Source organism: Anthonomus grandis, chromosome 2 (genome assembly GCF_022605725.1).
Source record: "Anthonomus grandis grandis chromosome 2, icAntGran1.3, whole genome shotgun sequence".
NCBI classification, from domain to species: domain Eukaryota; kingdom Metazoa; phylum Arthropoda; class Insecta; order Coleoptera; family Curculionidae; genus Anthonomus; species Anthonomus grandis.
The window spans coordinates 29,525,095-29,597,183 of record NC_065547.1 but is presented as its reverse complement, the minus strand read 5'-3'; the positions used below and the strand labels follow the sequence as shown (position 1 = coordinate 29,597,183).

General features: G+C 33.5%; 2 protein-coding genes and 3 long non-coding RNA genes across 5 annotated transcripts in view; 2 read left to right on the top strand and 3 right to left on the bottom strand.

The window, feature by feature from the left end:
• The first annotated feature begins 27,729 nt into the window (after positions 1-27,729).
• On the top strand, positions 27,730-29,308 carry LOC126733431 (uncharacterized). Its single transcript, XR_007659704.1, has 3 exons — positions 27,730-27,908; positions 28,261-28,365; positions 29,104-29,308. It is a non-coding gene; the product is annotated as an uncharacterized LOC126733431 (long non-coding RNA).
• A 7,666-nt stretch (positions 29,309-36,974) lies between these two features.
• LOC126733432 (uncharacterized) lies at positions 36,975-37,865 on the bottom strand. Its single transcript, XR_007659705.1, has 8 exons — positions 37,815-37,865; positions 37,733-37,757; positions 37,632-37,675; positions 37,557-37,575; positions 37,449-37,498; positions 37,366-37,390; positions 37,149-37,195; positions 36,975-37,088 (listed from the first exon to the last, which is right to left on the bottom strand). It is a non-coding gene; the product is annotated as an uncharacterized LOC126733432 (long non-coding RNA).
• Positions 37,866-37,936: 71 nt separating this feature from the next.
• Positions 37,937-43,192, bottom strand: LOC126750142 (keratin, type I cytoskeletal 9-like). Its single transcript, XM_050459652.1, has 21 exons — positions 43,102-43,192; positions 39,708-39,732; positions 39,598-39,650; positions 39,516-39,543; positions 39,411-39,454; positions 39,307-39,351; positions 39,228-39,249; positions 39,125-39,168; positions 39,052-39,064; positions 38,943-38,992; positions 38,863-38,887; positions 38,756-38,805; positions 38,683-38,701; positions 38,559-38,602; positions 38,487-38,502; positions 38,384-38,433; positions 38,302-38,329; positions 38,191-38,240; positions 38,109-38,133; positions 38,013-38,062; positions 37,937-37,953 (listed from the first exon to the last, which is right to left on the bottom strand). The coding sequence occupies exons 1-21, from the start codon at positions 43,154-43,156 to the stop codon at positions 37,937-37,939; spliced, it is 753 nt and encodes a 250-aa protein (XP_050315609.1). The 5' UTR covers positions 43,157-43,192.
• Positions 43,193-56,551: 13,359 nt separating this feature from the next.
• On the bottom strand, positions 56,552-59,931 carry LOC126733428 (spidroin-1-like). The gene is made up of 15 exons (XM_050436740.1): positions 59,505-59,931; positions 58,003-58,027; positions 57,858-57,901; positions 57,763-57,804; positions 57,684-57,705; positions 57,583-57,626; positions 57,511-57,529; positions 57,385-57,434; positions 57,303-57,327; positions 57,203-57,246; positions 57,128-57,146; positions 57,018-57,067; positions 56,938-56,962; positions 56,733-56,779; positions 56,552-56,667 (listed from the first exon to the last, which is right to left on the bottom strand). The coding sequence occupies exons 1-15, from the start codon at positions 59,557-59,559 to the stop codon at positions 56,621-56,623; spliced, it is 558 nt and encodes a 185-aa protein (XP_050292697.1). The 5' UTR covers positions 59,560-59,931; the 3' UTR covers positions 56,552-56,620.
• A 10,732-nt stretch (positions 59,932-70,663) lies between these two features.
• LOC126733433 (uncharacterized) overlaps positions 70,664-72,089 on the top strand; it is a 16,824-nt gene continuing 15,398 nt past the window's right edge. The window contains exon 1 of the long non-coding RNA XR_007659706.1: positions 70,664-70,935. This is a non-coding gene — a long non-coding RNA (uncharacterized LOC126733433). The remainder of the gene's footprint in view (positions 70,936-72,089) is intronic.

The window sequence follows — 72,089 nt, the reverse complement described above, 5'->3', positions numbered from 1 at the left end:
TATTAGTCAGAATGTCGATGATACAGTGGGTGGATCCAGATTTCTTCCATTCCCTTCACGTTTTGATTCGTGGATGTTTTAAATTTGGACGGAGCTTAACAGAAAAAATGACAGTTTAGTATTTCAAAATGGCAGATGGGCGCCATCTTTTAAAAAAGTTTGTAATTTATATTGGCTATCAACATAGCTACGGACACTTTATTTGAAGCTGCACCGAATAGTATATCAGACCTAATTGAGACTGACATGAGGGGACTGACCTTTCCTCACGGTCCAGTTGTTCACGCTGTCCAGAGCAGTTTGCATTCTTTCTTTCACAGTTCTATTAAATTTTCCTTGGACTAGAATGACCAAGTCATCTGCAAGTCTCAAAGTTCTACAGCTTTTTTCCCTTAGTTTTAGTAGCAGCCCGTTTACCACCATGCACCACAGGATAGGTTACAGCACATCTCCCAATGGACATCCCTGAGTTACAGAGGCTTCCAGAGTTCAGCAATTTGCATCTTACTGTTCTGCTTCTGAGCATGCAGTCTATTCACCTGCATGATCTCGCGTCTATTCTAAGTTCACCTGCGGTCTTTGTAATAAACCCGAATGGTCTATTGTCTAAAGCTCTTTTGACGTCTAGGTAGGCAGCTAGTAACACCTCTTTGGTTTCCATAGTTTTCTCTACCATAGTTATGAGCCTATGCACCGCTGTCTCTGCCTGAAAGAGTTGGCTTGAGAATAATCAGTTTTTCGAGACTTTGGTATGAAAGTAACCCGTACTGGCCTGCATCTCATAGAGATATATCCATAAGCTAGACTGGCGCCTAATATCTCAGTCAGTTTATTTATTAATTTATCTGGACTTCCTTTATCATTATTGGAATAATTCCATCCGGGCCAGCAGATTTGTAGGGCTCAAATGAGTTTGATAACCCATTCCTCTCGACGTGCTTTTTATTGACGTCGTTCTGTACTGTCCTGACTGCCAGTTATATTGTCTGGAACCCAGCAACTTGCACCCAAAGAAGTTTGGTAAGTGTTTCTTTTCCTGTGGTTGTATACTCACCATCCCCAGTACGGAGCTAATCGTGAATGCACGTGAATGATCGTGGAACGCTTTCCAGTTCTTTACAGTACTTCCTCCAGTTCCCTGGAGTCTCTTTTTGTCTGCCTATTGAAATCAGTTAGATGTGTTCTATAGATTTAAATAACGCGTTTTGTATGTAAGTGTAATTTTTAAATTATTAAAGCCGCTAATTCGCCATCTTCAGAGCTGCTCTGTGACAACACGCGAAGAAAATTACGAAATTACCTTATATAAACAAAACAAAGGTAAGAACACAAAGTCACGGTCTCATCAAATCCATATAATTTTTTTAAAGCTACACGTGTTTCGCTCCTATCGGAGCATCATCAGGCCTAAAAAAATACATTAAGATATTTTTCACAAAAAGAACGCTTATAAATTATGATAAAACTCATTACCTAGACCTACACAGATTATATTACAACTAACAACAAAAGAAAAGCAAGGTTAAGTTAACAATTCCCACTATAGATAAAAATGTATGCTTAAAAAATAAAAAATAAAAAAGTAAAAATATCCGCTCCCTGAGTTAAAGAAAAACCATGTGAGGAGGCCAATAAATTATTTGCAAACGCCGATTTAGTTTCAATCATGTCAGTATCCCTGTATAGTTTAAATGAAGTCAATTGGAACACCACCAATATATTTGGCAGGTGTCTGGTTTGCTATCAAAAATAAAAGCATGTTGACAACTGGTGTATTTACAAAACGGTCACCAGCCAAGTTAACTGGTGTTGTTCCAATTGACTTAATTTCAACTTTACCCGTCCACCAAACTTGTATATTGTTCTTTTATTCTGGTGGAAATTTTTCACCCCGATTTTCCTATGTAAATGGCATTACAGTCATTACATCTTAATAAATATACCCCTGATTTTGAAAAGAAATCTGCCTTATCTATTGTACTAACTGCTGCCTTTTTAAACTGTTTGTAGTTTTAGAAGCAATTGTGAGATTTGTAGACTTGAAAAACTTTGCAACTACTATGTCATATAACTATGACTATTTTCATTATTAAGATGGATTAAGTTGTAAGTAAGTTTATATTTATTTTAAAATTTAGAATAAAGGCGATTAATTATATCAAGTGAAAAACTATTATTAAAAGCAATATGTTTAATTATATTTAGTTCATCAAGGAAAGCTTCTCTAGAAAGGGGGATGTTGAAAAGGCAAAAGAAAAGGGAATTAAAAGAGGCAAATTTGTAGGAATAAGGGGAGTTTGAGGAGTATTGGATGACATTGTCCGTAGTGGTGGGTTTGCGGTAAATCTCAAATTTAAGTTTGTTGGTATTTTTTGAAACAAGCACATCAAGAAAAGGCAACCTTCCATCTCTTTCTTCTTCAATGGCAAACGAGATATTTGCATGAAAAGAGTTTATAGAAATGAGGGAATCCGCCAATTCTAGATCATTTCCATTCCATACCACAAAAATATCATCCACGTATCTCCTATATACAGTGAGAAAAGCACCAAACTTTTAGGCACTTTTGATGCATTTTTATGCATCATTTGACGAAAAGGATTGGTGTCAAGTATGATAAATTCTAAACATTTTTTATTTCAAACTTTTTTTTTTAATCTGTCAAATAATAGGTGGGGGAAGGGTTGAATATTTATATCTAAAATGTTTGATAACTTTTGATTGGCCTAACCAATTTTAATGAGCTTACTTTTGTTTTCAAGAATAATTATCAGGCTTTTATAATTACTTAGACGACTTAGTTGTTTTGTTGAGCGCTAGAGGGCGGTTTGTGTTATTTTGGACTTTTTCAGCGATTTTCTGGCAAATATTAAATACAACGATATAATTTTTTTTACTTAGGCTAAAAGAGCTTATAAAAACATAAAAACTGGCGCAAACCACAACTCGATATCTTATTTTAGTCCGAAAATATTAATTAAAATGTTTTTAAATAATAAAAATAAAACTCCAGAACTCAAATTTTTGTAGTAAATAAATTGTTTTATATCTTTAATAGTGTCTTAGATGCTCAATCTGTTTTCCTTCATTTTCAATCCACAGTCGAGGTCGTTGCGTCGTTGACAGAACCGCTGTCTGAATTTCTGCTCTGGGTAAGAAATTTATTGCATTACGTATTTGGTCCTGCATGTCGTTTTGTGTTTTGGGTGGGGTGACAAAAACTAAATCTTTAATCCTCCCCCACAGATAAAAATCTAGAACAGTCAGATCTGGGGATTGAGCAGGTCAAGGAAAAATACTTCCTCTTCCTATCCACAAACGATACTGCCTGGTTAAGTATTGACGAACTTGAACTGCAAAATGTGCAGGGCAACCATCATGTTGGAAAATTATTTGCCCTCTTGTTTCCAAATCAACATCTTCCAGTAACCCCGGGAGATCATTTTGCAAATAAATTAAATACACATTACCAGAAAGTATTTGATTGAAAAAGAAAGGACCAATAATTTTTCCGCCACTAATTCCGCACCACACATTTATAGTCCATCTGCCTTGGTGTTGAGTCTCGCAAATCCAACAGGAATTTTGTTCTGCCCAATAATGCAGATTATGCAGGTTTACACCACCATCACTGCTAAATGATGCCTCGTCCGTACAGAATACCTTCGAGATAAATCGGGTATCTTCTCTTACCATGTTCAACAGCCAATAACAGAAATTGAGTCTATTATCAAAGTCTTTTTCGAGAAGCGCCTGGTGCAGAACCACGTGATATGTAGGAAGTCTAAGTAAAAAACAATAAATATAAGATAATAGGATGCTTATTAGTGTTGTAACAAATAAAAATAGGTACCTGTGCTCTTTCAGAATATTTTCTACTGTATCAAGGGACACTCCCAATTCCCTAGAAATATTTCGGATGCTTATGTGAGGGTTTATTTCAATATAGGCCAAAATATTTGTAACGTTTGCCTCTATGCGCCCTCGCCTTCGTCTTCGATGAATATTGCCGCGAATAATTTCAATATTTCTTAGCCTGGTAGTTAAACCGGTAAAGACTCTATGATTATAGTGTGTCAGGATATCTTTGGGCATATATACGGGCTGCAATGCGTGCATTTTGCATTAACTCAAAATACACTGCTAGCATATCAAAAGCTTTGTCTTTGAAGGTGGTAGACAATGGTACAGTGAAAACATCTTGTCGAACTTGCATTATCTTATTTATTTAATGTAACACGACGTTTACACTTGATAACGGTTGGAGATACTTACCAACCGAAACGTCGTGTTCAATGCAAGTTCGACAAGATGTTTTCAAAAGCTTTGTCGTTTGGAATTACGTTTGGCATTTTTAAAACCTTAAATGAGTTCAAAATCTGTCTTCGACGTTACATTTGACATCGATCATAAACGTTTTATCATGGCTCCGAAAATATTTATCAAATTCATTTGTTTCCAAAGCTTACTTACTATTGACTATGTGACGCAATAATGCCAGCGCGGCGACAGATTTCATTGTTCAAAAACATTTTAATTTATAATTTCGAAATAAAATAAGATATCGAGTTGCGGTTTGTACCAGTTTCTATATTTTTTTATGCTCTTTTAGCCTAAGTGAAAAAAATTACATCGCTGTATTTAATATTTGCCAGAAAATCGCTGAAAAAGTACAAATTAAAATAAACCGCCCTCTAGCGCTCAACAAAATAACTAACACGGCTAAGTAATTATACCACATAAAAGCCTAATAATTATCCTTTAAAATAAAAGTAAGCTCGTTAAAATTCGTTAGGCCAATCCAAAGTTATCAAGAATTTTAGATATAAATATTCAACCCTTCTCCCACCTATTATTTGACAGATTAAAGAAAAATGTTTGATTTAAAAAAAGGTTTAGAATTTATAATAATTTTAAATGGCAGCATTCTTTTCTAGGATTTACTTTGAATATTTTCAATAAAATCAATTTTTTCTATTTCAATCTTGTATTACGCCCCCTAGCGGTTATCGTACGAACTTGTAAATAATTTCCAGCAATTTCTCTTTGCCGCTTTTATCAGAAATATTTTTTCCCCTACGCTGTGTGATGAGTAGTTACTCAGATATGGCCGGCGACCTCTCTTAGTTGTACACCGGACGTACACGAAAAACTGTTATCCGTATTTAAAAAACAATTAAAAACTGGAAATGAGAATTTAACAACTAAATGCCGAAATATCTCATCTCGTCATGAATAGAAAAAAAAAACTATCAACACTGTTACTGCACACCAGAAATTATCCTTCATTGTATGATTCTGCGGACAAACCCACCCTCCCCATATTGGGTTCTGTGAAAGTAAAAACTCAAAGGTTCTTATCCTTTAGTCACGTGGTGGTACATGATGTTACATTTTTGAAGAAGTTTGGCACAGTCAACATTAGGTTCAATGCGGGATTCTGTGTGATATAACAATATATGATAATACTAATATACGATCTTTACTGGCAAATTTCTCAAATTTTAAAGAGTATGTTCTTGATTTTAATATAGATATTTTAGCAGTAACTGAAACCTGGTTTCACTCAGGAATTAATAGTACTGATATTAATATTACTAATTATAATATTGCGAGGCAAACGAGGCGAGGGGGTGGTGTCGCTTTTTACGTAAAATCAAATATTAAATTTCAAGTTTTATGTACAGTAATGCTTGATTTTATTGAATACATTTGGATAAACGTTACTTCAGGCAATAATCACGTCATAATAGGAAATATCTACAGGCCACCAAATAGTAATTTAGATCATTTTTTTCACACGTAGAATATGTTTTAGCCAACCTATACATGCTATCTAAAAATATAATATGCACTGGCGACTTTAATATAAATTTTCTAAACTCCACCGATTCCACTAAACATTTATAACGAATCACTTATGGATACTTTTAATCTTGCTCAAATAATTAACGAATCTACTCATATAACCTCTACTTCGATAACTCTTATTGACCTTATTTTCACAAATTTTGAGCATATTGGATTATTGAAGACGCTAGGGTCCAAAACGTCTCCCTATCTGACTATCTTCCGGTATTTAAAAATTAAATTTCAAGAGGAAAACAACAACGACCAGTAGGTTTCTCTTTTCGTTCTTTTAATAACATAACTCTTACCAATTTTCAAAATGACCTATATGCTCATTACCTTGGCATAATATTTACACTATGAATGATATAGACGACAAAGTAAAATTTGTTTACACTACACTAAAACAATATAGTTTTTTGATAGGCACGCTCCCTTAAAGGTTTTTAAACGAAATAGAAAATATAAATATGCTCCCTGGATTACGGAAAATAGCAGAAATCTTCAAAAATTAAGAGACAAAGAACTAAATTTAACGGTAATTTATCTTTCAAGGAAACATGAGCGGAGCTAAAAAAGACCTAATATTAAAAAAAAATAAGCAAAGATGCATTCCAACGCATCTATCTAATGTTAACAAAATAAATAACTTTTTTTCATTGACATGCACTAATCCTTAACAACCAGACCAAAATCTACTTTACTTTCATATAAATAATCTTAAAAATAATGCTCAAAATATATTTAGTTTGAAGGTAGTGACAGAGGAAGAGTTAATGAGAATTATTTTATTCATAAAAAGCAAAGCATACGGATGCCACAACCTTAATATTACAATGATTCAATTTTGTTGTCGATTTATGATTCCTTTTTTACTTCACATAATAAATGAATATTTAACTAAATCATATTTTCCAGACATGTGGAAGTATGCTTACGTCACACCTTTGCCTAAAATATCGCAAACTAAGGAATTAACAGATCTGCGCTTAATAAGCATTTTCTAAAGTATTGGAAAAAAATTGTAGATATACAGCTTCATGTTTTTTTAAATGAAAAAAGATTTTGCCATTAAAACAGCCAGGCTTTTGAAAAAGGATATAGCTGTGCTACAGCTATGGCTAACGTAACTGATGATATCTTTCAAGCGTGGGATAAGAATAAATTTAGTGCTCTTATTTTAGTGCTCTAGGCTATACAAAAGCTTTTGACCTCATAAGTCATGAAATTCTTTTATCTATCTTGCATTATATTGGCTTCTCAAATTGTGCAGTTAAGCTTTTTACTTCTTTTTGAGTAATCGCGGACAGCAAACAGTTTTGAAAAGTTCCAAATCTAATACTATACCTCTATTTGTGGGTGTCCCTTAAGGAAGTATATTGGGACCACTTCTTTATACAATTTATACTTGCCGATTTAAAGACTTTTTAAAAATTTGTAATTACCATTTGTACGCCGACGATACTAAGCTTTATTTTCACTTTAAGGCCAATAATATAACATCTGCAAATCAAAATATTAATACCGATCTCCAACATCTAATTACAGTTTCCAAACAACATCATTTAAAAGTAAACCCTGCAAAATCGTCAGTTATCTTATTTGGAGGACATAAAAGCCACATATCTAGAATAAGCGAGGAACTCAAAATAAAAATAAATGATCTTCGATTTCGTGAGCATATAACTGATCAATGAAAGTAAGCTTATAGTACGCTTAAACTTATCTATAACCAAAGAAAAGTCTTAGGTCAAGACTTACAAAAGCATCTTTGTGATTCTTTAGTGTTATCCAGTTTCAACCATTGTGATATCGTGTATGGACCATGCTTAGATCAAGTCGACTCTCGTAGAATTCAAAAAGTGCAAAATGCATGCCTTCGTCTTATTTTAGGAATTCGTCGCCGAAATCATATGTCTCATAAGCTTAAGGATATAGGATGGTTAAATATGTTCAATCGTCGAAAATTACATTTTGCTTCCCTTAGTTACAAAGTTTTAAAATTAAAAACACCTTCATATTTATACAGTAAAGTCCAGTTTCGAATAAATACTCACCACCGACGCTTTAGACAATTACATCTACTAACTATTCCGCGACATAGAAAAGAAGTTTTTCATATAATCTCGCCAATACTGTTAACTCATTAAACATTTCAAAATTTGTCTTACCCTGTGCTACCTTTAAAAAAACAAATTAAACAATTATTATTCTCTCACCAGTAAAAAAGAAAAAAATAATAAAAATAAATATATACAGTGCTTTCATTTCAAAAGGATCCACCCTTAATAACTTTCTAAAAAAAAAAACACGTCAAATTAGATATACAGGGGGACGTTTAATTATGCATTTACTGAAGTTCTGTCAATCACCTCCTTACCTCCAGCTAACCTCACTTTAATATGTCAAATGGGAACCCCCATCGTGTGATACATCATAGTAAGCAGCGTAAAATTCTCTATTCAACGGTACCAAAAAAAAATGAAATCGGTGAATGTGTAAGCAAATAGTTAGCGAAAATGTCTAGAAATAATGAATATTTTATTTACGCCAAACTTTGGTATGTCAAATGGCTACCCCATGGTGTGATACATTATTTTAAAGGGCATTCATTATGCTATCAATGGTTGTAAAAAAAATAAAATTGATTGACCAAGAAGCAATTAAAGTGTAAATCGGTAGAGTAGAAAAACAAATTTAATTAGTTTAACAAATTTATTTTATTAAATGTTCAAAATGCGCGCCGTTATTAGCAAGACAATAAAAAAGCCTATTTTCAAAGTCCTTACGAACATTGGCAAGGGTCTGCCCGCTAATTTCTCTGCATTCTTGAAATATTCTATTTTTTAAATTCTCAATACTCTCGGGTGGGGTTTTATAAACTTTGCTTTTTAAGTAGCCCCAAAGAAAATAGTCTAGTGGGGTTAGGTCCGGAGACCGCGCAGGCCATTCGATTGCACCACGTCTGCCAATCCACTTTTCTCGAAAATTTTCATCAAGCCACTCTCGAACTACCAAAGTGTAGTGCGCGGGAGCTCCATCCTGCTGAAAATGTATATTATTTTCATTCAATAATATAGCACCATGTTGATCTACTTGATTTTCCATAGATTAGATGATGGAAGGGTAAATTGCATTTTCTAAAAGGTTTAAATAAATTTCGCCAGTCAAATTTTCTTCCAAAAAAAATGGCCCGATTATTTCATTCCCATAAATTTCTGCCCAAACAAGAATTTTTTGGGGATATTGGGTATGGCCTTCCCGAAAAACATGCGGATTTTAATTATCCCAGTATCTACAGTTATGTCTGTTCACCAGGCCATTTAAAAAAAAGGTCGATTCGTCACTGAAGCAAATGTTCTTCAATAAATGGGGATCGTCGTCAATTCGCTGGCACATTACTTCACAAAATTGAATTCTCCTATGAAAATCATCTTTTCCGAGTTCATGAAGAATATATGAATTTTACAAGGAAAGAACTTTTTTTTTTAAACTTAATGTACGGAACCAGTGGAAATATTTGTTAGTTTTGCGCCCTTTGGTATAGACAAAGTTGAATCCATAGCAAATTGTCCTAGTACTTCAACTTGGCATGCTTCATCGACAACTCTATTTTCATATTTTTTCTTATTGCAAATCGATCCCGTCTCTTCAAATTTTCGTATCAATTCTAATACGTATTTATGGCTCACGTTTTTATCTTAATACCTTTCATTAAATGCTCTCGCGGTTCTGCGAGCACACCGATCTTGAGCTCCATAAAGGAAAATTATTTCTATTCTTTCGGCTAGCGTATACACCATTTTATTAACTAAAATTGAAAAATTGCACGCGTCAATCTGACAGTTTTAACAATAATAAGTCGCCTGGTTTTAAAAATGTAAGGTATTGCAGTGTTTTTTTGTACCTATTAGGTAGGTTTCGCAAAAAATATAAGTGAAATAAATACACATACAAAATTATAAGACTGCAAATATTTTTGCAAAAAATTTGAAGACACTCTTTTTTCTCGCAAATAACGGTACACATTCTTTACTTAAAAAAATAAATAATTTGCTTGAACTAAATGTACTGTTTGTTACCACACATTTTAACTTTTAAATTGCTTGTATTTTTTTTTGATCTATTATAAAAAATGTAAGAATTTTAAAATTATGTAAGTACCACACTAAAACTATTCATTTAAAATATCAAAGTTTGGCGTAAATAAAATATTCATTATTTCTAGACATTTTCGCTAACTATTTGCTTATTCCGCTTATACCGATTTAATTTTTTTTTTTTTTTTTTTTTTTTTTTAAGAAAGTTATTAAGGGTGGATCGTTTTGAAATAAGCACTGTATATATACAGTTATAAAAAGTTCCTATGAACGTATGTCGGGAGTTGCTTTGTTTCTGAGATACAGGGCGATGAAGGTTCAAAAAAATAACGGTATTTTAAAAATACTATAACTATCCTTAAACCGATTTGGTTGAAATTTGGTGCAATTATTTGAAGTTATACGCTTATTTAGCTGTAACTAGATTGAAATTATTAGTCTTCAATAAATTCTAGTTGCGATCCTATAGGTTTGAAATCTTGAGTTTAGTTGTGGGATGGGATCGAAAGAATAAAAACAAACGTCACTTTATGTTCTGGCCAGAACATAAAGTGACGTTTGTTTTTATTCTTTCGATCCCATCCCACAACTAAACTCAAGATTTGAAATTATTAGGTCCAGTGGCGTGTCAGTGGGCACCACATGCTTATTGTTGAGAAAAAAACAAGGCCAATAATTGTTTTGCAGCTTTTTATTTATTTTTGTATTTAAGCAACTAAAAATACAACTTTTTCGTATCTTTATATTATCTTCATATCAGGCTTTGTTTTTGAAAAAAAAATATAAGTATCTTTAACTCATTCTAAAAATTATCCATGGACGACAACATGAAATAAAAACCAATTAATTCGATAAACAATTTCGACCCTAAAGTACATGAGCAAAATGTCCACCCTCCAATACACGACTTTTTGGTCTCTTGTGTCTTGTTTACTATGATAATAAACATTCAACTTCTACGATTTTTATTATCAGATTTTTGAAATACAACAAAATAACAAATACATTGCTTCTTATGACAAATAATTGGCAAGTCCATTCAGGTACCTCCTTTGTACCTACCTGCTTTGGAGACCAGCTGACAGTGATAGAATTGCTCTAAGTAAAATTCAGCTGTTAATTAGCAGTGATTCATTACTCCATCATGAATAATTTTACTAACCATGAAATGACCGACATGCACTTTATTTATGGATTAGCAAATGGAAATGCGGAAGAAGCAGGAAGAATTTACCAGGACAGATATCCTAACAGAGTAATTCCATGTGCCCGACTTCCAACTCCCGACATACGTTCATAGGTACTTTTTTTCATAAAACGACCTAACGATTCATCCTGTATAGTTTCGTACCGTAGTTAGGAAACACCCTGTATATACATTTTTTTTCTCATTCGTAATCTACAGGGTGTTTGGCGGAGGGTTAGCCAAACTTGGTGGGCATATAGATAGGCTCAGATAGAAGATATTTTCTTAATAAACTTGTGTTCTAAAAGTCTCGGGTTTTTTTATATCATTGATTTGTGTTATTTTCAGGATTTTTAAAAAATTAAATTAATTACAGAATTTACTTCTCAAAGAGATCTTATCAATGTGTTTTTATACATCTTTTATCGATATCCCAATGTTCTATTTGCTCTGTTGCAACAAGGGAGAATGTGATGTCTGAACGTGAAAGTTAATTTAGTGTCAGATAAGAGACCCAAAACCGTAATTAAATTAGTCCTTTGAATAAGATTACCCTCGGAGTGATATGCATTCGGTAGCGCAGTATTTAATATTTTAAAGTGTATATATTTATATTTATTGGCATTGAAATGCATTTTCTTAGTTTTATTTACATTTATCTCTGCGTACATTATGTATTCACAATGCTAAAAACAGGCTAATAAGTCATTAATAAACAAACTGAAAAATAATTGTGCAAAGTGTGCATGCTGCGCCACACCAGATGTTACATTAATGATTTTTGATATACGCTTGTTTATTGTTTATTTTGATAACTTATATTCTTCCACACAAATGATATTTTACCCATTCCAACATTATCCCATGCATGCTATACCCTGCGAGTTTCACCAGCAAAAGCCAATGGTCCATCTTATCAGAGGCCTTGGATTCCACAGCGCATCCCTTACCCAAGGCTCCGACAATATAGTCAGGGTATACCAACACGTTACTTGAGACCAAACGCTGATTCTCATCTATAACATTCTTGAAAATATTTTTCAATTAATCTAACCAAATAACTAACAAAAATGTTTCCAGACATCAGGGAAAATTCCTGATGCCTGGAAAGATAGTGAGAGATTAACCAAGGCCATAGCGGCTTACTTAAAGCAAAAGCATCATTTCCGAAAAACATAGATGTTCCGAGAAACCCTCTGACCCAAGACCCTTTCTCAAATCAATCTGAAGAAGCTTTTTAAAAATATCTGTAATTTGAACTTTATATGATCCAATACCCGCACTAAATAAATCACAAGAATCATCAGAAAGTTGGAAAGGCTGAGAATCGACATAATATACAGAATCAAATTGAGTTGCAAACATATTTGTTATTGTCATATTAGCCAGACTAAATATACCCCAACTTGATGGAATCAAGGATACCATGATACTTAGTTTTGGAGTAGATGTATTTTCAAAAAAATGTTAGATCGCTTATCAGGCTTTGTTGAATATTAATTGAATACACAACAAAACATTCTCGAATTTGAGATTTACAGAGTTGTCTCAGTTTACAAAAAATATTATAATGTAATATTGACTTACTAAGTTTGTATTGCTTGTGGACTTTCTTTTTTATCAAGATAATAGACTTAAGCTTACTGCTATACCATACTAAAAAATTATAGCTATCTTTTATAAAAATCTTTGATACATATGCATAGAGTTCTATTCAGTGGTTTAAAATTTGATAAAATATTAACACATCACCATTAAATCATTTACTATGTCGTAAATAATAGATTCTAATTTCTAAATTTGACATTTGTATTAAAACTTAGCTCCAAGGGGGGATAAGGAGAATCACATGGAGTAAGACTATTATCTGCAAAAACGCAAAATACATTAAACATAAAATAACATTACTGGCACTATAGTCCCATTTTTAACGGAATATATTGACCACTAATACGAATTTATTACAAAATGCTGAACAAAAGTAATGAACTAACCTACACCTTCCCTCTAATTTGCAAATTTCAAAATTAATTATATCTTACTATATAAACAATAAAATTTAGTGAATCAAATAACTTATACTATAAAATCAGGATTAACACATCATTAGCAAAGTAGCACTTAAAATTAAAAAAAGGGGAGATAATAGGACATAACGTCTGGCTATTTGCAGTGTTACATTAAAAAAAGCATCTGAAGAAGATTTATCTCTGAAACCATAACAATTGGTCTATATATTTCGTTAAAAATAGGGCTCTGATAAAAATTCAATCAGTGCCTCTATGAAATTTGTGCAAACCCCTATTCGGAGATCTGCAAAATTTCTCGAGCCATTGACCGTTTATAAATTTGACATTGGCTAAATATAACTGGACCGGTGTTTGTTCAAAATTATAGTATAGTATCTAGTTTTAATAGAAGTACTTAATCTCATAGAGATACTATGATACTGTCTAATAACAAAGACTTCTCGGCAATAATCTCTTCAGTCTAGTTTCGACTCATTCGGTATTAGAGAAAAAAGTTTCAGTCTCAAAACAATCCTTCGGTATTGTCATGCATATTAACTCGCCTGCTAGAATATCTAAAATCAGTTCTACTACTATACACGCAAAAGAATCCTGCTATCTGCAAAGAATATGCGCTCATCATCATACTTAAAAACATTCTCAGACAGTGCCTTCTTTTATGATTATGTATGTCTTTATAGAAAAATTTATCAGAATACCATAAGGGCTGCGAAGGATACTTATTATAATAAGAGGCTAGCCAATGCGGATAATGTTGGCAGGGAAACATAAGCTGTTGTAAATAACTTAAGAAATAGGCCTTCTTCGTCTGGGTCAATCCTTACTTCACCTGATTTCCTTAATAGTACTAGCAGAGCTTCGCAGTACAATAAATAACATAACACAAAACACCATCTGGGACAGATGGGCTTACCCTAAAAATGTTTTCAAATCTGCCAGAATGTACCTTTAAATCCTCTTACGAACATAATAAGTAAGTCATTTCAAAATGGAGCTATTCCTAGCTGCCTGAAGACGGCAATTATTATTCCCCTACATAAAGGAGGTGATAAAGAACAAATTGCACTCCTTCCCATATTATTTAAGATCATTGAACAAATGTTTAAAAAAAGGCTTCTATCTTTATCTCTATACCGTAGTCTGTACAGAAAGACAATTAAAGCAGCAAAATCTAATTATTATAGGGATCGCTTAAATATGTCATCAAATAGTCAAAGAGAGTGTTGGTCGATTATTAATGATTTTAGACATTGCCATAGAAAAGTATCTGAACCGGATTTAAGACCTGACATTTTAAAAGACTATTATTGTGATATACCTAATATCTTGCTCAAGGGCATTCGTAGTAACATTGATCCATTACACTATCTTCAACAAGTTTAGTGTCGGTTGAGCATTCATTCTATTTTGTCTACCCTCTCTAAGATAGTTGAAAAACTTGCAAAAAGCAGAATTTTGTCCTTTTTACATCATAATGGCATTTTGTCTGCAAATCAGTTTGGATTTCAAGCCGGTAAAGGGATGGTTTTTGGTCCGGACTCATGATGCTGTTTTTAGCTTTTTGGAGAGCGTCTATGTGTCCTTGAATTCTGGAGAGTCATCGGCGGCAGTGTTTTGTGATCTATCCAAAGCATTTGACTGTGTGGATCATGGAATAATATTATCTAAGCTCGATAAATATGGTTTTAGGGGCGTAGCGTTGCGATGGCTTGAGTCCTATCTATCAAATTGTACTCAGAAGGTTACAGTGTCTGGGCGTTTGTCTGCTTCTAGATCCCTAAAATGTGGCGTTCCCCAGGGTTCAATATTGGGACTACTGTTATTTTTACTGTATGTGGATGACTTGAGTTCATTAAAACTGCGGGGCAAGGTGGTTCAGTTTGCTGATGATACCACCATACTATGGAGCCATAAAAATTCTGATTATATTAAGACTTGTATCCTTGAAGACCTTCAGATTTTATCAGGGTGGTGTGCTTCCAACAGGCTCGTGTTTAATGTAAGAAAGACGTCTAATATGGGGTTTAAGTGCGATGTTCAGGGTCTGATGTTTGACGAAAATTCCCTGTTGCAGAATAAAGAGTACTGCAAGTTCCTAGGAATTACCATTGATGGTCGCCTTCGGTTTGAAGATCATATTTTACATTTAGCTAGGAAATTATCTTCTGGATGTTTTGCAGTAAGAATGGCAAAACAAGAGCTGGGAGGGGTGGTTGCACGTTCAGTGTACTTTTCACTTATTGAATCTCATATTAGGTATAACTTGCCTTTTTGGGGTTTAACCAATAAGGGGCTACTTAACATTGTCTTTGTTATTCAAAAAAAAAGCAGTTAGATACCTGTGTTCTGCTAAGTTAAGAGATTCTTGCAAACCCCTCTTTATTTCTGAAAAAATCCTAACTCTTTTTTCACTCTTTATCTTAGAAACAGCTGCTCTTATTCACAAAATTCCCAAACTACCCTCTGACACTGGCCATTTGACTCGTCGTGTAAATGATGTTCACCTAACTTTAACCTTGGACATGTTGGAAAGTTTTTTTTCTCTAGTTTTGTCAACAAGTTTACCTTTATTTAGTAATTGATTGATTTATTTAGTTATCTTAAATTCAAGTATGTTAAAAAAGTTTTGTCTTCTTGTGTTTAATTTTGTTCATTGTTTTGTCAATTTTTGAAATTGTATTTTTGTTTTGTTTTTTTAGCTTGTAGGATGCTCGTACACAAGATTATTCTTACGTAATATAGCACATTTTCTTTCTTTCTTTCTTTTTCTGGTTAAATATAAAATGAACATCCCCATCAATTTAGTTTCTTGAGTAACAAATGTACCAATGATGCTGTTTTCCATTTTTAGTAGAGTATACTTCTGTCTAAACAACGATCAATAGACAGCAACAATTTTTTGCGATTTCTCTAAAGCTTTCGACTGTGTAATATCTTAATTATTAAATTGGAGCACTACGGGTTTAGAGGAACTTTTTTAGGTTTAGAATTCCTTAAAATGCGACCTGCAAAGCGATGTCTTATCCAAAAACTTAGCTTGCATGTTTTGCACTTATGGTATGGGTTTTCAGGGAATTAAACTTGGCAACGTCCTGATTAGTATATTACGCCCTTTTTGAGTCACATCCTCGATATGCCCTTCCAGTCTGGGGTTGTTGTGCGACTCAATTTGAGCGAATTTTAAAACTACAAAAGAGAGCTGCTCGTTATTTACTGAGACTAAGTAGTAGACCTTCATGTCAAGAATTCTTTAAAAAATTTAAAATATTAACTCTTTTGAATCTATTTGCTTAGTTCGCAAGCATGTGTCAACAGTTCCCGAAAGGCCATCTTACAATTACGCACTTAGGAATGGGTAGCATGATCTTTATTTTCTAACCCCAGGGTCAGAGTTAGTTAAAACTATATCGTATATAATGCAAAAAAATGAACAATCATCTTCCACTTGAAATCAAATCCATATCATCTTAGGCTTTAAAATCACACTTGCTGGAGAGAGCATTATATGCAGTGAACAGTTTTTTGTTAATAAATTTTATCAGAGTTATAAATATTTATTTATTTAAACTTTTTACTTTTTTTACTTTTCTCCCTTTTCTCTTTTTTTTAATTTTGTTGTAATAAGCCTATGTACTAAACTTATATATTGTGGCCGCGTACAATAATTATTTTATTGTACAAAGATTTATAGTATAGTATGTATATATATTTATTATATGAGTATTTATATTTTGTTTTATGTATTGTAAACTTTTGTTTTGTTTGTATTTTTTATTGTATATTTTTTAGATTATTTTATTAGCTTTGTTTACAAAATTGTAATTTTTTTTTGGCAATAAAGTAGATTATTATATTATTATATTTGAGTGTTTTGTGTGCGTGTTAATACTTGCCAATACGGGAAATTTTTAATACATAGCAGTAGAACACCAGTAACGATTTTTAGCTTTATTGAATTGTAAAAATTTCTTTGTAATCAAATTAATAAATAATATTAATTATCTTACCTAATTGAAATTCATCCGATGTTAGCAACAAGTGCCAGGAACAAAATCTCGAAAAAAGTGGCAATATTGAATTAGATTGACTCTTGTTACCCGGAAATAGTCATGTACAGTGCTCGTTGACATTTTCCACGTCCAGACGTACAACAGATCCAACTGATCCTAATAAAAATAATTTAATCTTTAGTGCACATAAAAACAAGTAAAAATTATAAGGTAAGAAAAATTTCAAACATTAAAAATATATCCTACCTGATGCTTATTTTGCTGTTCTCAAAAAATGAAATGCACAGAATCGAAAATTTCCTTTTGCATTTTCTACAGAGAAAAAATGCTCTAATGACAAAACGCACACCCTCCGACATCGGCGGTTTTTGCATCGCAACTCACGCCTCACCAGTCCGCAGCCTCTTCATTAATTGAAAAGTTCTTCGTCGCTATACTGTGTAATAGTAATCATTTCTCGAGAGTCCATTGTCGCATTTCCATTTTATTAATTTATTTTTTAAATCTAATTTTATTTAACACTAAACCAGTACTATCACTAATCAATTAGTTTGATAAGAATTTAAATTATTTTAGCGAGTTACTATTTTGGTTTCAGAAAAGAATCAAAATACCTATATTTAATGAAAATTAAAATAACTATAAGAAAATAAATATATTGTGATTAAACAAAATACAAATATTTACGTATAATCACAGAACACAAATATAGAGAAATGCGTATTGCCTAATGGTCAGACCGAAATTCCATTAACAGCTCTATTGACGTTGATGACAAGGACGGGGGCGATCGATCATTTTTGGTGGCGTGTGGCGGGAAATTTAAGCCTGATCTATTACTTGATAATATTAGAATTTGAACTCATTCTCAGAATTACAGAATGTGATAAATAAAAAGAGCGTGAATAATGAGAGATATATTTAAATAGAATTTAATTTTATTTAAAAACTAACAATACGCTTATCAGTTTAAAAATACCCACATTTTGTTAAAGTTGAAAATTGCGGAAGAAAAATAAACTAACTATTAATAAACCTGTGACTATTGCATATCTCAGACATCCCTCATAATTTTCTTCAATAATTAAAGCATCAACTAAAGTATTATTTGATTTAAATTTAGTTTTCAAGAAATTGCTTATTTAGGACATTCAAATCTGAACTTTAAAGATATTTATATATAGATATTTACCAATAATTATAAATTAATACCCTAGGTATGGAAGCAAATTTTAAATAAAAGAACAAAATTTGTTTTTTAAATATTTTATTTTAAGATGAATTGAAACAAATTTTACACAAAAAAACACCGGAAATTAAGACGCATGAAAATACATTCTAAATTAAATACTGTAAACTGTAAGCATGGTATTAATTAGACCTTTTATGTATGAATATTGAATTGTTGCAGGTATAAAAAATATTTTTTTTTATTAACATTTATAATTTTAATTATTTTTGAACTTTCAGAAAAAAATATCAGCTTTTTTTTATAAGTGTTAAAAACATTATAAGAAACACACCTAAATAGAAAAAAATTAAACCTATATATTTTTTAACCATCAAAAAGAAAATAAAACAAAATATAAATTCTTATAACAAAAACAGAATGTACTATTGTATGTACCTATTTCTTAAATATAAATCTCCTCATGGTGAATAAATTAATTAATAATGACTAGATATAACACAAATACATATGTACAAATTAATAGGCATGTTTTTTTTTGTTTTTTATTTTTTTTTAACGTAAGCAAATAAAAACAAAATATTAATTTAACAAAATAAATAAATAAAATAATTATTTTTTTAAAAAAGTACTTATAACTTTAAAAGTTTGCATTATTGCCAAATTCCTATAGGGTGGTTTTGATTAGTGAAAATAACGTAAAGATGTGATATGCCAGTGGGTTGTCTCACGTAAGTATGGAACATGAAATATTAAGACGGGCTAAGAACCTTTTATTCTTAAGAAGAAAAGAGTATTTGTCACTATGGCCTGTGCTAGTTTCTAAACCGGAGAAATGAGGGTGGGAGGTGTACGGGAGGGTCGATAGCTTTTCCCTCCTATCGTAATTTTAAGGCACGTGGAAGCACCTTAAAACCAAGAGTGGACTGTATATTTTTTTCCTTTTCCATGATGTGGTTACAGAGCAGTTGTGGGATTCCAAAAATGACGATTCGACACGACTACTCGATATGACTGATTTTAAATAAAATTTTCAATCGTGAGTGTCTTGCGGATTGCCTAGTTTTTAACGATTTGTCGACGACACGCTATATACACACGGCTATATCGTATGCACCAGATGATATAGATTCTTCCTTATTTATTACGTGTATAATGTGTCAGCATCCGTTTTTAAACGTATTTGTTTCATTGATTATTTACCAATAGTCATACCAGGTTTTCATTAGTATATCAAGAGGCTTTCTTAAACACATCAACTAATAGATCTAATTCGACCATATTTTCCACAACCTTTAACAATAGAGGCAGAGGAAGTCGAGTTAACATTGCATGGGCAGTTTTAGTATGTCAAGATTTTATGCCACATATTGTTTATTATCAAAGAAGCATTGGACAAGATTTTAAATTTGGATTTAGTGAAACTACTGCAAGTCATTGGATCCATAAAATTACTGACAATCACCTTGCTGACCGATTCATTAATTTTCCAAATATAAGAGATACAAGACAAATTAATAAATTAACATTTATGGACGAATCCAATTTCCCTGGTGTTATAGGTCCTATTGATTGCAAGTTTTTGTGATTTTTCATGAATTCAATTATTATTTCCCAATGGGTACTGGTGGTTTTAAACGAATTTTTTTTTATTTTAAAGAAATATTATAGGCATATATTTAAATTAAAAAAAAACACGGAGGCAAAAAAAACTAACAAAATAAATGAAAACTATTAGTGTTTATCAATAAAAAAGACAATTGAAGAGTAAAAATTCAAAAGGGTCAATCAATAAATTCATCAAGATCGAAAAATTCAATCAATAAACGTGTTATATTGTTATACACAAAACAAAAACTATCATTGAGAAAAACTAATCATAACACAAAATCTACTAGAAGGTCCTAAGTGCCAACTATAATACACTGTCAAAAGGGTCTATGTCCAAAGGAGCCTTTTAATTCGAATGTGTTTTTTCTGTAATATTATCATAAAACTGAACATATTTAACAGGAATATAGTCCATCATATCTTTTAAGTTTTTCAGCTTCTCGGCTGAAATACGGTTTCTGCAGTCGAGGTCTAGAACCAATGCTACCGGAATTTTAGTCGACCTTTTTCCCTTCTTTAGAACATTACAAGTGGTCCATTCCTCGAGCTAAGAGAAGGTCTTTTTGGTTTTAACCAACGTTTCTTGCACCTGTTCAATTTTAATCCAGGTTATTTGTGAAATTTGTAGTTTAGTCGTATTTAGATATTCGCCTGCCATGCTCTGAAAATCTTTAAAATCGTTTTTTCCATACGTAGTACATTAAAAGGTCTTTGGTGGCGTACCTCTTCTATCATCTTTTCTATATTTTCTAGAGTGTAGTTTTTTACAACGCGTTTTCCCTTTTCTATTTGTGCAAAATCTCTATCACAAGTGAGATATGAAAAGTCACTTATCAGAAATTTTTGCTCAACCTTTTCGTAGATACCCTTAGAAACTAGGTAAATCATCAACATTAAAATAATCTTGTTCTTGTTTTGTCCTATGCAATTGTCACTCCAATCTTTAATCTTATTTTGATAAAGATCACACTTCGAACATGTATCTGACCTAGGCCTTCCGAATCTAAGATTTGGAAAATCCTTCTTAAATACCATTGAGTAATACTTATAAGTAACAGTTGATTGTGGATATTTTGCATTGTACGCCAAAAACATACGATTTAGATTTAAATCTGGACTTAGATATTCTTTAATTGACTTATTCCGGCTGTACTGATTTTCCTCGCGAGGAAAGCTTTGAATATGATCCCTGACATGCTGACGAAATTCTGGCAAATACTTTCTAATTTTCGCTCCCTTACAACGTTGATCTGTGTACGTAGTATGTCCCATTTTCTTTTTTTCGACAAGTACTTGCACTCTTTTATGTCAGAAAAAGTTTTTCGACAAACCTGAACATGTTGTCCTCTACCATTAGGAACAGTATAAGTAATCGTACTTTGGCGACGACTTTGTTCTGGCATACTATACGTGCCGTGTCTCCTGCGACCTACGTTTATAGCTTGAATCAGTCCCAAAAGAAAAGTACCTTGCTTATCGAAATTAGCAGCTTCATAATATTGACGCGAACAGTGCGTTTCTTTGCTCAAATGTTAAAGATTTTCAGGCATATTTACAAGAACGTGTTACCTGTAACAAAAAAGTGAAGTCTTATTTTGGAGCTTGTTTTTGTTGAAATAAATAGTGGAATAGGAAGACCGGCGAAAATAAAACACGCTTGTCATAGCTTCTGATGATTAACAACGACTGTTTATTCAACCAAATAGTAGAGACTACAAAACTCGCTAAGCCGACGTTGTCACGTTGCTTTAGAAATATATATAGGCATTAATAATAGAGGGCGTTATATTTAAATATTTTGAACTTATCTTTACACCCCCACTAGTTAAAAATATTTAACAAACAAGTCCGAAAACATTGAGAACTAACTACTAAAATAATTTTGGTACTAAATCTAACAAAACTAAAAACTTATAATGCTTGCTAGAACCCAAAGCTTTCGTCAAAACATCTGCGGGCATATCGTCCGTTTTAATATACTCAAGACTCACCAATCCATTCTGAATTACTTCCCTGACAAAATGGTGACGGACGTCAATATGTTTAGTCCTTTTATGGAACACCGGGTTTGAAGATAGCTTTAAGGCACTCTGACTATCGCTAAATAACATAACAGTCCTTTGCTTGGTGCTTTCTCATGAAATTACAGAATTTGCATACACAAAACAAAAACCGGTATAGGACCTTCTGTCTACTATATTACTACCCCAATCGGCGTCTATATAGCCTACTAACTCTTTACAATCTTTCTGATATTTCAAACAATAATACTTTATTTTCTGAAGATATCTAAGAAGTCTTTTAACACTTTGCCATTGAGTCTCATTGAAGCAATTATTGAACTGGCTTAAATAGCTAACACTATAGGAAATATCTGGCCTAGTCATTATAGCTAAATACATAAGTCCACCAATAACTTGACGGTATGGCACTGATGAAACACTATTATCACCCTTAATTAAATTTAAATTCTTCTCCATTGGAGTTTCAATCGTCTTACAATCTTTCATTTGAAGCTTTTCTAATAAAGAATCTAATATAATTGGTCTGGTCTAATGTTATAACATTCTTTGAATTATCTATAGAGATATTCATACCTAAAATTTGTTTAGCTTGTTCTAGATCTTTCAACTTAAATCTTGAAGCCAATTCTGCTTTTAATCTACTCATTTCAACATAATTATTCGAGAAAATAAAAAAATCATCCACGTAAAGTGCAATGACAGTCATAGAACCACTCTCTGACTTAATAAAAACACAAGGCTCAAATTCAGACTTACTGTAACCCAACTCGATAAGAACAATCTCCACCTTTTGGTACCAAACACGAGAGGATTGTTTAAGACCATATATCGCCTTATTTAACTTTAGAACTTTGTTTTCATGACCTGGCTCTACAAAACACTCTGGCTGCCTCATGAAAACTGTTTCACTTAGCTCACCATGTAAAAAGGCTGTTGTTATATCTAGGTGTACAATATCTAGACCTAAATTTACACTTAAACCTATTAACAATCTGAGGGTAGAGTGCCTGACTACAGACGAAAAAGTCTCTGAGTAATCTACTCCTTCTCTCTGTGTATACCCTTTGGCTACTAGACGTGCACGATGTTTTTTTATTGTCACTATCAGATTTTAACTTAAAAACCCACTTACATTCGACAACTGGAAACTCACTTGACCGCTCCACCAACTCCCATGTCTCGTTTTCCTCCAAACATTTGATCTCCTCTTGCCTCGCCGCTCTCCACTGATTACCATCAGGTCTAGACAGCATCTGCGACACTTCTGGTGTACCGACTGGGTTGTTGGACAGAAAAATACAACATAATCATCGTACTTCTTAGCTGACCTCTCTCTAGTTGATTTTCTTGGAGCTGCTGCCTCTAAGCTTCCATTATTGTCAAAACTTGTATCTGATAATTCAGGTACATAGTCTGCATCACTTGGGTTATCCTGAAAAACATCATTTTCAATACCGTACTCTACTGAATCATATTCACTACTGATGGAATCACTCTCATCATTCTGCTTTGGAATACTGTTCCTCCTGTCCCCCAGTGAAACTACAGTTTCCTTTGAGAACACTGGCTTTATGGATTTCATATCTTCATGAATTTGAACATCCCTGCTAGTTGTGACGTCATCTATTTTTGGATCATAAATTCTATACCCTTTAATATTCTCTGCATATCCAACCATGATACACATATTAAACTTTTTATCCAGCTTAAGTCTCTTTTCCTTTGGAACATGTACCATAACTCTGCTCCCAAAGATCTTACAATGTGACAAATCTGGCTTGGAACCATGCCACACTTCATAGGGTGTATTGCCATCCAAACCACTTGAAATACATCGGTTCCTGATGTAGCTAGCAGTATTTACCGCCTCTGCCCAAAACTTCTTACCTAAACCAGCGTCAAACATAAGGCACTTTGCCTTCTCCACTAAACACCTGTTTAGCCTTTCTGCAAGACCGTTTTGTTCTAGTGTGTAAGCATTGGTAGTTTGGTGAATTATGCCCTCTGACTTAAAGAAAGAATCAAAATTATTACCACAGAATTCACCACCCTGGTCACTTCAAAAGATTTTTATCTTTCGGTCTAGCTGGTTCTCTACCATAGTCTTAAAAGTTTTAAAATTATTGAATACTTGACTCTTAGCCTTTAGAAAATAAACAAAGGACATTCTACTATTATCATCGACAAGCAACAAAAAATACCTTGCACCCCCAATTGAATTTACCTCCATTGGCCCGCACACGTCTCCATGGATAACTTCCAATAGGCCACTGCTCCTCGAACCCTTATTTGGAAAAGGCAACCTTGTTTGTTTTCCCTCACAACAAACAATGCAGTTACTCTTGTCAATGGTACATATATTCCTTAGTGTTATACCCAACACACAGTTTCTCATCTTGTTTAAATCTTGAGTATTAATGTGGCCTAGCCTTCGGTGCCACACTTCTGGATCACTACAGGCAGTCAACAGTGCTAAATTACTTTCTGGGCTAAAACTTAGATTTAATTTATAAAGATCATCACATAAATCAGCTGTAGCTAACAACTTATTATTATTACTAAAAATAGAACAGCCACTATTACTAAAGGATACTCCGTTACCTTTTGAAATCAACTGACTTACTGATATGAGGTTGGTTGTCAAACCAGGAACACAAAGAACATCTTCAATGGTCACCTTACAAATCTCCCCCTTAACCTTGGTCTCAATATCTATATTCCCAATGCACTTGACCTTAAGTTTCTCTTCATTTGCAACCACAATGTCACTTAATTTGGTTTCTGCAATCCTGCATTTCTTAATCCATTTTTCATTCGGAGACATATGTTTACTTGCTCCTGAGTCCAAGTAAAAATCATCCTTGCTGTATTTCCCATTTAAAAATACCGCACTCAACGCATATCTTGACGAATTTGCTGAGAAAACATTCGAATTTGGACACTTCGACATGAAATGACCGGGTTGTTTACAATTTACATTTAAAACAAATAAGTTTGTTTTTATCCCTTTTGTCAAAATTATCTGGTCTGCCTGACGTTGATGCACCTGCGTTGACATTTGAGGATTTTCGACCGAAACTGCTGCCACCTTTTGGCCGCGTCACAAAGCTCCCGCCACTGTTGCCGGCCTTCAGTGTAAAGGCTTCTTTTCTGTCACTGCCTTTCATACCTGCGCCATCTACATCCATGTCCATTAACTTGCTCTTATGGAATCTGCACTGATAGAAATTCCCGCATGCTCTATCGCCATTAACATTGGTGCATACCTTTCTGGTAATCCGGCCAATAATAACGATCCGACCCATTCGTCGTCGATGCTAAACCTCGTCTTTCTGAGTTTTTGAGAAGTTTCAATCACCTGGTTGAGGTAACTTTCCATTGAATTACAACTTTCTGTTTAATATATGTGAACATAGTAGGTTTGTGTATAATGGCCTGCGCTACACACATAGTAGGCCATCCTTAATGTCAAAGTGTAAAAAAGGATCTTTTAGCGGTCACGAGATCAGTGCACGTCTTGATAGTGCCGGTGTTGTTTATACCCAGCTGTTTTGTAAACTTTTCGACTTAATAATTATATAATACTGTCTTAAAAAAGCTTGTGTTTTATTTCCAAGACATATAAAACACTTTCTAACCTCAATGATATTAGATGCCTAAGCAAACTGATTTTTCTTGTAAAACCTGCATCAGCATAAAGTTTTCCTAACTTTTCCCAAACTTCCTGGCATGTTGTCGCACTCTTTATGTGCAAATATAAAGAAGGGTCTATAGTTAAAATCAATTTGGCTTTTGCTTTCGCAATGGTGACAGAATCCGTTTCTGTTCATCCAAACATTAACTTAAACCTTCGAGTACAAAATAATTCTCCAGGGCAAAAGACCACTCTTCAAAGTTCTCGCGCCCGACAAGTTTTTGCACACTACTAAGATAATTTATCGCCAACTTGCAACAAACACTGTGTTTTCGTTTTCGTCTGACTGCTCGGTTTTCGCGACACGTTAAACTGACACTGAATAGACTAACTGAGTTTTAAGGCTCTAATCTATCCTAGGCACATGCCTGGGCCCATAACCTGTTAAAATAAATAGTGGAATAGGAAGACCGGCGAAAATAAAACACGCTTGTCATAGCTTCTGATGATTAACGACTGTTTATTCAACCAAATAGTAGAGACCACAGATGTAAATAGCTCCGTGTGTATTTACATCTGTAGTAGAGACTACAAAACTCGCTAAGCCGACGTTGTCAGGTTGCTTTAGAAATATATATAGGCATTAATAATAGAGGGCGTTATATTTAAATATTTTGAATTTATATTACAGTTTTAAGGTTAGAATTGCTTACCTCAAGTTCAGGCAGATTTTTTGGCGGCACAATAACACTTTTATAATTTGAATGTTGTAAACCACTAATTCTGCACCTTTTTCTTTCTTTTCTAACACCTTCAGTACCTTTTTGGCGTCTTTTTACTGCATTATATCTTTTTTATGCATCATGCTCTGTTGTACATTGCCACGTGCGTCCATTTTATATACTAATGATGGTAAGTGCTTGGCACTTAGACCCCTTGAACCTAAAAAATTTACCTGCGCTTAGACCGGCTGCAGGTTTTGACGTCAGAAAATAATACAAAGGTAATACGAAAGGCACATAGACCCTTTTGTATGCTATTGGCGTTGGCACGTAGACTACTACACAAGTGTTACCTGAAATTTGCCGGCAGTGGCACTTAGACCCTTTTGAATTTCCACTCTTCAATTGACGTTTTCATCTGTCAAATATTAGGGAAAATAACAAATATATACCAAGAAAACTAAATCAAATCGAATAAAACGAGTTTAGCCGACGATTGAAATTTAGAATCACCCTTCTCGTCACGACTGAGTCGTGATCGAATTCAAAGTCGTGATCATATCGAGATCGAGTCGTGATTTTATAATCCTAGCCCAGGTATAGTAAAGTCAGTTGTCATAAGATCGGTTCGTTATGGGCGCTTCAGACGTTTAATTATTATGGGAATCACAACAGGAGGATTTTGGCCTACTATCCAGATTCACAGTGTCAAGATCTGACAAGTGAGATGTTTGGTGAATTAGAACTTATAAGATTTACAACCTTGTTTTTTGAAAATTTTTATTCTTGGAATAAACTCAGAACTTCTTTATTAACTGAATAAAAATGTTCCCTCCCAATTTCAGCACCATCATTAAATACATCTTGAGACACACTTTGGTACTGGGATGCAAATAAGACTTTTTTTGCATTAGGGGCCTTTGAGTAATTATGCTCCCTTTAAATTTCAAATTTATATCGTGACCAGCGTCCCATGTAAGTGTTCGGGTAATTACTAATGTACATCAAGGATATTTGCACAAATATCTTAACCTAGATGAAGACAAGGAAATGGAAATACTAAAAATTTTGATTGGTATAATATGGAGGCCTAAGAATTAGAATTAAACTATAAAAATTGAGAACTGTGACATCGATATATCCAAAATAAGACTGAATCCACAATTAAACCTTGGGAAAAAGATAATACATCCAAAATACACCTCAAAATTGTATATTATAAAATCACAAAAAACTACAAAAAGCTATAAAATTACTTAAAAGCTTTAAGTTAGAAGAAAATTATGAGACGTGGCTTGATTGCCACCTAAAGGAAACACAAAAAAGACAATCGAGTCGTCAAATACGACAGTTAAAATGTCATCAACGTCATATTTGATGTACGTGACAAATTAGCCAATAAAAATCAGTCGACCATCTTCGGTAGCAGCCTATTATGCCCCGCTATATTAAACCTTCATACGGCTGCCTATAATGAGAAACGAGAGAAAATTACGATAATAGTAGTAGTATACTACCACTCGCAATAGATAATAAAATAATATTTGATGATGTAAGTGACATTTGAAAGTTTCTTTTATTTATCAATTAATTCTTATTTACATATTTGATAATCTTGATTTGCGTGTGGAAATTTTCGTTTATTACCAGTGAAATTATAAATTATACGTAGGTAGAAAATCCCTTATAATTTTTAAAATTTTTTTAGTTCATTCTCTTTCTTTTATCAATAAAATGGTAAAACTTAAATATCTATGTAAACATTTTTAAGAAAAAACCGTTTTGAAGATGTCCCTTTAACTTTATGGAACCCACCCCCTGCCAAATGGTACTGGCCAAATGGTAGAATACATAAATTTTTCAAAATCTTATGGTGTGAATCCAACTGCCTTTTATTTTTCAAGCGTGGAGAGTTCTTCTACTATTATATTAGTTTCCAAGATATTTCCATGAATCCAACCAGTTAAAGAACATAGATACAGAGACACTATCAGCAACCACAGGACTTGGTAAGTTGTTCATGGAATAATAAAAGATAGAACAGTAGGAGGCACTATACATACGAACATGTAGTGTTCAACTAGCTGTTTAACAACATTATATTTTAAAGTAATAGCTTGCCCATTAATAACCAAGTTTTATAAAGTTGGTTTGTTGTCTGGCTGTATTACTATCACCTTCATCACAAATAGATGCAAAGACCCCTTGTGTAAAAAAATAAGATACTGGTATTTTAAATATTTAAGACCTCGAAACATGAATACAAGATCATGATTTTTTATAAAAAAGTCCAGAACTAAGATATTTGATCAAACATCAAGACACAACAAAGATCTAGTTCACTCATAGACTCTGCCTGCAATTTAAATTCCAATTGCCAAAAATGTCTGGACTTGTCATAATTGGAAGGTATATTGGAGAGTACAGTTTGAAGAGAGGTACTATCCAATCCAATTACCATCTCCAAAAGTGCGTCAAATACTTTTGCATTGATTAGCAGTTGAGACTTAATGAATTCTTTAATTACTTCATTAAGATTCTTTTTTATAAACAGAAACCTTTCATTATTATAAAGAGACTTTAAAGAAGCAATATGTGCTCTTTTATTTATCAGTAGTTGAAGTGGACCTACCACTAGTGTCTCTGAACTTGCAACTTGAATTCTATTATCAACAAAATTGACGTCTAAAAATGATTTTTTTGGTCTTAGGAAAAATTAATAATAACTAACAGAACCTGATTTTTAGCAGAGACCATGGAATTGCACCAAACCTAAATCTTGACTCAGGAACATCAGGGTTATTATAATTTGAAGCAGAAAAATGGTTGGAACAATCTTTATTGCAATCCTTTAATGAAATGATCTGGCGTACCTCCATCCATGATTTCTTCAACATAGTGTTAGAAACCGATCTATAATTTATTTTATTTTCAATAAATTCTAATATTCGATGCTCGGTTTACTTATTTCAGATAAGAATTCCTTTTGTTTAAAATGAAAAAAGGAAAAAAAGAACCTGCGCATACCCACCTTAAAAATGCAGACTGTAAGCAGTTGTACCGTTGATTGAAAGAGTTCAGATTAGTTGATTGAAAGAGTTCTCAAACTCTTTCAGTCAACGGTTGTACGAAGATCACCCCACTAGGGAATGATACCTCGACACACTCGTACACACTCGACACACTCGACACGCCGTCTGTGTTTATCAAAATAACTTAGATAAGTACATTAATATTATTTAGTTTTAAGTAACTTAGTGATTTAACTTTGAAAATATACTGTAGTGAGTTTGTTTCTTTTTTTGTCCATTTTTATCTAACATCAGAAGTGGATTTGTACTTTCTGCCCACTTTTTTCCCGTTGACTGAAGAAAACATACCGTAAGTACTAAAACGCAGTATTTTGTTTATTTTTCTTATTTTGCTGGCATTTTGTACGACGTGTTTTGTTGTAAACTAAAACAAGAAGAATTAGACTTAAAATTATTAATATCACCTAATGTTAATATTAAAATATTTAAGATAACAAGCAGTTTATGGGAAATGAATTCTTTAATATCTGTATTCAACAGATATTTCTCAAAAATAGACATAATGTGATTATCCTTGTTATCAAAAATTACGATCTTGTTTCTGAAATTCAATCCTAAAGAAATTTTGTTTGATAACATTGTTGGGGCTTATTGTATTTTTTTCTTAAACTTTTTCGACTTAAAAAAATAGGAAAACATTAGTGGCGATAGATTAGATCTATATTTTTATTGTATTTTATTGTTTTTTGTTTTATCTCTTAAGAAAGCCTGTGAGAATGGAGAAATTACTATCTCAATTGGTAAAGGCCATAAAATCTGCAAAAACAGCACCGGAACAAATTGATTTACCACTCTTTAAGCCCGAAACTACTGACGCAAGAAAATGGTTGTCTGAAATATCAGAAATTAAAAACGAATTTGAATAGACTAACCAGTAGACTTTGGTTAGGGTAGGTCGATTTTTAACGGGAGTCTCAAAAACATGGTTTGAAATGTGGTCGCCAGAAATAAAAAGTTGGGAAGCGTTTCAGCGCGATTTTGTTAAAGCTTTCCCTTCTAGAAGAAATTGGGTCATTTACTATTAGAACTTAGTTTAACTCAAACTCCTGTAACACAACGATGCTTACATTTTCCAAAAGGCAGCTATGTTAAGGAATTTAAGAGCTAATTGGGAGGAAGCTGACCTCGTAGAATTAATTATACACGGACTAAAAGAGCGAGATGTTCAGACTAAAGCGACTAATTTAAACTTCCGAAAAATATCGGAATTGTTGACTTTTTTGGGCACTATAACCAAACCTTCACAAGCAGAGAAACCTTCGACCTCAAATAGTTTAACCGCCTCTGGGGAGCCATCAAGGAAACGCTTTCACGAAAATTCTCGTAAATCTTTTCAAAAAGATTTTGGAAGGTCATTTAACAGCATTAAGTGTTACCGTTGTGGAAAAATAGGACACCTACAACGACATTGTTCCTTATCTGTTCCAACTAATCAAATTACTAGACCTGCTGGAACTAGTAAAGACACGAAAGTGCCCTCCTGCTCATTTTGTGCTAAAACTGGCCACGAAATAGATAACTGTTTTACACGACTCCTGATGGAACATGTATGAAACCATTCGTTCCGAGGCAAAGTACACTTGGCGTCTAACGTATTTTCCATGATGAACAATGCCACATCGGAATGGACAAAACTATTGAATCCATTAGAAAACATTTTTGGTTCCCAAAATTACGTTCATTTGTTAGAAAGTACATTAAACACTGCTTAATTTGTGCTATCAAGAAAACCAGATCTGGGACCTTCCAAGGATTAATAAAAAATGTAGACAAACCTACTGCACTAATGCAAGTTTTGCGTACAGACTGTCTTGGACCATTAAAAAAGACCTCCGAAGAACACAAACATATTCTTGTTTTATTAGAAGTCTTTTCGAAATATTGCTTGCTACAACCCTTAAAAACGTTGAAAGCTGATGAGACCAGACTTGCATTTCAGAATTTTATTTCTTTATTTGGAAAGATGATTTACACTGATGTTAAAATGTCATATTTATGGCACGTGTTAGAAATATAAATGTTGAAAATGTAAAATGTAAATGTTGATTTGAATAACACTTTGTAGTATTATTAGTATGAATTAAATTAATATTAATGTGATGAAAGCATGGACGCTTTGCACTGTTGGTAATGTTTAAGTGTTAAAAACATGGACGCTTTGAACTGTTGTCAATGTATAAGTGTTGAAAGTATGGACGCTTTGCACAGTTGTTAATATTTAAGTGTTAAAAGCATGGACGCTTTGCACTGTTGTCAATATATAAGTGTTGAAAGCCTAGATGCTTTACACTGATGTTAATGTATAAGTGTTTATGTATGTGTATAACGACTAAAGATTAAAAATGGGGTACTATTTTATTTACATTTTCTTTTCTTCTTTTCTATTTACAGCATCGATGAGGAAGCTATCACATTTACTGAAGGCAATGTTTCGTAAGCAGATCGATAAAAGTGGGCTTCGAGAGCGAAGCCTGTGTCAGAATTGGCCCTGTTAGAAACCGATCTATAATTTCTTTTATTTTCAATAAATTCTAATATTCGATGCTCGGTTTACTTATTTCAGATAAGAATTCCTTTTGTTTAAAATGAAAGAAGGAGAAAAAGAACCTGCGTATACCCACCTTAAAAATGCAGACTGCAAGCAGTTGTACGAAGATCACCCCACTAGGGAATGATACCTCGACACACTCGTATTAAACGCCGTCTGTGTTTATCAAAATAACTTCGATAAGTACATTAATATTACTTATTTTTAAGTAATTTAGTGAATTAACTTTGAAAATATACTGTAGTGAGTTTGTTTCTTCTTTTGGCCATTTTTATCTAACAATAGGGTTTATAGGAAATATGAAAAAACATTTATTTTTATAAGTCCCTAGATAACTAATGACATAGATATTTTTACACAATACTTACATTATAGTTTTGTTCTAGTCTTTTCTAGAACCCTATGTCTTAACCCATTCTAAATTCTATGTCTTAATTACACACAAAATACAACTTGAAACTAGAAATTACGGTAAATAGAAAGCCACTAATTTCCAGAAACTTTTCTTGAGCACAAAACTAAAACAAGGCCAGGCCTTCACAAAACTAAAAAAAAAAGAAAAAAGTCAAAACCGTCAAGAGTGTCACTAACATTACTACTGTCAAATTTTCCTGTCTACTATTAGCCTGTCCAAGCGAGGGGTGGTTAAAGCCAAAAGTAAAACTGCAAAAACGGGCTACTGACTCTGTAACCATAAAACGATATATGTCCGAATTTAAAAAAAATATTCAAAAAGAGAGGGACAATATACACATTATTAGAGAAATCGAGTTGGCAGATATTGACGAAAGTCAAACAAGAAAAAGAAGAAGATTGGATGACAGAAATTCGTATGTCTCCACTACCGTTCAAGTTAAAGAAGTTTGTGATAGCATTATATCGGAAACCAAAAGAAGGTGTTTGTTTACAGGTCACTTGGAAATTGCTAACTTGTTTTTAGTTGAAAATTTTGAAATTTACACCTTTAATTTTCCTATATTACCTTTAGAATCAGCGATTCGCAATTACCCCTTTTTAAACAAAAACAAATTAAGAACAGAATTGAAAATAATATATACACGGTCAGATTTTAGAGAACTTTCTGGAGCAGTTCATTTGCTAAAATTCTTAATCAAAAACAATTTACAAGAAGATTTTTCTGAAACCATTCTAATTTTGCAAATAATTGTTACGATGCCAATGACAACCGCAGAAGCCGAACGATGTTTTTCTACACTAAAACGAATTAAAACTTTTCTTAGAAGTACTATGGGCCAGGATAGATTAACTGCACTCGCAATGTTATCCATTGAAAAAGATATGATTCGAGAAATTCCAAATTTCAACGAATTGGTGATTGAAGAGTTTATTTTAAAAAAAGACAGACGACTTCATTTTCAGTACAAAACTTATGTTTAAATTTAAAAAAATATTAGTTTTAGTTTAATTAGTTTTTTTAAGTTTAATTTTGTGAAACAGTATTATATTCAATAAAACATATATAGGGAAATTAGAGTGGGTTTATTGGCATTTTTTACGCTCTCAAAAGGAAATATAGGGCGTAGCACCCAAACATTTTTCGCTATTTTTTTCCCCTCCCAATTGTGCACTCCAATTCCTTAAAGTCACGCGCCGCCACTGACAGCCAGTAAAGGTGGGTTCATAAATTCCGTATGGTATGCAGTAAGAAGTAACACGTAAGAAGTAAGAAGTAAGCTCCATGCAGTAAGGATCGTGCGAATTCATAATATAGAAACATAAGAAGTAAAAAAACGTAGCAAAATACATCCTACCTTTCTTTCTGAATATTTTCCTTTGTGAAATCCCTACTAGCCTACCTTTTTGATTGGTTATATTGGCCAACATTGCCGATCACTTACGATTCCGTAAGAATTATGACACAAGAAATTAAATTGAACCATTTCATGCGTCTAACTTTTTACGACTTGCGGCATACGGCAAAATATGAATAGCTCCAATTTGAATATTAGTAGTTATTTTCCATGCGTCATACGTGTTACTTCTTACTGCTTACCGTACGGAATTCATGAACCAGGCTTAACCCTGCTTAGGAGGAAAGTTATAGCGGTTGACAGCTGACAAATAAAAACATTTGAAAACGGATTGTATAAACAAACAAAAACTATTATAATATTACATTCATTTGCCAAAATATACAAAAATGTATTATGCCCAATATTTTTAACTGAACTGTAAAACAACAAGTGGATTTTGTTCAAACTCCATCCAGAAGAATAATGAAGTTTTAAGAACAACGTCCATGTACCCAATACAGCGTCAGAAAATATACATGTTAACAATTAACCGATCCACCGCAACATTAGAAACATCCCATCTAAGCGATAGCCTTAACCGTGACGTCATTTGATATTTTTGACAGTAACCGCTGGTTCTTAACGCTTGGACAGGCTATACAGTCCAAAAGTTCGGAATAAATTCATTTAAAATTCAGGGGTATCTTCAAAAAAAAACGCTCGGACACGTCGATTTTTATTTTTAACTGCGGTTTTTCTTACCATAATTTTATGTATACAGGGTGGTTCAAAAATAAGTTACGACCATCAACTTCAATTTTTGAAATGGAAATAGCTATTTTTTATTCTGTATTCTTAAAGAACAGAAAATTCTAGACATATTTCATGTACAATGTCCTATACCTATCTTCATTTATTTTTGAGTTATTGACAGTTGAAGATAGGCATATTTGCACTTTTGACATGTTATAAAATCCAAACGGTTAGACATAAACAAATGCGGTTTGCACTTTTTATCGAAGCTTTTTTAAAACCATCTGTTGACACTAGCTAGTTAGTGTCTGTTAGTTTATAGGTACTGAGAAATTTACGGTTAAATTTCTGAACATACAATAATGCATGCAACTATGTAACACCCTTACTAAGGTAACCTTGTTTTTTGTGTTTTTTCATCCATTGTTGCAATGATGTTGTCCTCATTTTTTGAAGTGACAGGTATCAAGCAGTCTTATCCTTGTTTATTGTAAAATTTAATATTGCCTGAAAAGATGAATAAGTTAAGTGAAACTGAGAGAATAGAAATACTAATTATGACAGGATGTGGTGATCGCATTAGGACCCAACACCAGGTTGTGAAATGTTTAATACCAAGTATCCTGATAAGACAATATCTCAGTCTACCGTTAGCAAACTAGAAAGAAAATTTAGGGAATTAGGTCACGTCAGAGATCGACCCAGATCGGGTTGTCCCTCAATTTCCGAGGAAAAGAAGTTAAATGTGGTTTTGTCTATTGAAGAAAATCCTAATACACCGACTAGACAGGCAGCACTAGATAACGATGTCGGAAAAACATCTTTAAGAAGGATTTTGAAAAAGGCAAAATATCCTCCCTATAAATTAAAATTAATCCACGAACTTAAGGAAGATGATACAGATCGTCGATTAGAGTTTTGCGAAACTATAATGAATGTCTGCCATAACGACCGTCTTTTTACTCGTAGAATAATTTTTTCTGACGAGTCGACCTTCTGCCTCAATGGTACAGTGAACAGACAGAACTGCCGTTACTGGTCTTCCTCCAATCCAAATTAGGTGATTGAAGCTCATACCCAATATCCTCAATCTGTGAATGTTTGGACCGGCATTATCAATGACAGAGTCATAGGTCCATTTTTCTTTGAAGGTACCTTAACAGGTCAACGTTATTTGGAATTCTTAAGGAACGAACTGATTCCCGCTTTATGTTTGATGTTTCCAAATGCAAAAAATCCCAATATTCCAGAAGCTTCAATTTGGTTCCAGCAAGATGGCGCGCCGCCACACTTCAGCAGAGCCGTGCGCCAATATTTAAGTGAGTGATGGATTGGGCGAAGGGGCAATTGGAGTGGCCTGCTAGGTCCCCCGCCTTGACTCCTTCGGACTTCTTTTTGTGGGGTTATTTAAAGCATAGAGTGTATGTAAATAAACCCAACAATTTAGAAGAATTGAGAAATATTATAAGAAATGAGATTCAACAAATACCTCAAGAAATGATACGCAACGTTCTGAGAGAATTCGAATCAAGACTCGCTTACTGTCAAGAAGTTAATGGGGCTCAATTTGAACATTTAATTCGGTGTAGATTAGAATAGTTTCTTTTTGTTCAACGTTTATACAATACTTTTGATTAAATACATTAATTAATATTTTGAATGTTTTTTTAGAAATTTAACCGTAAATTTCTCAGTACCTGTTGACACTTACTAGCTAGGTCAACAGATGGTTTTAAAAAAGCTTCGAATAAAAGTGCAAACTTCATTTGTCTATGTCTAACCGTTTGGATTTTATAACATGTCAAAAGTGCAAATATGCCGATCTTCAACTGTCAATAGATTAAAAACAAATGAAGATAGGTATAGGATATTGTACATGAAATATGTCTAGAATTTTTTGTTCTTTAAGAATACAGAATAAAAAATAGGTATTTCCATTTCAAAAATTGAAGTTGATGTTCGTAACTTATTTTTGGACCACCCTGTATACATAAAATTATAGTAAGAAAACCCGCAGTTAAAAATAAAAATCGACGTGTCCGAGCGTTTTTTTTGAACATATCCCTGAATTTTAAATGAATTTATTCCGGACTTTTGGCTCTCACTGTATATATCGTATGCCAAGTCACCTAAGATGGCCGCCGTCCGAAATTCCGTTATATATAAATATCACACAAAATAGTTTTTTGGTTTCTGCTAATTACAACTATTTATTAATCAGTGGCAACATGGAATACTAAGCATGTTTATCACCAAAATATCCTCTGCCCTCTGTGTAGAAATTGCTCTTAAAAACAGTCTGTGTGTAGTCTAATGTATTCAGTAATCAAATGGATAATGTATTTAACACTCCGCTATTTGTGCTTCTGCTAGTGACAAAATGAAATATTAACTAAGACGTGTTTGCTATCAAATGTTCAAGTAGCTGGAATGCTACTAAAATATTTTGAAAAATAAAAAAAACACTCCAGTTCCATAAATTATTTATTTTCACAATAAAACAATTTAAATTAAATCCAAAACAGTCTTGGAAGAAGTCTAAAAAACTCCTGCGCTTGCGCCTGCATTGGCATGGGCACCCGCACCTACAGACAAAACAGAATTAATGAGAGATCGATGGGAGCACCATCTCTGAACGGACTTACCGAATCCTCCAAATCCAGCTGCGCCTGCGTGAGAATGGGCAGAACTACTGTGTGTAAGAAAAAGAAATAGACAAGGAATATTGAGTTTCTTATATCAGTATAATTACTAAATAAACTTGTCTCAATATTAGATTGTCAATGAACGAAACTGAGTGAAATTCAATTGGGAAAACCATTGATGCTCTGATATGGAGACAATGCTATTTAACCAGCTTACCCTGAAATGCTTCCAAAGGGGGTGCCTAAAAGAATTAAAAATAAATAAAAATAAACTAATAAATGACTAATTATAGTACTCACTGATTCCTACCGAATGCGCATGCGATTTAGCACCGGCAATTCCAAATTGACTGAAAACAATGATAAATTTGCAAGTAATGAAGGAAAAACTGATTTTCTGAAACTTACGCAACTGGCGCACGAGCTCCTAAAAAAATAGATTTTTGTAATGAAAATTTCAAAAAATCTTGTTTTATAACTAACCTCTGGAAAACGCACTTGCCCCGGCATTAGCTGAACTATAAGATCTAACAAGAAATCAATAATAAATTCCGTTTCTTTACAGCGAACCTGACGTGACTTACCCTGAATTTCCTAAATATCCGTGACCTAAAAACCAATGTTCAGTCAGTGCAAAATTCTTTTAAACTAAGTATATTTCCTTACCAATACCACCTGCTCCAGCTGAAGCTCCCGCATTGGCTTGCGCTGCACTACTAAAAAGGTAAGTCTCGATATAATTTGCTTGAAGCTATGATATTGTTTGAAACTATTTAACAAATAATGGCTTACCCTCCAAATCCACCTACAATTCAAACAATTTAATTTAGTAATTTATTTGAGTGTAAGTTAGAAATAACTTACCAAAGCTGCCTGCACCTGCTTGAGCTCCGGCGTTAGAAGAACTAAAAGATCTAATAAATCTATATATTTAGAAATTTCATTCTAAACAGTGCTTACCCTGAATTTCCTACATATCCTTGACCTAAAAAACATTAGGAAGTTACTAGAAAATGGAACTAAGATAGTTATATTGGCTTACCGAAACCACCTGAGGCAGCATCAGCTCCAGCATTCGCTTGCGACGAGCTACTGAAAAAGTAACTTTTGCTTTATATTTACCATGATAATATTTAAACAAATAATTGCTTACCCTCCAAATGTTCCAAAGCCCACTGGAGCTAGAAAAAATTAAATGTAGTAAGCTTTAAAATTTCAAGTTTGAAGTAACTTACCACCACCTCTTCCACCTGCGTGAGCTCCCGCATTAGATGAACTAATGGATCTAATAAAGCTATATGTTTAGAGATTTTTAACAGTGATAAACCCGTTGCTTACCCTAAATTTCCGTGACCTAAAAAACAAAGGTCAGTCAGTACACAATTTTACAAACTGGAGACAGTTGCTTACCAAAACCACTAGCTCCAGCTCCAGCGCCTGCATTGGCTAAACTACTATAAAGGTAAACCTTATTAGTACTTTTCAATCTAACCTTCAAGTTTTGGTATTACTATTAAATAAGAGAATGGCTTACCCTCCAAATGAACCGGGAACTGTAAATAGATAAATTTATTAAATTGTTTAATTTAAAGTTCGAAAGTACTTACCAAAACCTCCTGCACCTGCATGAGCTCCAGAATTTGCAGAACTTATCGATCTATTAAAAAAAAGCTATCAAAGAGACCATTTTTAATACGAGAAAAGCGTTGCTTACCCTGGGTTTCCGATATATCCGTGTCCTAAAAAAATAATGATAAATCATACAATTCTATTGAACTAGATAGAGTTACTTACCAATTCCACCGGCCCCAGCTTGAGCTCCGGAATTTGAAAGAGCCGAGCTACTAAAATAGTACGTTTCGCTTAATATTTGGTTTTAAGGTTTAAAAAAATAAAAGCTTACCCTCCAAATGTACCTGAAATAAGAAAAAAATATATTTAGTTTACTGTTTTAATGGGAGTTAAAAGTAACTTACCAACTCCTCCTGCGCCTGATTGAGCTCCGGCATTAGCAGAACTTCTAGTTAGTAATAAAATTGTCAAAAAATTTTAATATTTTTATTTCATGATGTAACTTACCCTTCAAACCCTCCAAAAGAACCTAAAGTAAAAATAAACTTGTTTTATTTATAGTTTTATTATTTAGTGTTAGGCTTACCTCCGCAGCATCCACCAGCCCCAGCTCCACTATTTGTCCCAAAACCTTGACATAAACAGGGAAGTATTTGTAACGACGCTTGATTTTGCTTACTAAAAACTTACCAAAGCTGCTAGCCTCCGCGCTTGCTGAAGCTTTAGAAGATGATCTGATAAAATAAATATTATATTAAAATATATTTTTTGGAAAGTATGTCGTATATAACTTACCCAAAGGACCCACCAACTGGAATCGATCCTGAAAAAAAAAGTATTGTTTCAAATGTGAGGGATCGAGGTTAAATGAGCTTACCAAATCCTCCTCCACTTAGAGCGTTCGCGTTAGAGTTCACTAATACCGACCCACTAGAAAAATTAATAACTGTCAAAGATTGCCAGGTAGGTTAGTTTGGGTTTACTTACCCTGCATAGCCCGGGGAATGAGGAGCTGAAACATAATTTAAAATTTAGTTATTTTTTTAATTCCTTAACTTTCTAACAAAAAAAGAAGGTTGGGAATGATTATATTTAATCGAGAAAATTCGTTAAAGTTACATTCTCACAAATAAACAACTTCAGTGGATGTGAATGACAGAAACAATGAAAAACCATCAATGTTACACAAAGACAAAGATTTTTTTATTTCGTTCTAGTAAATGGACATTTTCTAAAGCCTTCTGATTTTGTCGATTGTAAGAGAACGCCAGAGTATTATAAGACAACCACCAATGTTCTATCAAATAAACAAGTTTATAAATGCTCATATTAAATGGAGAAATAAAGAGCTCACAGTTAAAACGAGTTTTTTTTAAATAATGGGAATCCATTAATATTCTATCTAAGAAAACAAATTTGGCTGCGGTTTATAGCAGCGACTGGAAAAATTACAGGGTAAAGTCCAGTTCAGAGATCTATTAGAATCTTTGATGTGTCGCAGATGCCGCAGTAACTAGTCCGTGCGCCTATGTCGTATTTATTGTCGCATGATATACATGTTTAAATGGCAAAATTTTATATTGTTTATCTATGAAATCATTTTAAATATATGTAAAACCCTATGTTTTATAGTATTTTTTATTTTTCTTTCGAAAGTGTCAATTTTTAGAAAGAAAATAATATCATAAGAAAATAATATCAAAAAATTGACCGCGGACTAAAATCGAAGCATCTTACAAAATATTTTAAACACTTCCAGCACTCACAGACTTGTCACCTCTTTTTAGCCAGTCTATTAAACAAAGATAAAATACCTACGTTCCGGTAATTCCTACTTCAGGCTGTGCAAGTGATTTTGTATCTTTCTCTATCCCACTGATTTTGAAGATTACGGGGCCGTACCCTAATAAATTTTTAGGCTGTTTTTGTATTACTTTCGTCGTGTTTTTAAAGAGATCTTTAAGGATGGGTCTATCGCCTTCAAAATAGTTGTTGGATGGGTCTATCACCTTTCCCAGGGATTTGCTTATAAGCATCCCAGAAATGATTGAAGAACTACGAGCCCTGCCGTAGAAATACGGAGATACAGGGAAGAGACAGCACTCTGAAAAGAGGCGCTCTTCTAGAAAAGAGCAAGAGGCAACCGAACATAGAGGTTCCGGTTAAGCAGGTTTTCCGATCCGTAACCGGGCAGTGGAGGTGAGAGGTCAAACCTTGCTTGGTGAGTGGTTTAGTGGGTATTCCTATCTAGGAGAGTCCCACACTACCCAGCTCAAGCTGGGTGTGCGTAAAAGAGCATTCCCTCACCTTACCAAAAAAAAATATCACCTTTAATAGTCGGGTGGGGGGTCATGTGAGGGTATTATTATTTGATGAGTTTTGCCGGTTTTGCTTTTTACACGTTTATGAATGTTGAGAATTTGGCCTGTATCCGTTTACATTTTTTGTAGAGGAAGTGTGTTTTTTTTATTTGTGTTTGTGGATTTGTTTTGGTATTATACCTAAAGACCTTAAAATGTTAGACCCTGGGAAAATAGGCAGAAAAATTTGGCAAATGAAGAGGAAAGTGTTTGTGTGGGCTTGTGGAGACTGTGGGTGCACAAAAAAGACAATAACATTTGTAAGGAAAACAATAAGAGTGATCTGGACAGTGATTTATACTTACATAGTTCTGATAGTTAATTTTTTAGTGTTGAGGAAGCAAAAAGAAGCAAGGGAAGTAGAAGCTACAGGGAAAAATCAAGCAGTTTTAAAACGTAATTGTTTAAGTACAGACGCCAAACAAATTCATTTAAATGTCAATAACAATCTAAGGAATGATCCTCAGTTCACAAATGATTGTAGTGCTTTGCAACAGGGGTTCCCTATAGTACAATATGCTTGTAGAAAAAGGGATTAAACACAGAATAAAAAGGACAGATGCAGGACAATCAAAGGGACACGGATATTGCCAAATTGCTAAGGAAAGGTGTGTATTCGACATACAAAAACAATGAGGTTCTGACCATGAGATGATTAAGGACACCTTATCGGCAAGGGACAAACATTTCTGAGTCCCAACCTTGCGGAGACATAGCTCCGCGGAGCTATTTACATCTGTGGGTGTTTCGCATACAATAATACTGTACACAGTGCCCCAATATACACCTTATGAATTAGTATTCGGAAAGCAAGCTTTAATACCTTCAAATATTGACAAACGAACAGAACCAATATACAACATTGATGAATATCCTAGCGAGCTTAATGTAATTTAGATTACAGACATCCTGGAATGATGCTAAAACTAACTTAATTCAAACAAAAATAATTCGTAAACAAAATTTTGACACATGAGCAAAACAAATTAATTACAATGTAGGAGAAAGGGTATTATTGAAAAACGACAATAGGACTAATAAAATGGAAGAACTGTTTAAGGGTCCTTACGTAGTTCTAGAAGATAAGGGTTGTAATGTAGTTTTAGAATTAGGAGACAAACAATTAGAGGTGCATAAGAATAACATGAAAAAATATTTTAATTAAAAAAAAAATAAAATAAATAATAGGGTTAACAATATTTTGGGCTAGAATAGTTTACCAAGGGATTAGGATTATACTTTACAAAGCAAAAATTTTATCATAATTGTATAAAAAAAATTTTACTTTTTCATCGGGGAGGTGTAACGGATGTTTATTGAGCAAATTAGATAATTGCAAAATATCCTATATTACGAGTATAATATTAGAGGTTATTAGCACCTCCACACGATGTCATAATTTGGTACATTAAAATTGCAAACTATTAGGAAATAAGTGGGTCTTTATATTAAGCAAGTGGTGAAATACTAAAAAAGGTGCTGACTTGTAAATGTGTATGGATGTAATTATATATACTTTTGGTTTGAACTTTTAATATAGATTTTGACTTTAAAAGATGTGGTTTTACTAACGTCCCGCGGTATGCCCCTTCGAAACTATTTCAACAATTTCAGCCTTTACAAAGTAAACAATGTTTCGTAAAATGAACAACCACATTCGTGCATTATAAGAATCTGGATAATAAGATAATCCTAGATTATAAATAGGCTTTGGAAGATTTTAGATCTTTTAAAAAATTTACCATAATAATGTTTTTAATATTATAATTAATGTGACGATCTAATCATAACGCCTCATTGATGAATGCTTGTTTAGAAACCTATAGGCGTTCTAACAAATAGAGCATGACCAAATTCTTATTTATTCTTGGAATTCAATATGAAAATCCTATCGATATTTTAACAGAGAGATGCCTACTTGCTATAATGAATAAAAAAAATCTTGCCAATGACTTTTACTTAAAAATTATTAATGTTCTAGTAGGTAGTGCTTGAAAATTATTAATAATTAAGTTATTTACCTGCCAAAACAGCGCCAAGGGTAACAACAACGACCAAAGCCACAAATCGATTCATCTTATACAACTGGAAAAACACCACTCGCTCAAGCAAAGCAAATGAAACTGACCAATATCCTCTCTAAAACACTCATTATATATTTTCAAAAATTAATAATGACCTTTTTTGAAAACCCGAAAATTTCGAAAATCGTTTATTAATGATTTATTTAATGTCCTTAAGCCGGATATCAGGGTTAACTAATTAAGAGTACTTAATAGCAGTCTTACAGGTACTTTCTCTTTTTCGTGGTATCCATTAATATTTACTTATATTTTCACGTCATATATTATTCCCTAAAGATGTGAATATTTTTCATTAAATAAAATCTACAGACATCAAAATGCTCTAAGAGATAAAGGTATTAAAAGACAATTAAGTGAACATTTGGAATGAAATTTATTTATATGACTGACTAAATATTCCTTAGTTTTGCGTGATATAGGTTGCTTCCAGGAATCTTCTCTTTCAATGTTGCTCCTTTCACAAAATATTCTGTCCAATGTATGTTGTGGCAATTGGAACAAGCATGTTTTGCTATTCCTGATTTGTATACATCTCTTGTTCGTGTCCATCCCTTGGTCGCTTCGTCTCGCCTATTGGTATACGCCCTTCAGAGGGAATTTGGTATACGGACTTCTTTCTATCTATCTGGTTCTCTTCAAAACATTTTTTTTCGAAGTTTTCTTGATGCATGGAATCGTTAAAAACCCTATAGTATCGTCCAGTTGTTAGCCGGCTATCTTTATTAGTTTACTTAGATACCGGTTCTGCTACAAGTTTTTGGTGGTATTTTTTATTGCCTTGTTGAGGTCAACTTTGTTGTTGCATATTGTGGCTGCCCTCAGAGTTTTAATGAATTCTAGCTTTTTTGTTAATGATTTGTTGAACCTAAATGATTGAAATCAAAAAAGTAGTCAATTTTTCTCAAAGAGACCTCTTAATAATAAAAATTCAGAGATTGGAGGAAGAAAAAGTCAATGGTCTCAGATTAATTTTCTCAGATTAAGTTTTCCTCCAATCTCTGAATTTTTAGAATGATTGGAGTTGTATTGTAGTTATTGTTCTGTGGTATTGGTTTACGATAGGTGATGTCTTTAGTTTGTTAGCTCTGTATTGCTTTTGTCCCAACTAATAAATCAGCGACATATCGAAGCCCCACGTGGCTATGGGCTTGGATTGAGCTGTCCTTCTATTAATGCTGATTCATTTGCCCTCACTAGAGGTAATGGCGAGCCCGTTCTTCGTCTGAGCGTTAAACCTATCTTTAAATAAGAGGTAGGAGTTATGAAGGCAATTGCGTCTTGTCTGAGTCTTTCCCTGATGATTTCTTCGATATCCACATTTTTATAAAAGATTGATAGCTTATAGCTCTAATGTTAGTGTCCTAAAGGCGTTCAAGGAAATTAGCTAAGTTTACATGAATCAAGTATGTGTTGCCTTGTAGCGGCTGAATAATTCTTAATACAAATTTCAATCCTGGAGCTCCTGATATAGAAAGAAAGAAAGAAAATATGCTATATTACGTAAGAATAATCTTGTGTACAAGCATCCTACAAGCTAAAAAAAAACAAAACAAAAATACAATTTTAAAAATTGACAAAACAATGAACAAAATTAAACACAAAAAGACAAAACTTTTTGAACATACTTAAATTAAAGATAACTAAATAAAACAATCAATTACTAAATAAAGGTAAACTTGTTGACAAAACTAGAAAAGAAAAAGGAAAAAAAAAACTTTCCAACATGTTCAAGGTTAAAACCTATCATTAAAAAAGTCATACAGGTTATAATATGCCTTAGCCAATAAAAGCGTCTTTAATTTTCTTTTAAATTTCTTAACATCCGATATATGTCTAACACATAGAGGAACATGATTGTAAATTTTTTTACTTACGTAAATTAATAAGTTTTTGGTAAGGGAAGACGTAGGGAACATCATTTAAACGACGAGTCAAATGGCCAGTGTCAGAGGGTAGTTTGGGAATTTTGTGAATAAGAGCAGCTGTTTCTAAGATAAAGAGTGAAAAAAGAGTTAGGATTTTTTCAGAAATGAAGAGAGGTTTGCAAGAATCTCTTAACTTAGCAGAACACAGGTATCTAACTGCTTTTTTCTAAATAACAAAGACAATGTTAAGTAGCCCCTTATTGGTTAAACCCCGAAAAGGCAAGCCATACCGAATATGAGATTCTACAAGTCAAAAGTACACTGAACGTGCAACCACCCCTCCCAGCTCTTGTTTTGCCATTCTTACTGCAAAACATCCAGAAGATAATTTCCCAGCTAAATGTAAAATATGATCTTCAAACCGAAGGCGACCATCAATGGTAATTCCTTAGCACTTGCAGCACTCTTTATTCTGCAAGAGGGAATTTTCGTCAAACATCAGACCCTGAGCATCGCACTTAAACCCCATAATAGACGTCTTTCTTACATTAAACACGAGCCTGTTGGAAGCACACCCCCCTGATAAAATCTGAAGGTCTTCAAGGATACAAGTCTTAATATAATCAGAATTTTTATGGCTCAATAGTATGGTGGTATCATCAGCAAACTGAACCACCTTGCCCTGCAGTTTCAATGAACTTAAGTCATCCACATACAGTAAAAATAACTGTAGTCCCAATACTGAACCCTAGGAAACGCCGCATTTTAGGGATCTAGAAGCAGACAAACGCCCTGACACTGTAACCTTCTGAGTACGATTTAACAGATAGGACTCAAGCCATCGCAACGCTACGCCCCTAAAACCATATTTATCGAGCTTAGATAACAGTATTCCATGATCCACACAGTCAAATGCTTTGGATAGATCACAAGACACTGCCGCCGATGACTCTCCAGAATTCAAGGATACATAGACGCTCTCCAAAAAGCTAAAAACAGCATCATGAGTCCCTTTACCGGCTTGAAATATATAAAGTATAAAGTACACATAACATATAAAGTATATAGAACAGCTGCCATAATAAAACATGCATGCTCATGCAACACGATACTTAACGATTTAAAATAAAAAACATAATTAAATTTTAAAAAGGAAAACTAGAATATTTAAATGAATTAGAATAAAATTCTACAATGGAATAGTATAAGTACGCTTTCTCCACTAGAAATACTTCGTTGTGCAAAATTGTTTTCCGAACAGAGCTAGTGTCGAAGCCAGTTCAATATTGTTTGGTGATTGAAAACATTTATGCTTTCATAGAAGATAGATTTTCGCGTTAGGTTGGAAGTAGAAATATACCGCTGCATTATAAATAGAACGTAGGGCAGATTTTTGTAATATAAAGAGCAATTGTAAGAGATAGCGGTTAGTATTTCCCTCAAACAGATTCGATATCTAAGACAAGATTCAATCAAGGCAAAATATACCGACCTACCAACCTGTGAACTAAGTTCCTAGGTGATTACCCTTGCTGCAAGATTTTGTAAATATTCTTTACACTTCAGTTCCTCATCTATAATTAAGCCAAGAAACTTCATGCTGTTTTTCTGTATGTCTAGTTCGAACACCTCAAGATCAATTTCCTAACTATAAGACCCTTGAAACAAAAAACCTTGTAGTCCTATGGTTGGAACCTTTGATACGACTCTCAAATCACGAGACAGTTTTACCACTAACTAAAATTCTTTATTTTACTCTCGACGAATTTCGCAAACAATGTCTAGCATCTTGGGAAAAGAAAAAAATAAACTAAAACTACTTACAAGTGACCTTATCTCTAAAGATGTAACCAATAGAGCGAAAATGCAATAAAGTATGGCTTAGCAGATCTTAAACACTAACTTAACTATACAATTTATTATAAGGGATCTTTGATTATAAGGAACCTTTATCCCAATGATCTTTTTTTTTGCATTTTCTCCAATTTTTAATTTCTTCCAGGTCCGTAAATATAGAAGAGTGAGAAGAGACCTGATGGAAGAGCTGCTCCACAAAATAGACGTGTCATGTCGTCGGCAAATAACGTAAACTTTTCATGTATATCAAGATCTTAATCCTAAAACAGATTCTTGTAGGACTCCTCACTGTAATGCACCGCAGTTCGAGCTCGCAAAATCTATGAACACACGCTGGGAACGATCTCTCGAGTAAAACTGGGCTATGCCCCTAAAGCTCTAGAGGTGAAGGTTTAACAGCAGAAGTTTATCATTGATAAATCAACGGCTTTTGAAAAATCGTAAAACACTGCCGCAAAAATACCACCTCGATTTTTCTGCCCATACTACTCATAAAAAAGTTGTATATGGGTACCCATCCCCTTCAGAAATCCCAACTGGAATATACTGAGAATATTATGTATTTTCAAAAAAGTCATACCTCTCTGTTTCACGAGCTTCTCGCATTGGATAATAAAGAAATAGGTTAACAGTTAACAGAGGGTCTTGAGAAGAAATAAAAATCGACGTGTCCGAGCGTTTTTTTTTTCGAACACACCCTTGAATTCAGTTCAGTCTCAGCGTCCTCACTATATGAATTCAGGTTGAGAGAGTAATTTATTGTATTTATTTTAATGAATATCCAACATGTAGCCAACATTTGGTCCAAACATGTAGCCGCTGTGAAAGTTGTGCGAGTGCAAGGGTGATTAATCACATGATCTTAAAATAGAAAGATAATCTGTAGTATTTATATCATTACTTAATATATCTTTATTTATGTCTCCACTCAGAATTTGAATTTGTATGTAATAATGATTGAATATAATTCAGAAGATAAATAAGTTCATAATTTTTGCCTATGTTCTATAATAAGATAATATTTTAATTGAGGAACCCATTTAAAAAACAATCCCTCGGCTGTTTTATTGCGTATAGAATGGACATTTATTATTAAAAAAAAAGTTCGTCTAGATTATCAACTATTAAAGTGTTGTTATTAATAGGACTAGAGAAATAATTATTTACCAAAAATTTATATGCATGCGTTAGATTGTATTGCGTTTGTTCCATTATTTGTTTATTCTGCTTTTCCGATAAGCCGTAAAATTTTCAAAATACTTTATTTGCCTATAAAAAGAAAAACAATTCTAACTAAAAACTAATTGCAGAAGAATCACATAGTTTTCTTTAGACAAAAAGGATGTTATCGCGATTTTTAAAATCGTTGACACTTGGCATTAAGTATGCCAGGAGTGATACAACCCTACTACTACTACTACTACTACTAATACTTAACATTTATTAAACTTGGAAACTTAACAGAACGAAAGGCTTAAAAAATATCTCGTTGTATTCATAAAGTAAAAGAAACAAAATAAAAAGTCACATGTATAAGGGTGCGCAAAGGGTCTAATCTGGCTCAGTGGTACCCCGACAGACAAAGGAGAACTGATCCACAACATCCGAGAGGGGCTTCGGGAACACTGAGAGGCTCTTAAGTATATGTATATATTATAGCATTTTAAAAACGTGTATATTTTAATTCTAAAACTTTTGCGTTTTATTCTGATTTTAGTAAAAACTCTTTTATATATTTTGCAATTTTTTTTTTCATATTCTTAGTATTTATTGAGAGATTATTCCATAACGTTGTGGCATTATATAGAAAAGACTTTTGAAAATTTGATGTTCGAGGACAATTTTCATTGATAACCTTTACGATATGGTTAAGGAGAATTATGTTCTACCTTACTACTAAACTCCATAGATCCTCTTGAGAGTCCGAGAACTGGGACAAAAATGGCATCAGCATTCTTAAAGATTTTTTCTTTTGAATAGTATTATTCAGTACTGGTCTGTCATACACAAAGTTGCAGCCAATTAAGATTACGTAAAAAATATTATTCTTGAATCTATCGGTTGTATGTCTTTATCCTATAAAAAATGAAAAATTAAACTAAAGAAAGAAATTCATCGTTATTTTTTGGTTACAAAGTCGGTAGTTTTATTCTTTAGTGGGCGAGTCAAAACTCCTCCATACACTTATCAGTTTTGACTAGCAAACTATTGACTTAAACATGAAAGTTCCAGCTTTTACAATGACAAATGAATGCCATCTTGCCAAAAAAAATTACAAATATTTTCTTTAGTGCGCTACTGGGAACTATATTAGTGTTTCTAATATTGAAAAAATAAATCAACAATAAAGAAAAAAAATTATTCACTATCTATTTGTCAAAAACTCAATGTTTCATGATACAGGCCCAAATCCGCATGTCGGTGGCATGCCACTGAAATATTTTGGTATATTATAAAATTAAACAACAAAACATATTTCTATAAGTTATTTTAACAACAAAACGATGTAAATTAAATGAAGGGAGCCAAAAAGTTCCTGCGCTTGCGCCCGCGCTTACATGGCATCCCGCACCTACAGATAAAACAGAAATAAATCGATGGCAGCGCCATCTCTGCGTGGACTTACCGAATTCTTTAAATCCAGCGGCGCCTGCGTGAGAATAGGAAGAACTACTTCGTGGTAGAGAGAAATAGAAATAGAGATATGGAATATGAAGTTTATTAATATCAGTAAAATGGCTAAATAAACTTATCTCAATGTTAGAACGAAATTTAGGTTCATTTATATAAAAACCATCGATGTTCTTATGTGGACATAATATTACTTCTTGGTTATCTATTTATCAATATTATAATAGCAATTAACATGATAATGTTAATAGTGTATTAATAATATAATAATTAACCTGTCTCCACTTTGTTGTCCAACTATGACAAGACATTATGAAATCTAAATGATCTTAAAAAATTAAAATATTTTTATTTTTTAAAATAGACAAAGTAAAGTAATTATTGTAGAAATCAATTCTTCGATACTTTTTTGTCAGAAAGTCGATTGATTTTACAATACTCGGGTCAATATTCTCCTACTTTCAAATTTTAACTCATTGAGTTTAAAAAATTCGATAACGTAAAACAAACTTTCAAAATGGCGGAAAGACGACATTTTGGAAAAAATCATCAAATATACAGGGTGAACTATGAAAGAAAATTTCAGAACTATGAAATCAAACTTCTAGGGGTTCTTCAGTGCAACAGTAGAATCCATTTGAGTATAGGAACCCATGTCCGGAAATGTGTCACTACGCCACTACGGCCCTAAGACGCGTTTAAATTTAGAAAAATATTAATTACCTAAATAGGGTCTGATGCATTTATTTTTACGTTTTGTATATGATACCATCACAACAATTGTTCAAAATGTCTTCCTCCAATCTCAATACACCGATTTAAACGCCGCACATGATTTCGGCGAACTACACTAAAAATTTGATCCTCTAGCTCCTTGTCTAATTAAGTCTAGCTCTGATTCTACTGGAGTTTCGTAGACTAAAGACTTTACATGTCCCCACAAGAAAAAATCGAGCGACTTTAAATCGAAACCAGGGATCAAGAAACTGCTCCACCTCTGGCAATCCAACGGTGACCAAACCGCTGAGCCAAATACTCGCGTACTTGTACAGCAAAGTAAGCCGGCGCCCCATCATGCTGAAACCACATTTGCTGTCTAACGTTTAGTGGAATATTTTCAAGGAGTTCTGGGTAAACTTCCTCCAAAAAACGCAGATAAATAGGTCCTGTTAACCGTTCCGGTAGAAGGTATGGCCCAATTAAATAATCATCAACAATGCCTGCCCATACGTTGACAGACCAACGATTCTGATGTTTTCTTGGAAAAATTGCATAAAGATTTTCTTCATCCCAAACATGGCTATTCCTACTATTAAAAATACCGTCTCTTGTGAAAGAGGCTTCATCGGTCCACAAAACATATCGTAAAAAATTAGGTTGTGCAATGATGTGATCCAGAAGCCATCGACAAAATTGAACTCTAGGATGATAATCGGCTGCAGTCAGACCTTGAACTTTCTGGAAGTGTTAAGGATGGAGTTGTTGCTCGTGTAGTACCCACCAGACAGAAGCGTTACTCGTATTCATATTCTTAGCGACGTCACGTATGCTATTTGATGGTTCATCGGCAACTCGCTGAAGCACCTCTTCTTCAAATTCGAGCAACACTAGTATCATGCATCTTGGCCTTAAACATGCCTGTCTCAGCGAGCCGCCGATGAACCGCAATAAACTTTTTGTATCCAGGATGCTGTCGTTCGGGATAACGTTCATGATACAACCGCGATGCTGCTCGTGCATTGCAGTTTGTTGCTCCGTATGCCAAATGCATATCCGCCAATTCTTGATTGGTAAAGTTTTCCATTAGCAATAAATGTTTAAAAATTGTAAGCAATAAAATTTTTAAACATGACATTGAGAATTGACATTGATAAGCGTTGATTTTAAATAATTGTTGTTATGGTATCATGTACAAAAGGTAAAAATAAGTGCAGCAGATCCTATTTAGGTAATTAATGTTTTTTATAAATTTTAACGCGTCTTAGGGCCGTAGTGGCGTAGTGACGCATTTCCGGACATGGGTTCCTATACTCAAATGGATTCTTCTGTTGCACTGAACAACCCCCAGAAGTTTTATCCCATAGTTCTGAAACACCCTGTATTTGTCCACCATTTTCTTCGTTTCTATTTGTCAGAATATCGATTGTTTGATAATATAAAGTGGGTGGGTTGAGTTCCGCTCTCCTCTTTAAGTTTTGATTCGTTAATTTTGTAAATTTGATCATAGCTTAACAGGCAAACTATCTATTAACATAAAAAATTATAGTTTAGTCTTTCAAAGTTAGGCGGGTGGGCACCATTTTAAAGGCAGTCTTATAAATCAACTGTTTGATTTTGAAAAAACATTTTAAACATGAACCTTAGAGCCCGTTTCTGTAAGATAATACTGAAGAAAAACTGGTGATACTACAACAACTTCAGGATACTATTCCATAAGCAATGTGAGACTTAACTAAGGAGAAGTAAACAGATCTCAGTACAAGTCGCTCTAAGTGATCGGAAAGCACTCTTAAAGCATAACAACTAGATGACAACTCTATGAAGGAACCCCGATGTGTTCCTCAAATTTTAAAGTCCCATCAATTGTGAGACCAGGAATTTGGCACTTACAGCGGAAAGCATTTGATAATGGTTTGAAGAGATGTTAGCTAGATAACATTTAAAGGTTAACGTATTAGTTTTTGTTATGTTAAAGAATACTTTATTACTATTATACCAAGTTTTATTTATGAAAAGTAAATCATTATCAATCATTTGTTAAAGTATTCCAACACTACTTCCACGCCAAACGATCAGAGTATCATCAGCAAAAAGCCTAATACTTCCTCAGATCTGAATAGAGGCAAAATCGTTATTCTGCACACGGAGATTTTTCCTTCCTAGGATACTAACTTCCTACGATCACATAAGTAATTTGAACAAATTGAAAGCTACACGTCTAAACTCATAAACCTTAAGCTTGTGAAGCAACACATTATGATCGATAGAGTCGAATGCTTTCGACGAGTCAGTTTTTACTATCGACTATGAACTATTGATGTAAATGTGACGGTTCCAAATTTAAAATGGCGTATGAGAGCCATCTTGGAAAAAGAGCATGGATAATCATCAGTATCGTTTTAGCAGTCATACGTGACGGTCGTGTTTAAGTTCGTAGGAGGCTACGCCGGTACTCAGTTTTGTTTTTTTTTACAACCACATCGACGTGCTATATTTCCGTACACTAATTACCAGGTTCCTGCTTCAGTCAATATTTTTTTTGTTTTTTTTTGTTTTATAAATATTTCCTATTTTAACTAACTAGACTTCTTTTGCGGGCATTGACCTTAGCAATTCCTGTCTACCCGTATTTATATATTCCTTAATTTATTAAAATGAATCGTAATTTCAAATGCTGTCAAAAAAAGGAGTTTTCAAATTATAGCTGGATCTTTTGTATGTCTATATTCCACCCAAGTTGTTTGTATAGAAATTCTGATGCCATAAAAATGAGAGGCTACAAAATTTTATGCTCAGAAAAATGTCAAATAAATTTTAATGTAAATGAGAATGAAAAGAAGTCTTACAAGCAGAAGATTCATGAGTTGTTGATTGAACTAAAAGAAAAGGATAGGCATATAGAGAGAATGAGAAGAACTAGTTTGGTGTTTGAAGATGAAGTGTCAGAGGCCGAAAAGAAGTTTTCCTCCTCCCTAGATAATCTACACAAACTTAATGATGAACTTAAAATTGAATTAACAAATTTAAAAAATAAAGAATGTGAGTTACTGTCACTATTAAAAGTATGTGAAGAGGAAAAAATAAATTTCAATATAGGAATCAATGAGTTAAATACCTTAAATAAAAATTTAATTGTAACAATAAAAACATTAGAAAATGAATCTGCAACCTATAAGATGCAAATAAATATCTTTCAAAAGGAAGTTAATGATTTAACTAAGATGAATAAGAATATGATCCAGTCTATAAAGATGTTGGAAGTTGAAAAAGATACTTGCTATTCCGATATTTGTGCATTAAAGGAACAGCAAAACGTATCTAAATTTGTAAATATAAAGTCTCCAACACAGTTACCATGTAAGCCAAATTCACCCGTTGATGTGGAAATTGTAGTAGAGTGTTCCTGAAGAAAATGCGTCTGAAGTTTGAAGCTAACTACAAAGTCCATAGACCAAAGTTTATAGACCACCCACAGGAGATATTGGTATGTTCCTGGACAAACTTGATTCTCTATTATCCCAATTGTCTCTACACTCCATAGTTATATTGGCTGGTGACTTTAATATTAACTTCACTGATGTAAGCTTGCTATCCTATCATGCATCCCTTTTAAGTATATTGAAATCTTATGACTTTAAAATACATGTTCTTTCACCCACACGTATAACATCCTCATCTGCAACTAATATTGATTATTTGTGTACAAATTTAAACGATGTGTCATGTAGAGTACTCTCATCTGGTATTTCTGACCATGAAGCCATTCTCGCTAGGATTCCATGCAACACTGTATTTCCTTCATCTCATTATATAGGAAGAATTTTCAGCAGAGCAAATTTCAATGCTTTTTCTTATACAGCTTTGCCCTGACCCGTTTACTTTGTTATTTCTTGTGCTATGTGGCAAGATCAATCAGTGTTTTCCTAAAAAGAGGCTTAAAATGAAAAATAGAAAACCAAGTATACAAGTGCAAGTATACAACTAATGCAAACATTATTCTTTATCATCAGAAATATCGTAGTCTATACAGAAAGACGATAAAAGCAGCTAAGGTTAAATATTATAGTGACCGCTTGAATGTGTCCTCAAATAGGCAGAGAGAATGTTGGTCAATTATAAATGACTTCAGGTATTCTCACAAGAAAGTTTCAGAACCAGAAGTAAGACCAAATAGTTTAAATGATTATTACTGTAATATTCCTCATTTATTGCTCAAGGATGTGAATACTATTATTGATCCTTTGCATTTTATTCAACAAGGGTCAGTTCAAAATTCTTTTTCCATTTATCCTGTTAGCCTTACTGACGTTGAAGATGCAATTAAAAGCTTAAAAACCATAAATCAGCTGGAGCTGATGGAATATCGTTAAAGTTACTACTTCTTTTGCCTGACTCAGCATTGAGTGCCTTAGCTTCTGCCATAAACAATTCCTTTTATAATGGCATCTTTCCAGCATGTTTGAAAGAGGCAGTGGTTACCCCTTTTTATAAGGGGGGAGATTTGAGTGAGCCTTGTAATTTCCGTCCAATTTCTATATTATCTACCCTCTCCAAGATCGTTAAAAGACTTGCAACAATCAGAATTTTGTCTTTTTTGCAACATAATTGCATTTTATCTGCAAATCAGTTTAGATTTCAAACGGGAAAAGGGACTCATGACGCTGTTTTCGGCTTTTTGAAGAGTGTCTATGTGTCGTTAAATTCTGGAGAGACCGCGGCGATAGTGTTTTGCGATTTATCCAAGGCATTTGATTGTGTAGATCATGGAATACTGCTGTCAAAGCTCAATAATTATGGCTTTAGAGGTGTGGCAATGCAATGGCTGGAATCCTATATGTCTAATCGTACCCAAAGAGTTACAGTATCTGGATGTTTATACGATTTCAGCTCCCTTAAAACTGGAGTACCTCAGGGTTCAGTGTTAGGACCACTATTATTTTTGCTCTATGAAAATTATTTGGGTTCATTAAAACTGGAGGGCAAAGTGGTTCAGTTTGCTGATGATACCACCATTTTATGGAATCATAGAGATTCTGATAATGTTAGAGCCCAGGTTTTTAAGGATCTCGAGATTTTATCGGAGCGGTGTGCTGCAAACAGGCTTGTATTTAATGTGGTCAAAACCTTTATTATGGGATTTAAGTATGACGTTCAGGGCCTTATGTTTAGTGAAAACTCCCCCTTACAATACAAAGAAAGCTGTAAGTTCCTTGGTATTACCATTGATGGTCGCCTTCGCTTCGAAGATCATATCCTAAATCTTGCATCAAAATTATCCTCTGGATGCGTTGCAGTAAGAATGGCGGGGCATGAGGTGGGAGAGGTAGTGGCACGTTCAGTGTACTTTTCTTTTATTGAGTTCCATCTTCGTTATGGCTTGCCTTTTTGGGGTTTGAGCAACAAGGGATTATTAAACATAATTTTTGTGATTCAAAAAAAGGCAGTTAGATACCTATGTTCCGCTGGGTTAAGAGATTCTTGTAAACCTCTCTTTATATCTCAAAAAATCCTAACTCCTTTTTCTCTTTTTATCTTAGAAACAGCTACTCTTATTCATAAATGTCCTAAACCTCCCTCTAACACTGGTCATATGACTCGCCAGGTTAACGATTTTCCCTTACCAATCCCTACATCCTCCCTCACCAAGAACTTACTTATATACCTTAGCAAAAAAATGTACAACCATGTTCCTCTATGTATCAGACAAATTTTAGAAGCTAAGAAATTCAAAAAGAAATTAAAATCACTTTTATTATCCAGGGCATATTATAGCCTTGACGATTTTTTTAATGATACCTTTTGACCTGTGCTCTGACATCATTTTAGTGTTTTAGTTTTGGTTCCTATTAAATATTTTAATTTACTTCCTCTAAATTCTGTTTTATTGACAGCTTTACTTATTTTTTAATTAAATTTATCAAAAAGATGCTTTTTTTAAATTTTTTCAGTCTGTTTTGTTATAATTAATTTTGGGAATGTGTGTAAATTTTATGGTAAAATGTTTTAGATGTTATGTTTGTTTGAAATTTGAAATTTCAAGTGAATTTGGAATTTTTTAGTTTTTAGGATGCTTGTACACAATATTTTGTTTTGTCTTACATAATATAGCACATTTTCTTTCTTTCTTTCTTTCTATATTTAATGCACCGCCGCGCTATTTGGATTTTTACTACCGACAAAATGAAATATTAATTAAGAAAGGAAATCGGTTGCTATCTATTTGTCAGTAAATCGATAGTTCATGATGCCGCCACGCCCAAATCGGGAATCCAACACTAACATATTTTGCTATTTTCTAAAATAATACAACAAAACACAATTCTACAAATTATTTATTTTTACAATAACGCAATTTAAATTAAATCCAAATCAGTCTTGGTTATTTAAAAAAATCCTGCGCCTGCGCCGGCGTTAGCATGGGCACCCGCTCCTATAAACAAAATAGAAATAAATTGATGAGTGGTCGATAGTAGCACCACCTCTAAGCGGACTTACCGAATCCTCCAAATCCAGCTGCGCCTGCGTGAGAATTGGACGAACTACTGTGTAGTAGAGAAAAAAATATATTCAAGGAATTAAAATTACTCTATAAACTTGTGTCAATGTTAGAATGTCGATGAAGAAAAGTGAGTTGAATTTATATAAAAACCATCGATGTTCTAATATGGAGATACTATTTAATACTTTTTTAGCATCTTACCCTGCAATGCTTCCAAATGGGCTGCCTAAAATAAATTGAGAATAAATAAAAATAAAGTAATAAATAATTATAGTACTCACTGATTCCTACCGAATGCGCGTGCGAATTTGCACCGGAAATACCAAATTGACTAAAAATAATGATAATGTAAAACAAATAATACAGGAACAAATGGTTTTCTGACACTTACGCAACTGGGGCACGAGCTCCTAAAAATAAAATTATTTTTTTTTTGGAAAATTTAATCTCTTACTTTATAACTTACCTCTAGCAAACGAACTTGCCCCGGCATCAGCTGAACTAAAAGATCTAAGAAAAGCAATAAGAAATTCCGTTTTTTTTTCAGTGAAATTGGAGTGGCTTACCCTGAATTCCCTAAATACCCGTGACCTAAAAATCAATGGTAACTCAGTTCAAATTACCAACAATTTAAGTATATTTCCTTACCAATACCCCCTGCGCCAGCCGAAGCTTCTGCATTGGCTTGCGCCGAGCTTCTAAATAGGTAAGTATCGTTATAGTACATTTCAAGTATTGATATTGCTTTTAACTATATAACAAATAATGGCTTACCCTCCAAATCCTCCTGCACCTGCAAACAATTGAATTTAGTAATTTATTTGAGTGTAACTTAGAATAACTTACCAAAGCTCCCTGCGCCTGCTTGAGCTCCGGCATTAGCAGAGCTTCTGAATTAAAAGAAACTTATGACAAAAAAATTAATTTTATTTACAGATGTGACTTACCCTCCAAACCCTCCAAACGACCCTATATTAAAAGTAAACTGGTTATATTTATAGTTTCAATAGCTAGTGTTAGGCTTACCTCCACAGCATCCACCAGCATTATTTGCCCCAAAACCTTGACCTAAAAAGGTAAATATTTGTATTGATGCTTGCTTTCTTTTCCTACAGACTTACCAAAGCTGCTAGCCTCCGCGCTTGCTGAAGCTTTAGAAGATGATCTAGTAAAATAATCATTAGATGAGAATGAATTTTTTGGAAAGTAAGCAGTGTATAAAATATTTACTGTCAAAGCTTGACAGGCTATTTTGTATTTACTTACCCTGCATAGCCCGGGGAATGAGGAGCTGAAAGATACGATAAAAGTTATTTTCTTTAATTCAATAAGTTATTTGTATTGTATAAATGTTTGTATTTGGACGGTAGTAAATTTTCATTGAAAACTTTAAACTTTCTATCAAATAGATTACGATTTTTTCATTGAAAATACCTCAACGGTTTATAGGAAAACTATCAACGTTGTAACAAGTAAATAAGTTTTCATATAACGTAAATGAAACAATCAAAACATCACAGTTAAAACAAGTTGCTCGAAAAAGTATTAAAAAAGCATGGATGCAATTAACAAAGACTTTTGTTAAGCTTAATAAAAGTGAAAGGAAGAATCAAAATGTTGGCATGTCGATAGAAACAAATTTCCATGTAAATATACTAGGTATTGAAAATTAAAATCCCTGAGTAGTATTTTTAATTTTAATTTTAACTTTATTGTCAAAAAAGATGGCACTTTTTTTGTAAAAATAATGGAAAATAAAATTAAATATTGATTTAACAAGTAAACAATGACGTTGCGAGAAAAATATATTCCATTGAATTTTCCTATAAATACAACCATAGAAGTTTTACAAGATAGACAGCGAATGTTTTCTTCCAAATGTATTGAGTTAGACCATAAAGATTCTAATGAATAAACAAAAACTCTCATGTGGTAACTAGTAAGAACAGTAAAAACCATAGATATTCTAACTCATAGGTGAATGTTTAAAAAAATACACGCTGATATTTTACTACAAACTAAATGGAGAACTATGAAAGTGATACTAATAAAATAACGTTCTAATAAATAGAATTTGATTATTTGTTTATTAAATGAAAAATGCCATTGCGTGTATAATAAACATATTTAGGAGAAAGAATTGAATATCCAGAGACGTTCTAACTTAAAGACGATATTTATTTATTTAAAAAAGGAGCACTATAATAGTTTTTTCTATTCTAAACAGGAAGACCATTAGATTCTACACAATAGACAGCCAATATCTTAAAAGAAATATTAGATTAATAAAGAGTAAGACTTGGAATATCAATAATAGAGTAATTCTAGATGATAAATATTTAGGCAAATAAAAAAAGCATATTTTTAAAAATACTTTCATAAATTTTATAAAATAGTTGAAACTTATTGGCCTTCTAACAAATAGATTTTTTTTTAATAATTAAAGTAAATGTAGAGAATCCAAGCTTAGAATAATAAAGTCTTAGTACAAAATAGATTTTGTAAGCTTTTTGAAGCTAGATGCCTTAAGAAATTTGCCAAATTAATTTCTTTTGTATATTCACTAGCACAGTTGAAATTAAAATAAAATCCATAGACGTTCCATCTAATGTCTATGACAAAACTTAAGAATATAGAGACATCTTAAACATAGAGACATCTATTTGCTTTTATTAATAATAAAAATTCTTGCCAATAGCTTAAAAAATTATTAGCGTTCTAGTAGATAGAGAGCATGACAATAAAATAATAATAAATAACTTATTTACCTGCCAAAACAGCGCTAAAGGTAACAACAACCACCAAAGCAACAAATCGATTCATTTTTTTTAACTGGAAAAGCACCGCTAGCTCAGGCAAAACAAAATCAACTGACCAAAACACTCTCTAAAATACCCTTCATATATTTTCAAAAGTTTCTAATGACGTTTTCTGAAAAACCTAGAATTTCGAAAATTGTTTATTAATGATTTATTAAATATGCTGAAGCCGGATGGCAAGGTTGTCTCATTAAGAGTATTTTATAATCGTCTTGAGGTACTTTTTCTTTTTCGTGGTATCCATCAATATTTACTTCTTTTTTTTACTTTTACATTATTTCCTGAAAGTAAGAATGTGGGAATCTAGTAATAAACCATATATCTCGGTTGGATAAAATAAAGTTTATTAAGACAAAGAAAACGACAAATTACAGCTCATTATTTTAAAACCGGACGACTGACAGACTGACTGACAGACAGACACATAACCTAACAATAAACATGTGTATATTAAATAAAACAAAATTCAACACAACTAGTGCCCTCTTTTAGTCATACTGCTCTAAATCTCTACCCACAATATTGCTGAACTCAAGCTTAACAAACCTAGACATGGCATCCTTTGTATAAAACTGGATTACAATGTACATATTTCTAACAGCCCCACTTAATCCAGTGTATACTAGAACTTAAGAAATACATACATAAACACTTAACCTAAGTACATGGTTATATACCTATACCAAAATTAAAAACATCCCAAACAGTTTACAAAATATTTATGCTTGGACCCTGACAAACCCTTCGTAAAAATATCAGCAGGCATATCATGAGTTAAAAGATATCTTAAAAATATTTCTTGCCTTTCTACTGCTTCTCTTATAAAATGATATTTTACATTTATGTGTTTTGTCCTATTATGAAATACAGGATTCAAAACTAATTTCTGCGCACTCTGACTATCATTAAATAATAAAATTGTTTTGTCAATTTTTAAAATTTCATTTAAAAAACCCTTCAAAAATATGGCTTCTTTAGTGGCTTGGCAAATAGAAACATATTCTGCTTCAGTACTTGATAAACTTACTGATGCTTGCTTTTTAGATTCTCATGAAATTGCCCCCTCGGAGAATAAAAAGAGATAGCCAGTATATGATTTTCCATCAATCAAATTATTTCCCCAATCAGCATCACAGAACCCTTTAAACTCTAGATCACCCTTTTTAAAAATAAGGCTTTAATCAATTGTACCTTTTAAATACCTTAAAATTCTTTTCGCATGCTGAAAATGAGTATCAGAATAACAAGTGTTAAACTGGCTCACGTAGCTTACTGAGAAAGCTATATCCGGTCTTGAGTTAATTGCCAAAAACATTAAAGATCCTATCAAATACCTATAAGGAATATTTTCATCACAACAATTACCTTTTTCTAATTTTAATCTAGGTTCTATAGGAGTTGAAATTGGTTTAGCCTCTAACATACCAAATTTTTCCAGTAAATATAAAATATAATGCTTTTGATTCAATCTTAACTCTTGCTTATTCTGATCTCTTTCAATGTTCAAACCTAAACATGTTCTAACTTGACCTAAATCTTTAAGGTTAAAATTATCTGATAAAACACCCTTTAGTTTTATTATTTCATTACAATCATTGTAAAACAGTAGAAAATCGTCAACGTACAGAGCTACAATAACAAATTGTAATTCAAATTTTGACTTTTCATAACCCAAACTTGTTAAAACTTTTTCAACTTTTAAGTTCCACGTCCGTGAAGCTTGTTTAAGCCCATATATGGCTTTGTTTAATAAACAGACTCTATTATCATTATTAAAACCTTCTGGTTGGGTCATAAAAATTCTCTCTTTTAAATCACTATTGAGAAACGCTGTGATTATATCTATATGATCAATTTTTAAATCCATACTTACAGCTATGGCAAACAACATTTTTAAAGTAGAGTTTCTAACAACAGGTGAGAAAGTTTCTGTATAGTCCACCCCATATTGTTGTGTGAAACCCCGAGCTACAAGTCTAGCCTTGTATCTCTTTTCACCATTTGCCCCACACTTCAACTGGAAAACCCATTTACACTGGACAACTTTTTGATCATCAGGTTTATTCACTAATGTCCACACTTTATTGTCCTGCAAAGAACTATATTCCTCCTCCATTGCTCTCCTCCATTTATCTGCATTGTTACCACTCAAGGCTTCTGACACTGTGGACGGTTCTTCACATATGGCCTCGAAAACTAAGTACAACACATGATCTGGAAAAGTCTTTTCCTTCCTGGTTCTTTGTGATTTTCTCAATGGCATCAAACCATCTATAGTATCGTCTGAGTCACTGTCACTTATATGTGTGTCTTCTTCCTAATTTTGATTCGGCTCAATGGGTTGTTCAACTTGATCATGTTCTATCTCATATTCAAAAATATCTATGTTCCCATCTACTTGAACACCTGCCTGAGTATTATTGTTTTTCTTGAGTTTAAATTTATTTTCCAAGAAAACAACATCCCTTGATTTGATTATTTGACCTGGTTTTTCCATATCATACAATCTATAGGCTTTTGTATGTTCATCGTAACCCACAAATAAATATTCTTTACTCTTGGGATCAAATTTTTTCTTAACTGATCAGGAATGTGTGCCTGTGCAATACAGCCAAAAACTCTAAGATGTTTAATATCAATCCTTTTTTCTGACCATTTTTCTTCTGGTACACAATCCTTGACTGCCTTGTGAGGTGATCTATTTTTCAAATAGACAGCAGTATTAACAGCTTCAGCCCACATTCTTTGATCTAAATTTGCACTTTGTAGTAGACATCTAGCCTTCTCCACAATTGTCCTGTTTGTTCTCTCGGCAACACCATTTTGTTGAGGTGTATATCTAACCGTTGTCTGATGTTCAATACCCTTTTGTTTCTTAAAACGTTCATTTAAATATTCTGTGACATTGTTACTGCGCACCTTTTTAATGCTCATGCCTGTTTGATTTTCAACATAGGCCTGAAATTCTTTAAAATATTACAATACATCAGTTTTAGACTTTAGGAAGTATACAAATATTTTTCTTGTGTAATCATCAACAAGTACAAAAATATATCTTGCACCACTCCAGGAAGTAACTGGCATAGGTCCACACAAATCTGTGTGTATCAACTCTAAAATACTATTAGCTCTCTTACCTCTTGCCTTACTAAATGGTTGTCTTGTTTGCTTGCCCAACAAACACTCCTGACATTGTTCGCCTTTTCCATTACTATATGTAATGCCATCGGCCCATCCATTTTTCAACAGCCGCATGCTAACTCTATTAAGATGTCCTAGCCTCATATGCCATAATTCCTCTGAATTTGGTCCTGCTACAGTAGTGAAAAGGCTTTGTTCCTCCACATCAAGTTCACATAGTCCATTCTTCATGGTAGCGGTGGCAACAACCTCTCCTTTCACATGGAAATCGACACGTCAAAAATCGAACATTTTTCATCTTGAAAAACAACAGTGTGGCCCTTTTTAACCATTTTACTAACTGAGAGTAAATTTGCACTTGACTCAGGAACATAAACCACCTCAGAAATTGTTTTTAAGCCAGATCTGGTACATACCTGGGTTTTTCCAATCCCACTGCCAGATATTCTTTGATTGTTGGCTACAATAATTTTTGCCTCCACATGACTTTGAAAATCCGTCAGATAATCCCTTTGAAAAGTCATATGAGTAGTCGCTCCTGAATCAATATACCACTTTTGAGTATGCTACGTACTTTCATTCTCAACTGCAACCTGCAGTGCTTTATCCAGCTTGACAACTTCCTTCCTGTCTTTATAAGACTTGCCCTTATCAAACTTTTTATTTTCTTCAAAGTTTGAAGGCCTCGGACATTGATTTTTATAGTGTCCAAATGAACCACATGCATAACACTTTACACCCTGCTTATTGCTCTTTTTGAAGAACTTTCTCTTCGACAATATGGCTACTTCATGATCATTTTTATTATATTTGTCATCTTGAAGCAGTTTGGTTTTAATAAAATCACTGGTTATCTTTTCTACTGAATTCTCTATGGCCATCACCATGGGGTTATATTCCAAAGTAAGCCCGCTCAACAAAATCACACCCAAAAACTCATCATCCACTGGATGCTGCATATCTGATAATTTTTGAGCTAATGACATGGCTGCATTTACATATTGCTCCATAGTCTTGAAATCTTCAAGCTTAATTCTTACTAATTGCCTGATTAAACTAAGCCGCCTTGACAAACCTTTATCCTCGTAAGCACTTAAGAAATTCTGCCAAGCTTCATTGGCTGTACTTGCATTACGAACATGCGGATAAGCACAAGGTTGTATCATTAAGCATATTTTAGCTAGAGCCTTTTGATCTGCTCTTACCTTGGCATCAGATGACGTTGTATCACCTTCTCGATAGCCCTTATTGCAGACCCATAGATTGGAATGCACAAGTGCCATTTTCATCCCAAACTTCCAGTTATTAAAATTGTCCCTACCAGCTAGTTTATCAAAACCCATAGATAAACATGAATTTTCTGCCATTTTTGTAGGTTTATCAATTTAACACAGCACTAGAAGTATTAACCGGTCTAAACGTTTACCGTCGTTTTTCTTTTCAAAAAAAACTTATATATAACTATTCCTTTACACCGATTTCACGCACTTAAACTCATTGGGAATCTGGGAATCTGGGCCCATAACCTGTGGAAATCTAGTAATAAACCATATATCTCAGTTTGATAAAATAAAGTTTATTAAGACAAAGAAAACGACAAATTACAGCTCATTATTTTAAAACCGGACGACTGACAGACTGACAGATAACCTAACAGCAAACATGTGTATATTAAATAAAACAAAATTCAATATAACTAGTGCCCTCTTTTAGTCATACTGCTCTAAATCTCTACCCACAATATTGCTGAACTCAAGCTTAACAAACCTAGACATAGATAGCATCCTTTGTATAAAACTGGATTACAATGTACATATTTCTAACAAAGAATGTAATAAGTAAAATCTACACATATCCAAATGATCTAAGGGCCAAAGATATTAATAAACAATTAAGTGAACATTTTAAAATTTACTTGGAAATTAATAACATCTATATTCATTTAGGAAAAACTTCTGAACTTTTTCTAGTTCACCTATTTCTGATCTAACTTCCCCTACTCGAGTCCACTTTTAATGTTCTTTGATCCTGAGTTCCAGTGGTCGGTTTGTTTCACCTATATATGATTTTCCACATTCACAAAGGATGGTGTAGTAGTAATGTTGTCTAGTAGGTAATCTAGTTGGGTCTTCGATACTAAACCTGTTGAATTTTCTGTCAGTTCTCCTAATTTTCTCCGAAGTTCCCATGATGTACGGAATCGTTAAAGATCCTCTAGGAACCTGTAGTTGATGTGCCTCTTTCCATGTTATTTCTGCTGTTATTCTTTTAGTTGTGTTTATTAGTTTGCTTGGATACCCGTTCTGATATTAATAATAAATACTTCTAAGAAGAAACTCCATTTTCATCTTTAACTTAATGCTGAGCCTAATCTTATTGACGTGTTTCCGAAAACTTGCTTTATATCGCTTTTTCCCCAACTAATAAATGTGTCATCGACATATCGAAGATACGCCTTGAGTTCGGATTGAGCTATTCTTATAGGGTATTCGTCAAAATACACTATACATATATACAGTGCTTTTCTTTATGTCCCTCCCCCCCCCTCTTTATTTTTTGAACCGATCAATTCAAAATATTGAAACTTCAGGTAATGCAATTGATGAATGAATACTATGTTTTAAAGCAAAATTGACAGATGAAAATTTCAAGATGGCTGCTGGGCGCCATTTTGAAAAAAAAAATTAATAAAAAGGGTGGTCTTGTGGCACATCATTTTGAAGCTCCTGACAAGTACTTTATAACCCTAGAATATAAATTCAATATTTTTACCTACTACAAAATGGCGGTACATTTAATAATTACTTGAATACATTAACATTTAACTTGAGATATCGAATAAATACATTGCCTTGAACTTCTTCACCCAAGAATAGTCCGAAATTTCACACCTAACATTTTCAAATACACTAATATCGATATTTCTACAAATATTTGTTATTCTCTGTCGTAAATCCAATACTGAAGCAGGTTCAGTTTCGTACACCTTTTGCTTCAAATAGCCCCATAGAAAAAGTCTGGAGGTATCAAATCTGGCGAGCGAGCTGGCCATTTCACCGGTCCTTGACGGCCAATTCAACAATCAGGGAAATTGTTATCTAAATAGTTCCTAACTTATTTGAAGTATTGTGGTAGAGCTCTATCTTGCTGGAATACAATATCCATATCGAATTCATTAGGATTCGTTTCGATAATTTCAGTGATTAGTGGGTCAATAGTAGTTTCCAGCATTCCAGTCCCCCTGTTAAATTTTATTCCATGAATAGAGGCCTCACGATATGGTTTCCCAATATCCCTGCCCAAACGTTTATTTTTTCTGGATATTGAGTATGAGTTTCCCAGAAGACGTGAGGATTAGTGTCACTCCAATAACGACAATTTTGTCTTTGAACATTACTGTTGAGAAAAAATGTACATTCATTTCTAAAACAAATATTATGGGGATAGGTAGGATGCCGTGCAATAGTTTGGTGGATCTTCAGTTAACTGGTGTACCATTTGGATTTTGTACGGATGATACTTATTCCTTTTCAAAAGTCTCCATGCAGTAGAAGGACAAACCTCATGTTCATTCGCAAGAGAGGAAATTGATTGTTGGGGATTAACTATCATCTCACCAATTATTTGACTTGCTTTTCTTCCGAAATGGACGAACGTCCTGGGGGCTTTTTGTTGTTTACACTACCAGTAGTTTTAGCCACCTTTTAACCAGTAGTAAATTTAGATGCAACTTCCCGTAAATATTTTTTACAAATAGGACGATTCGGGAAACGATCGTTGAAAATCCTTTCGGCTTCGTGAAAGTTATGCGTTGCACCGTAAATAAAAATCGCTTCGATTTTTTCTTCCAATGGACGAGAATTGACCATTTTAAACTACTACCACTAAAACCGAAAACTAAATGAGAATATTTTAACTGCACATTGCACAATGATATTTGTTTTCGTACTGATATTTTTGTCACTGTCAACAAAAAAAAAACCAAAACAAACTTTTCTCAAAATTATCGCAGTTGCTGTGGGTACGGCGGAGAATAACAATTATTTGTAGAGATATGCATGTCAGTGTTTTGGTATTCAGGTAATTATTAAATCTACCACCATTTTTTAGTAGGTAAAGATATTGAATTTATATTCTAGGGTTATAAAGTACTCGCCAGGAGCTTCAAAATGATGTGCCACAAGACCACCTTTCCATTTAATTTTTTTTCCAAGATCTTAAAATTTTCATCTGTCAATTTTGTTTAAAACATAGTATTCATTAATCAATTACATTACCTAAAGTTTTAATATTTTGAATTGATTCGTTCAAAAAATAAAGAGGAGGAGGACATTAAAGAAAAGCACTGTATATTAGCCATCACTAGACATAATAGGGAAACAATAAGAAGTTCTTCAAATTCAAAAATACCTTATTAATCTAAAAAATGTACTAATTTTTATCGACAAATCATGGAGTATATCAATTTACAAAAAAAAAAGTACAATAAGTACCTGTCTAAAATGTTTAAATACATTAGAACAATGAAATCCCAAGTTTAAAAAATAAACAAAGAAGACAATAAAGATATTACAAAGTCAAACATAATGTAACAAACAACAACAGTGAGAAGGCTTAGTAGTACCTCATAACGTCTCTTCCAAGTTGTATTTGCTTACTGAGAAGTAATTTTCTGAATCTAAAAGGAATCAGTTTTTAGGTATTTATTGGTTTCAGGTTGCTCAGCAGGTGATTGTATATTTTCAGACCCCTATATAAGAGATTTTTTAACCATTGTAATCTTAGGGATAGGTAAAGTAGATAGGTAGTAGTAGATTGGGAAGGTAAAACGAGTACTATAAAGAGAAGTAGGAGCCTGAAGCCTGCAGCGATTTTTAAAATGAAGAGTAAATGTCTCCAGAATATAATAAAATGTAACAGGTTTTTCTGAGTTACTAAGTTGTGCCCAAGAATCTCTATGATTTATGTTGACAATGGATCGCAATGTTTTTTTCTGGAGAACAAGAAGCTTCCTTTAAAAGTGCCTGATTAGAACACTCAACATGAGATACCATATTTAAGGTGGGATCAAATAACGTAAACATTTTGCGCTAGTTGTGATCCTAATTTCGCCCTAATAAGTCTAATAGCAAAAAAGCCAGATAACAGTGTCTTACTTAAGGTTAAAATGTGACCTTCAAAATTCAGGTCACTATACAATATAACATTATCTCTGAGATAAGATAAAGAGTCAGATTAAGGTGAAATTCTTTTTTTTATTTGCTTACTTGTCGCTTTAGAGAATCTATTATTATAGCGAGACCTTTTGGCAGTCACAGAAATTCGGGTTGTTAGTGAATTTTGAAAGTTCCATGAGCGGAGGTTCTTATCTATTATCCTAATGCATCTTGTAAGCCAAGATAGTTATTTTTTTAGCTTTTGTTTTAATTAAATGCATGTTTTTCCTTTCTTTGAATTGAATGTAGAAGTTACGAAGACAATCAACCAAATGGTCCTTCACTTGATCCAGTAGAAGTTCACTGTGGTCTGCAAGTGTTGCGTCGTGGTTGAGTTTTTCCCTGTTGATGTTAAGGGATTCTTCGATAGGCATATTGGTATAAAGACTTTCAACATCAAACTTACTAGTTGATATAGATGATTCTAATATTAGTAGCCTGAAGGAGTTTGATGAAATGAGTTTTGTACAAAAGAGTCTCTGGTCCCTTGGAGTGGCTGGATTATACTCAATATAAATAAAAAGTTTCGATGACAGCAGTTCTTTACTAACATTTTTTATGACACTTTATATTATCAAAATCTGTAGCATATGAATAAATAATGGGCTTTACAAGTTGATCCTGACATTTGATTGCTGTTAAAAATTCCTCATAGGAACCAGATTACCTTGAAACTTCTTGGATGGCTTGCAAGCGCGACGTATCGCTACATCCTCAGCTTTAAAATAGTATTTACACTCAACCTTGATTCATCGGTAAAGAAAATATATGTCACATTCATGCTTTTGCTAATTTTGATGTTCTTCGTCCCATCCTAATCTCCTTGCGCGATTTCCACAGAATAATCCTGGACCTCTAATGGGACGTCTGGCGTAAATAGTATTTTTATGTAACCTATTTTTTCTTTATTTTTGAACTCATACTTTCAATTCAAAAGTAGTTTTTACACCCAGTTCGAGGATCTTTCAACGGGCACATTATTTCCAGTGGCAGCCAACATACATATGGAGTGGAGTACGAGGAGCACGCTATAAAGACAGTTCAGTACAAACCTAAGAGATACCATCGATAGGTCAACCACACATATATTATTATGCACAAAAGAGATATAGAGCAGCGGGAATCAATAAGACCCTGTATAGGAGGGCAGCTAGAATATGCAACAGCAATTTTAACCTCAGCAGAGAAATGGAAAACATCACCAAAGACTTTAAGAAGAACGGGTATCGAAGCAAACTAATAAAGACAACCAGTAGGAAAACAGCAACAATAAGTTTAACAAGAAAAGAGCCACATGAACTGGCATGCAAGGGAACTTCGGAGATAATCAGAAGATTTATCATAAATTTCAAGACTGCCTTCATTTCGAAGATGAAGTTTAGTATTGAAGATCAAGCCAAAATGCCTACTGGACACCAGAACTGCCTATACTAAGTCCCAAATCTTTGGAAAGTCATAGATAGGAGAGACAAAGTCAGCACAAAAGAACAGCGAAAGTGCACCCGAACAGAATTTTGATATTCCCAGCATCTAAAGATCATTTCACGCATAGCCAGAGGTCTTACACACTAACACCTACTTCTTGTATATAACCGTGTAGAATAAGTTATTGTTGTTACATTACACTTAATAATTAAAAAGGCAGTAGAAGTTCGAAATTAAATTATACTCTTTCTTATTGTTAAAGTCGGATAAACCTATCACATATAGATTGTATTACTCTTGTTGAATCAATATACCATTCTATCACATTACCAGTTTCAAGAAGAATAATTAACACAATAAATGTGATAATGTAATTATGTTCAAATTAATAAACGCATTTTTTCTTGGAAAAGCATTTTTTCGTCTAAAAATAAATCAGCTTCTTTTCCTTGTTTCTTAGACTATTTTGATGTATATACAAAGGTTGCTTTTTTAATAATATGGTAAAGGGTGTTGTTGCACGCCGCAAGAACAATTGTGAATTCCCCTTTATACTAATTTATTTGACCTGCATATAGACCCTAACGCGAATTGACATTTGACAGTTCCGTCACCCCCTTTTTCTCCTATAATTAATAAAGGCTTTAGGGAATTATTGGAACTATGTATAGGGTCTAACAGTAATAAATCCAGCTAGATTTTGACCTTCAGGCAAGCGCAGAAGTAGTTTTACATAAGGGAAATCTTAATAACAATGCTGCTAAGCCTTAATTGCGCTCCAATGGTCCAGTGTTTTTGCTTCCTTATTTTGACAGTTTGCACATTTGAAGAAATAATCATCACACGTGACCTGACGAAATGAGGAATGAGGCAATGAGCAGAGCCTTGAAAGCTTGGGCATTATACGAAACACTAAAAAGCTTTGACTACTCGAAATTTAGATGGCGCTAAGAATGCAAAGCTAGTTAAACTACCGCTTTTACTGAGGCTGCACGGACTGTCAAGCATCAAATTATGTCATATAAAATGCGGCCATTTTTCATAGTTCTTTAGTTTGCATAGGCTTTCATTATTCAAATTTTGTGAAAAAAATTGATCTGTTCTCATATTTTGCACAAAATTTTTCCAGTTGTTTTGTTTGTCAACTGTGATTAATTTGCATTTGGGTGGGCTGACACGGAGGATACGGGAAAATTTATAAAAAAGCAGTGAATTACATTGTTGTAAAGAAACTGAGATAAAAACAGTAAAAACTTTGAATCGAATAGAGACATTGGCGACATTGCATTTGCATAAATAGTTATTGCAATAAATCTTTTTTGTGAAAATGACAAGTGCAAATGTAAACAACAAAAGTCAGAAATGGATCCTGAATAAGAAGAAGATGTTGTGTTAAATCTGTGGACAGCAAAAGACACTGATTGCCTGGTGTTTTAACAGGCCCAATATGTTTAATATTTGGGTTCAGATTCTTAAGCCTTAAAACCATGAAAATTTCTGCAATAAACAATTCTATGCATGTGAAAATTATGGCATCTGGTTTAAGGATCTTAAACCAGATGCCATACCTTCGGTTAATCTCCCAGCCTCAATACAAGGTAAGTTAGAATAATCTTCGTAACAAGTGACACAGCAGAGGTGTAAGCTTAAGCTTAATTAAATGATAAATTGGTTGGGTTAAACTAAGCTCTTTAATTAATAATTTAGCTTTATCATAGTAAAAAAATATTATACTTAACTTAATTATGTGTCTCTTGGACGGAAACTACTGTTGTGTGGCCAAATATTTTGTATATTTCAAATCAATAAAATAATCTTTTTATATTCTTGAGTCCAAGATGTATAGAACATTCCATTTAACACGTTGAGTGCCGTATGAGACCAATATGGCTTCATAAAGCTTTGGGAGTATGTGGCCGCGTAAGCCACAGTGGTCTCATACTATCGATGTGTAATTTTTGCCGCGTGGTGCCCGGCTCGCTTCACAAAGCGTATTTAAATGCATGGGATCTTTGAGTATGTCTATCTTTGGGATCTTGGATCCCGAAAATATGTTTGGCCAGTGAATAGTGAAGCCGACGTGGCACCATGGGACAATTGTAGTTACGATTTTTTAAATTTTGGTTTTATTTGTTCTCTTTTTTGAAAATAAAACCATCTTAGATTCCTACAAATAAGCTTTATTGTTTCAAAAGCGAAATACAAAATATAAAAAAAAATGAGAGGTAATATTTTTTATAAAAAAAAACTTATTACATATAAAAAAAAATTAGGTGGATTTTTTAACTTCATGAACTTCAAAAAAACAATCAAGGCAGTAAAATTTCTCGCAAGACGTACATCTGAAGCAACTTTGTCGAGTTTTTGAAGCAGCGATTTTTCTTCCAAGCTCTTGGGTCATTTTACTGTAGCAAGCTACACATCGACGTCTCTTACTTCGTCCTACATCTTCAAGGCGGTGTTGTTCTTTATTACCTTCATTACGTTCTAGTGTTGGGTTTTGCGAATCTAATTTTAACAAACCTTCGACAACTTCTTCTCTAAACGTTGTTATTGACATTTTATTTTGGGTAATTTCTTGGTAAGAAACAAACGCATTTACTAATGCTGTACCAGTTAAAATTTCAGACTCTTTCTTAGGCTGCAGTTGTAGGAATTCATCTGGTCGGAGATATTAATGTACGCTTTATATTTATTATACTCGACAATAATTTTAGGCTTTTTCATATCTTTTCCTCTTCTTTTGACGTCC

Coding starts and splice junctions, on each gene's coding strand:
- LOC126750142 (XM_050459652.1), bottom strand. CDS start 43,156: ATGAATCGATTTGTGGCTTTGGTCGTTGTTGTTACCCTTGGCGCTGTT. Junction 39,352..39,410: donor CGCGGAGGCTAGCAGCTTTG/GTAAGTTTTTAG, acceptor GTTTATGTCAAG/GTTTTGGGACAAATAGTGGA. Junction 38,241..38,301: donor GGCTTTGGAACATTTGGAGG/GTAAGCAATTAT, acceptor TTACTTTTTCAG/TAGCTCGTCGCAAGCGAATG.
- LOC126733428 (XM_050436740.1), bottom strand. CDS start 59,559: ATGAATCGATTTGTTGCTTTGGTGGTTGTTGTTACCTTTAGCGCTGTT. Junction 58,028..59,504: donor CTTTAGCGCTGTTTTGGCAG/GTAAATAAGTTA, acceptor CGTATCTTTCAG/CTCCTCATTCCCCGGGCTAT. Junction 57,805..57,857: donor CGCGGAGGCTAGCAGCTTTG/GTAAGTCTGTAG, acceptor TTACCTTTTTAG/GTCAAGGTTTTGGGGCAAAT.